The sequence below is a fragment of the Tursiops truncatus genome, chromosome 17 (genome assembly GCF_011762595.2).
Source record: "Tursiops truncatus isolate mTurTru1 chromosome 17, mTurTru1.mat.Y, whole genome shotgun sequence".
Lineage (NCBI taxonomy): Eukaryota > Metazoa > Chordata > Mammalia > Artiodactyla > Delphinidae > Tursiops > Tursiops truncatus.
Genome location: NC_047050.1, coordinates 43920165 through 43992253, shown reverse-complemented (window position 1 = coordinate 43992253; position 72089 = coordinate 43920165). Strand labels below are relative to the sequence as shown.

The window sequence follows — 72089 nt, the reverse complement described above, 5'->3', positions numbered from 1 at the left end:
CAATTTGGAACTTTCTTATAGAGACTCTGGATTGTCTTTGAAATAAACATTTTTAGCTATGCTATTCAGTGGATTATAATTTTTTCCTCCCATGGTATACACATAGCATATCATTAAAATATATGGATTTTTTTTTTTTTTTGCGGTATGCAGGCCTCTCACTGTTGTGGCCTCTCCCGTTGCGGAGCACAGGCTCCGGACGCGCAGGCTCAGCGGCCATGGCTCACGGGCCCAGCCGCTCCACGGCATGTGGGATCCTCCCGGACAAGGGCACGAACCCGGACCCCTGCATTGGCAGGCGGACTCTCAACCACTGCGCCATCAGGGAAGCCCGCTAATTGCACCTTCTAAGGAAGGGAGCATTGAAGACACAAAAAGAGCAATTTGCTTGCAAATATGCCTCATTTTAACCGTAGGAATAGCTACACAGAAACTGGCCCAACATTTGTGGGTGTTTACCTGTTATGAAAGATGTTGAGATGCAGAAATTCTAATTTCAGAAGATCTGGCATCCTGTCAGCGTTAGAGCAAATAAGGATGGGACACCCAATATCCACAGGTGAGAGGAAAACACTGCTTATCAATTAAGACTGGCTTTAACTGCTTACAGCAAACAAATAACATTGGCTTAAGTAAGACAGAAATCTCTGTCTTTCTCATCCTGTAAAAGAACCACTCTAGGGCTGGTATAGCAATTGCATGGTTTTAGGGACCCAGGCTCTGCCATCCTTGGCACATGGTTTCCACTTCATGGTTCAGGATGGCTGCTTGAGATCCACCCAACAAGGAGGAAGGGAAGGGGAAGGAGGTAGAGAAGCTGCTCTACCTCAGCTGGGTACACATCAGCTGTTTTTTTGGCAAGTTTGCCAGAAACTGCCTTCCATTCATATTACATGGACACAATTAGTCCAACTGACCATCTATCACTGCAAAGGAGCTTGGGAAATATGCTATTTACAGCACTCATGGCCCCGGGAAAAACTGGAGTTCTGTTACGAGCAAAAAGGGAACAGATACTGAGGTAAGAACCCAACAGAGTCTGCCACAACCTGAACGATGTCAGTGCTGAGATTCAGATTTGAGAGGCTGTCATAATTAAGTGGAAAGCCTAGAATTCAGGAGACCTGGATCCTGTTCTCACACCTACCCAAGTGCCCAGTAGTGACTTAGTAATCTCATCTGTAAAATAGATATTTCATGGCTAAAAAGTAAATATTGTGACACATGATATTATAAGCATATAAGAGAACCCCTTGTTTAAAATACCTCCTCTCGAATAAAGATGTTAAAAAAATAATAAATAAATAAATAATATGTTGAAAAAAATAAAAAAAAATAAAGTATCTCCTGAATTAATTACCTGATCTAAAGCACATAGAATTCTCAAAATAGAATGGTCAAAGAGAATAGAATGGTCAAAACTTTGAGTTAAAGGGACATTCAAGGATATCTAATTCAACCTCCCTCCCCATATAGGAATCTCTGCCACAGCAACCCTGCCAGATGGTCCCCTGTCTTGTGCTTGAGCACCCCTAGAGCGTGTTATTCTGCAGTGGCATTGATGGACAGCTCTGGTTGTCAGATAGTTTATCTGGATGGTGATCCAAAAACTGCCTCCCTCGAACCCCCATCTCCTGAAGCAACAGAGAAAAAATTCATTATCTCCTCTTCATGGCAGCGCTTCAGCTATTGGAAAACAGCTCTTCTGTCATCGCTTAGTCTTCTACCCTTCAAGCCAAACATTCCTGATTGTTGCAACTGTTTCTTAAGTAACCAGGTGCCCATCCCTCTCGCCATCTGAATATCTTTCTCTACGTTAGTGTTTCTCGAACTCTGTTGACTATGACCCACAGAAAGAAATCTATTTTTCATATCATCAGTACACATATACCTGCATATAAATGAAACACAAGTTTCATAAAACAATACGTAGCCTTATTAGCAGACGCAAACTTGTATATTTTCCAGTTCAGCTCTATGCTATTCAATATATTGTGTTCTATTTTATTTTGTAAAGGCAGGTTGCTATCCACTCAATGGATTTCATACTCACTCATAAGTGGCAACCCATAGTTTGAAAATCACTGCTTCATATGCACTCCGACCTATAAATACTCTTGGAGGGTAGTGCCTTGATGCTGCAGGCTGATTGGAGTAAGCAAAAGGGGCATTTACTTCCTGAGTCCAGAACTTAGTGTGTTTATTTTAAGGAAACCTAAATGCATTGAATTTGAAAGTAACACCATCACACCACTGGCTGAACATTTGAGTCAGTTATAACTGACCTTCTCCATGTGAACAGCTATCTGAACCTGCTTTACCCCACCCTCTCCTTGTGCAACTGACTTTTTTAAACCTAGATACAGAGCTTTAATTTAACCCTGTTAAGTTTCTCTTTTTTTAGTTTCAACTTTTTCAATGTTTCAAAACCTTTGAGGATCATTTTTGTCACCAATCTTTCCAACTTTATAGCATATATGTATTTTATAAGTATATTTTCCATAGAATAATAAAATTTTGTATGGTTTAGTGCTTAAAAGATGACTGTTGACCTAAAGTCTCTGACCCTATTATAGCCATTTATAAACAAATGGTTGAAAAAGAAGCAGGAAAGATAGAGATCTATGGTACTGGATAAGAAAATAAAAGTTCTGAGAGGTAGGATTTGAAATTATTATTATTATTTTGTATAGGTTTTCTACTTAAACTCAAATTAGATAATGTTTACCCATCATGCGGCAAGAGAATGCCAGCATGCTTCAACTTCATGGGCACTCAGTTTGTGAAGATCAAACATGTATGGCCTACACTGCTAAGACCAGGGAATTCCACCCAGAAACTCTGGAGAGATGGAGATCCCCTGATGTGATGCATCTCTTCCGCTAGAAGGTAAAGTAGGGCAAGTGGACATGATTTTCATTTGTTTATTTATTCATCTATTTATTCTAGAGATATCTGTTGTGTCAAACACTGAGAGGCAAAAGCAGGGGGCCCTAAATTAGGCTCTAGGGGTATGGGGATGGAGGAAATGCAAAGCAGGGAGCCCTGAGCATCTCCTCCCCTGTACTACTCAGTCATTAAGTCTCAGTGAGCTCAAGAAATAAGGACTTTCCTAAGAGCTGGTAAGAGTTAGCTAGACAAAGAGACAGTCATATACCAGAAGGCTCAGAGGTGAAAGAAACATGGATACTTAATGAACAGCAAAGGACAAGGACATTACTAAAGTTCTTCAAGAAGGACGTGGCTTTGAACACACTGATTAAAAGGTATTTACTTGCCACATGTGCAGGCTAAGGCTGTGATGAGGAAACCAGAAGAGGTGGCCTCCATCTACGTACCATGAAGGACACCCGTGTGTCTGCTTAGGATTCTCAAGAGTTTTGGGGCAGCTCGAGGACACTTAATGTCTTGGCTACCTGTGGGTTCTAAGTCCTTATTGGATCAATAGGAGCTGAAAGTTGTTGGCCAGAGTGGAAGAAGGAATGGAGAAGAGGAGATGGACTTAGCAAGAAAGGGAATCATTTTCATTTGATCTTCACTACAAATTCCAGACTCAGACCAACAGAAAGTATTGTTTCCCCCTTGATTTTTCTCTTCTTTTCTTTTTTTGAACTGTCAGGTTTTTTGTTTTTTGTCTTTTTGGTTTTTTTTCCCTAGTGAGTAATTGCATTCTACATGGTCCAAAAACTGAAAAGGTTCAAAAAAGATGGGTGATCAAATTTCCTTCCCTCTTTACACCCTGCCACCCAATTTCTCTTCCCAGAGAAAAACAAGGTCTTTTTCATATTTCCAGAAATAGTCTCTGTACATACAAGCGATATGTATGCATGTATAACCCCAAACCTTTTTTTTAGCCAAATGGCAGCATAATACACACACAGACAACAGATAATATTTTATTTTTTCTTTTACAGAACTGACCAACCCAGAAGGGGAAAACATTTTTCAGTGCAAGAGAGGGGACCAGTCTTCAAGAGATAAGAAAACGTGAGTATCAAGAAGACAGTAAATAATTTTTAAAATATATATATCTATTTTCCCCCAGTTTCACCATTTATATATCTCAATTTCTCATGAAGAAACAAGAATTCATAGGAAAAAAGTATAAAGAGAAATATTGTTGGTTCTTCTTCAAGATGTTTACTAAAATCCTTGAGTTATAAAAAAAAGCTTGCAATCTTTTTCTGTCAAATATAAGAAACATGATAAAAGGAACGCTGAGTAGAGTAATACTTTGTACTTAAAATATTATGCAAGCTTGAGAATTCAGAAAGCTACACATGACTCTGTATGCAACCTTCAGAAATATTAACAATCTGTACTGACAAACGGGGCCATCTAATTTTCTCTTTTGTACTTCCAGATTGATGCAGAAACTAGGGAAGGAATGTTCAGGCTGAAATGAATAAAAGGAACATTATAAATGAGTAACAGGATAATTAAAGCATGAAGCCTTCCACATCTCGAGATAATGGTAATGTCAAGTGTAGTTTTAGCTAATTAATTGGTTAAGAACAATTTGCCTCGGTGACTATCTTACATTTGAATATGGAACACTTTTTGCTTTGCTAGAAACTGAGAATAGAATTATCTTGGAGCTTGTAAAACAAATAGATTTTGGCCACCAAAAGTGTAATTACAAGTCAGAAAACACAATTTGAATTAGTGAAGGGGAAAATTACAGAGACAATTTTCCCCTTCACACTAACTCGAGGGATCACACACCTTATTCATCAGATCTGATAACTTCTGGAAGTTTCTAAATATCAAACCCACACTCAAAGTGGGAGAACTTGTCAATCGGATCACATTCCAAAGAAAGTGTCGCAGACTCAGAAGGTAATTCCATTGGAGGAATTCCAGAAACATTGTGAGCTAAGTCAGCAGCATTTAAAGAAATGTGTGGTGATATTATGTCATTGTCTCCCAAGTTACCTTGAGGGGGACTTGCTAATTTTAGATGCTTAAGTTCTGAGAGATTTGCTAAATCAGCATCCTTACTTCGTAGTTAAAACGTACAGACTTTCTGCAGAGGAAATCCAATCTTCCAGGCTTAGAGAATGAGGACAAGAAGCAAATTCAAGAACTATCTTGCAACTTGAAATTGAATTTCAAATTAGTGAATTTTCTAATCGAATCATATTTATGTATAAAAATCGCACATAAGAAACAGGACAGGAAGAAATTTACCAGAACCTTAAGACAGATCAGCTTCAAGGGGATTTTATCCTCTATTCCTTTAAAATTTACTTCTTGCATTTTACACAATGATTATGTAATACTTTAGTAATCAAGATCAAAGGGGAAAGTTTGAAACTGAAAAAAAATATTTTTCTATCTGCACCCGTACTCCTTTTCCCCTGTGTGGTGGGATATCCTTCTAAACATTTTTGAGCTTTTGTCCAAGTTCCACTTTATTGTTCTCAGCGGCGATTTCCTCGGTAGACTAGAAAAGAAATTGAGGAATAAAAAAATACAAATCACTTTTTGTAACAGATTTCCCTCCACCTCTACTACAAAGCAATCTAAATACAACATCTTTACTCTCAACCTTTTTATGGTCACAGAGAACCCAGATGTTCTCTTTCGTTTCCCCTAAAGGGGAAATGGTAAATCACCTCCCCTCCCCCTTTCCCTCTCCCACAGATAATTTGGCCTCCTTCTTTCATATGCTGTGTATTTAAAGCTCTAAATGGTCCCCTGCCTTTGACCCGGGGAAATAATTTCTGTATTTTTAAACCAATCCTGCCAGTCAGTCAGGATAAACAGTTTTTAGAAGCTGGCCCCAGATTCTTCCCTCTGTCTCCCTTGGGGCATCTTCAAGACAGTGGCAGGGAGGGAAGTGGGGGCCACGGTAACTCGGGGAGCTGCAGCTCTCTGGCATCTGAGCCCTCTGGCTTCCAGACACTTGAAGAGGAGGAAGATGACTTCTTGGCCAGGTAAAAGGGCATCTGTGTTTAATCAGGATACACCCCAACCTTCTCCAGAGGTCCGCTGTGGAAGAGAAGAGGTTGCCTGGATTGCCTCCTCCTTCTCCAAATCCAGGAGACTCAGTGCCAGGATGTGACCTTGAGAAGTCTCTGTTCCAGTTCCTGGGGAGGGAGTTGAACTGGATGGTCCCCAACGCCTCAAAAAGCCTGGGATTCCAATTCCAGTTTATCCTAGTAGACTTCAGGGTATATGAGGACACATGGGAGAACCTTCTCTCTGGCCTCATTAATGAAGAACGTTGTGCTTTTCCAGGGCTGGTTTGTTTTTTTATCTGGGAATTGTGACTCTTGTAATAGTTCCTGCTTCTTGCTGGGAGGCTTAGCAGCGAATCTGTAGCCTCCCTGTAGCAAATATCTAGGGCTTTAAGGCTCGTATTTTGTGCACTAATTTCACTCTTTTCCCAACTTCCTTTACTACCTTTATTTTCCTTTTTGGGGACTTCCCTGGTGGCGCAGTTGTTAAGAATCCTCCTGACGATGCAGGGGACACGGGTTCAATCCCTGCTCCAGGAAGATCCCACATGCCGTGGAGCAACTAAGCCCATGCACCACAGCTACTGAGCCTGCAGCCACAACTACTGAGCCCATGCGCTGCAACTACTGAAGCCCGCATGCCTAGAGCCCGTGCTCTGCAACAAGAGAAGCCACCACAATGAGAAGCCCACACACCGCAACGAAGAGTAGCCCCCACTCCCCGCAACTGGAGAAAGCCCACATGCAGCAACGAAGACCCAACGCAGTCAAAAATAAATTTTTTTTAAATTTAAAAGTATATTTATTTTCCTTTTTGTCATTTTTCTTACTCGTTTTTATACTACTGTTCTTACCTGTTTTTATCGTGTTATAGTATGTGTCCCTTTCAAAGCTTCTTAACATCTTTTTTGGAACAAAGTAGAATATAAATAAAGTTAAATCAATTTTGAAAATATAGATGTTAGGGGTATTCACTTTTCTCCTTATCTCTGTCTTCTCATCAGTTTCTCCCTAAATCCAAAAGTAGATCTCAACTCCATCATTCCGATTATGCAAATATCTTAAGCTACAAAAAGTTGGTATTATTAAATTATAAATTTCTAGCGAGCAGGGATCAGGTCTGATGAGGGATAATGCAGCTGTGCTAGGAGGAAAGAGTTTGAGCTGGTGTTTTGTTTCCAGCTCTGCCACGTACCAGGTGTCTGACCTTGGGCAGGGCCTTCTCTCTGGATCTCAATTTCCTTGTTTATAAAATGAAGGGGTTGGACCAGGTCACCTTTAAAATCCCTTCCAGCTCTGAAATTCATTGACTCTCTGACCCATTGTGGGCGCTTAATAAATAACAAGCACACTTCCAGAGAAGAATGACTTGCATTTGGACACATCAGTCAACACATATTTACTTAGCATTCACCCGGAATGTGGCTGCCTTGAGGGGCAAATCAGAGGCAGCCCCCTGGGGGTCCCACAGAAGCCCAGAACTAAAGGAGAGACCTAGGCACTTGTTTTTCCCCACTGCTTAAGGGTTCCAAGTTTTTACAAGATCACTAAAAGCTGAAACTCCTTGCCAACATAAAGAACCAAAGGCACAGGGGGCAAGCGGCGTTCGTGAGAGGGGAGTTCATCTACTTTTAGAGAGATAAAATTTTGTGGTCCTTTAGCATAGAGGGGTATAGAGAAGTTTTTTAAATTAAGTAAGGTCTATGTTTAATTTTAATACTCTATAAGTCAAAAGTAACCTGTTTGAAAATAGGAAAGATATTATGTGTAATTTAGTTTTGCCACAAAATTATTGTGCTTGATATATTTTCCCTTTAAAATAAATGCTTGTTAATTATAAATATGCTGATTGACTTTTGTTCTGAACTGTTTGCACTTTTTAACACACACGGAATTCTAAGCTACTGATAGCATCTTTTAGGGTTTGCCAGTTTGTGAGGGATGGAGTCAAGTTAAGGATAAACTGGGCTTTCCTGGTGGCACAGTGCTTAGGAATCTGCCTGCCAATGCAGGGGACACGGGTTCGATCCCTGCTCCAGGAAGATCCCATATGCCACGGAGCAACTAAGCCCGTGCGCCACAACTACTGAGCCTGCGCTGTAAAGCCCGCGAGCCATAATTACTGAGCCCACGCGCCTAGAGCCCGTGCTCCACAAGAGAAGCCACCGCAATGAGAAGGCCACGCACTACAAGGAAGAGTAGCCCCTGCTCACCGCAACTAGAGAAAGCCCGCACTCAGCAAGAAGACCCAACACAGCCAAAAAATAAATAAAACATAAATAAATTTATTTTAAAAAAAGGATAAACTATCAACACTATAAAACACACTTGTGAGTCCATTAAGTGTCCCGTATTATAAGAAGTACCCACCCATTTTCAGAAAAAGGCAGAGAAAGAAAGGAGGAAAAAAGCTTGCCGAACACATTTTTGCCCCACACAAGTAACTATCTCATATTCCTCATTTCTCTAAACTGTTCCAGGAAGAGTCCTAACACCTACTGCTTCATCTTAATCATCTCAGAGGATTTCTCTTGGGACATATGTCTTTACTTTTCTAATGGCCAAGTTGTCGCATTCTTCCTCCTAATTATCTACCGAGGCAGATTCCTGTTTCACAGGGTAGTAGACGTGAGTGGTGTCAGTGGTGGAGCTTCACAAAGGACCCGCATCCCAAGGAAGGAAGGATGTGGTTTGCAGAATCCCAGACCAAACATCTGGACAAAACACCTCAAAACCTTTTCCTGTCCCGCTCCACTGAAAACTATATCCGCAACATCGGTGGACAAGCGTGCTTTGTAATTCCAACAAACTCAGGAGTATCATAATGGACGCTCAGGCCTTCTAATCCAAGAGCTTTGCAGCGTTCTGACTACTTCCTGCCTCTTACTAAGCATTTCGATTGTTTCCTCCCATCCTTCCAGGTGGAAATGAACTTGAAGTCTTTTTTTTAAAAAAATTGTATTTGTCAAGGCGATTGCCGGAGGGGGAGCTGGCAGAGGGGCACTTGGCTTGAGACAAGGCCTCTGACTGTAAAAAAGGCTGGAAGCACTTCCATTCTTTGAAGCTCCAGGTCTACTTCTCTTTTAATGGAGACAATTGAAAATAGGGAAAAATTGGGGGCATTTTTTTTAAATGCTTAGTTTTAACGAGGTAAAACTTGCACACATGCACAAATGCAATGCAATAATAATATAATGAATAATAATAAGTAATAATAAAAAACAGTGAAGTTAAATAAGCCTAGTTAATTGTGGAATTTACTAAATATTAATTCATACTGGTATAGCGTGTTGTCTGCCTCAAGTCAAAGTTGTATAAAGATCATTCTGTCTCAATCCCATTAGGCATTTCTGTGACTATGTTTAACTTCATCTGAAGATAAAAGGGAAGCTCTTAAACATACCCTTGAGGCTCCAGCCCCATGCTCCCCTCCTCCCGTCTTTGGGTTGTGGCCTGAAACTGGCTTTAAAGTCTTCAAGGCCACCTGCAGACAACATCCTCATCAGGTAGAGTGATCCCTAGAGCTAAGGAACTAAAAAGCGGTCACTCATCCCTGTTTTCTTAAATAGCCTCTTTATTTTTTAGAAAACCCGAAGGACAGAACCACACCTTTTCTATCAATTTCCTAGGGTTTTCAATGACATTGTTTTATGTTATGCATGCTTTTCTTTTGAACACAGCAACTTTCCTATGAATAGCTTTTTATATTGCTTATCCCTTTCTTGGATCTCCTGGAGCTCTGGAGAGCACCCAACTCGATGATGTCACGAGGAGGCAAGTTTGGGCCACGAAAAGAGCATCTTATTGTAGTCTGCAACTCACTCTCCTTCCCGCTCTCCCCTACTGCGCCCCTGTTTCCTGCAGAGCCAGCCAACCAGAGTCACCTCTCCCTGCCTTTTGTGGGGCCTCCCACATTGATAACTGATATCTGTGAACTTTACCTTTGCTCTTCTGTTCTCCATGAAACAAGCTAACCCAAACCTCGTTGGAGTGTTGGTCTCATAAAAGCCGTGTCCCCTCTATCCATTCATATGTAAATATTTTGAAAGACAACACTCCACTAATTGCTACTTAAGCAGATTCCCTTCCCCATCATACTCTGACTCTAAGAGACCTTTCTCAGAGCCTGCCTACAGGACAAACCACCACCCTGATCTTAATAATTGAAGCACTTCCTGCCAGGATGAATTTTCTGTTGTAGACTGTGTTCCAGAAAATATAGATTGGTCTAGTCATTACCCCTCCCCCACTCCCTGGATCAGCAATGAATCAGCCAGGAATGTCTTTTATTTGATAACTTCTAATGTTTGATTTCTTGAGGCTAATGATTAGATGCTCCTTGCAATGGTGCTTTACAAACAAAAACAAACCAGCAGCAGTGGAAGGTCTTGATCAAGTACACACGGAAGAGATAAAACAAGATGTAGGGTATCACTCATTGTAAGGCTCTTTTGATCACATTTTAAAATTTTATTTTGTTGATGATACAGCTAAAAACTTCACGAATATCTCTCTTTTTTTTTTTTTCTTTGCGGCACGCGGGCCTCTCACCGTTGTGGCCTCTCCCGCTGCGGAGCACAGACTCCGGTAGCGCAGGCCCAGCGGCCATGGCTCACGGTCCCAGCCGCTCCGCGGAACGTGGGATCCTCGCGGACCGGGGCACGAACCCGTGTCTTCTGCATTGGCAGGCGGACTCGCAATCACTGCGCCACCAGGGAAGCCCGTCCTAATACACTTTCACGTTTGCTAACTGCTGGTTTTCCACTGTTAACTTTCCTGAGAGAGGACTTGCTTTGACCCTACCCAGAACCCTGTACAAGCCCACATTCACTGTGCTTCCTGATCTCTCTGTCACGTTAAAGGCTTGTCCATGAGCTGCTCCTTTTCATACTTCACCCTTCTGATACTAAGGATGGTGAAGATGAGTTAGGATAGGTATACTAGTGGGTGGAGATATAAACTCTTACCAGACTCTCAGGGAGAGCTCCAATTGGTCAAAAATAGAAATAAATTAGCATATTCCCTGCCTTGGGTTTGCTTCTGGACGCTTCCCCGCTTCCCTGCTCCCTACTCCTGCCAGTTCTCTGAGCCTCATCAGAGTTAGAGTTTGTTTCTCCCACCATGGCTTTGGATTTGTCTACCAATCCATTCTCTTTTACCTTTTTCTCTTGTTGTTTCTTCCTTGTTTCCTTTCATTGCCTTTTCTTGTCTCCTTTTCTGACACTGGCATTCTTTCTTGACTTCTAATTTCTCATTTCTCGTGTCTTCCATAAAAGGAATAACCTTCATCGTTGCTGACCAAGCCTGTCTATTTTTTGTTCTCTGTGGGCTTATGCTGAAGCTCTGTTCAAAACTGCCAATGTACACTGGGCCCTGATAAAACCATAGAAAGTGGAGAACCCACCCCAAAGATAAACAGTCACTTCCTTCTTGGAAGGGCCATTCGTAGTCCACCCAATACTTCTTTCACCAAAAGCTGCGAAAGGCAAACTCTTTCCATACCAAATGAGTTCCATGAAACTGGCCCCTCCCGTATTCAATCAACAAATATTTCTTGAGCCTCACAGGGTCAGGCCGTGTGAAAGGTGAGAACTCAAGACTGGCTTGATTTCTGCCTTTGAGAAGTCACTGGAGTAAACAAATAATAAAAGACCCACCAATGCCATCCCTTCTACCATCACCCCGCCCTCTTCTCTGCTTTATTTTTCTCCATATCACTTATCGCCATCTGACATGCCCTGTATTTTACCATTTTACCATCAGTTTACCCCTGACTAGAATGTAAGCTCCGTGAGGGAGGGATTTTGTGTCGGGATGCGTGGCTGAATCCCTAGTACCTGAACCTTGCCGAGCATGTGAAGGACTCGAACATATAAGCTGAATGAATGAAACACAACGTTATGTGTGCAATATCAGAAATGTGGACGAAGAGCTGCGGAATTACGGGGATCCCCATGGAACTAAGGGTCAGTGTGTGTGTGTGTGTGTGTGTGTGTGTGTGTGTGTGTGCATAAAAGTCAGATTCAAAGAGGAATTTGATGCTTTTGGAATGATGTAGGTAAAATACCAAAGCATTCAGAAGAGGCTTGGTCATCTGGTGCTGGGTTGGAGAGCTACAAAGGAGGGGGAAATGTGACATATTCCACCCTTAAAACTTATTGAAGTGTTTGTTGCTGCGTCGAGTTGTATTGGAAATGCTTCTATTTCATTTGGAAGGAGAGGGAACGGGAAGCATTCTCAGTGCCTCCTTAGAACACAAAAAGGAAAGCTAGGTCACAGCGGTCAGGCAGGCAGCAGGGGCGTAAGAACTCAGGTGTGGGAAGTCCTCATTTCTTTCCTGTCTCTGCTGTGTGCCCTTGAGCATGTTACCTGACCTCTCTGAGCCCCACTTCCTCAAAATATGTAATAACACCTTGTACATGTTACCTTGTAGAGGTGTCCCAAGGATTAAGTGAGAAAATGGATATAGGGTGTTTAACATGGCACCTGCCTGTTAAGCCCACAATAAAAAGGTAGCTCTTCTTGTAGTAAGGTCACAGCAGAAAAAAACAGAGCTCTACCCTCGCGCATCCATACTGCTGAGGAGAAGGGACGCCACATCGCTGTGTCTATACGTAGTTTCAAGTAAGGCCGATTTTCCCCAGCTCTTTATTTTTACATAAAGTGGCACCAAACGCAATATAAATTCGGTGCCAATAAAAATTGACACCCCCTCCTATTCCCAACCTTTCCCAAACCTAGTAGAAAAGAGGTTTCTCTCCTGCTACTGAGGAGCAGTGGTGACGTTCTTCCACTCAGACTATGGTTTCCTGGGTGACTAAGTCATTATCCTTCTCCTGCCTCCTCCCCACACTCACCCCTTTCTCACCCCCATTACTTCTGCTGAAAAAAGCTTTTAGAAGACAATTTTACAAGCTGCTCTAGCCATCGATTTAAAACATTTTTTTCTTTCCTGAATGCAATATATTTTCTAAAATATTGAAGAAAACACCTTTTTTCTAGGGCAGAGGAAGGCAACAAAAAGGTACACAATGAAAGAGAAAAAAGGAAAGCCTAGGAAACAGGAAACCCAGCGGGATCCACTGGGCCTGGCTGGACTTCCTGGGGGGTGAGTTTCTGGGAGTTGAGTGGCTTTGTCTGTGTGGGGATCAACTTCTGAAAAAAAAGGGATCTGCTTGGCCAACTATGGCACTGGATAAAATTTTGGACCCATAAGGGAAACCTGAGGACTCTAGATTCTTTGTGACTGTTTCATCTGAGTCAATGTTATCACATATAAAACTGAACTCCTTACTGCTGTTTTTAATAAGAATTATGTATGTGCCTTGCTACTTGGGTTTGGGAATTTTTACACACGGTGGACACAGCCATAGTCAACCCAGACCGAGGTATAGAACATTTCCAATTCTCCAGAAAGTCTCCTCTTGCCCCTCCCAAGTCAAAACACCCCACCCCACAGCAGGAAGCCCTTGTTCTGACCTCTGTCACCATCAATGAGTTTGCCTATCCTTGAACTTCATATAAATGGAATCATATAGTAGATACTCATCTGTCTGTCTGCTTTCACTCAACATCATGTCTGTGAGATTCACGCAAGTTGGTGCATATAGCAGTAGTTTGTTCTTTTTCATTGCTGTGTAGGACTCCATTGTGTGACTACATCACAATTTATCTCTTCTCGGTTGTTGGCATTTGGGTTGTTTCCAGTTTGGGACTACTATGGATAAAGATGCTGTCAACATTTGTCTACATGTCTTGGGCGGACTTAAGCACTCATTTCTCTTGGGTGTTAGGAGTGGGATTTCTGGCTGATAAACGAGTCAAACATTCAGCTTTCAGTAGATCCTGCTGAACAAGTTTTCAAAGTGTCTGTCCTATTTTATACTCACATCACGACTCTATACTACTTCCTGCCTTAATGGAATAAGGAGTAACTGTTATGAAACAAAATATTCTTTGGTTGCTCTACATTCTCAGCCTCATGTGCAAATCAAGATTCCACCAGTTACTATTAATAATAGTTTTTACCTGTTATACCCTCTGCCTGGAACACTCTGCCACTGGGTATTCCCTGGCAGTTCCTCCTTATATTCAGGTCCTAGCCCAGAGGATGCCTCCCCAGCAAGGTCTTCCCTGACTGCCCCATCCAACTGAGTGCCTCTGCTTCCCTAGCTAGTCATCGCTGTTTCACCCCCTGCTTCATGTCCTTTCCGGCACTTATCCTGTTTGTTCATCAGTTTAATTATTGTCTATCTCCTCTCACTGGGAACGAAAGCTCTGTGAGGGCTGGGTGTTGTCTGTCACAGAGTTCAGTACAACCAACACAACCTGTACAACCAATAAAATATTGCAGAAGTGATCATGTGTGACACCCAAGATTAGGGAATAAATCATATGGCATCTGCCGTGCTTTCTCTTGGATCACCTGCTGTGAGGGAAGCCATATTGTGAGGACATTCAAGCAGCCTGGAAAGGCCTGTGTCTTCTGCCAACAGTCTGCATCATGTGAGAGAAGAACCTTGGAGTCAGTGCTTCCGGCCACAGTCAGGCCTTCAGATGACTACATCTTGGTTGATCCCATCATGAGTGACCTTGAGCCAGAGCCACCCAGATAAACCACTTCCAAATTCCTGACCCACAGAAACTGTGAACATGGCATGGACTTATATATACTACCAAATGTAAAATAGATACACTTTACATTTGGGAAGCAGTAAATGGGAAGTGAAGCAGCCGCATAGCACTGGGAGATCAGCTTGGTGCTTTGTGACCACCTAGAGGGGTGAGATAGGGAGGGTGGGAGGGAGACGCAAGAAGGAGGGGATATGGGTATATATGTGTACATACAGCTGATTCACTTCGTTATAAAGCAGAAACTAACACACCATTGTAAGGCAATTCTACTCCAATAAAGATGTTAAAAAAATAATAAAATAAAATAAAAAGTCACAGAACAGTTGTAAAAAAAAAAGAAACTGTGACCACATTCACATCATTGTGGTTTTAAGCTACTAAGTTTTGAAGTAATTTGAACACAGTAATATTTAACAAATACCAGCACTCAGCAAGTATTTGTTGAACAAATGAGTGAATTAGAGTAAAAGCAACAGAAAACATGGCCTCACACCATCTACTTTGACCTGGTCAGAATGCATGTGCCACAGGCCTCTCCGCTTTCCTTAAGTTTTAGCTTAAGCTTAGGAACCTAGAGCAGGGTTTCTCAACCTTGGCACTCTTGTTATTTGGAGCTAGAAAAGTTTGTGTTTGAGGGGCAATCCTGTTCATTGCTGTAGGATGTTTAGCAGAATCCCTAGTCTCTACCCACTAGATGCCAGTGGAAACTCCTCCCTCCAACGCAACTGTCACAACTAAAAATGCCTCCAGACATGGCCAAATGTGCCCTAGGGTGCAAAGTCATCCCACTTAAGAACCGTTGGTCTGAAGTAGTCATTGAAGAGAGGTTAGAAGTACAATACTGGTTGGGTTCAGGGCAGGTACAAAATTTTACAATGTTTTTTTAAGATACGTGACTTACAAAAATCCAATCAACACATAACATATTTTTTCCAAAAAAAATAGATAAATAAGAGCTTAGTTAAGCCAAGTACATCTATACATAAAACAATCCTTTCTTATAAGTAAATGGCCCAATTAATACATATTGTGGCTAGGTGTGAAAAAAGACAACACCATGACCAAGTCAAGTTCAACCTCTGGCTTTAAATAAAATATTGAAAAGATGATTTGTCCCATAAATCTCCCTTTGGAAGAGGAACAGAAGTTACTCTTTTTTCTTTCTTTCTTCCTTTCTTTTTTTTTAAGTATAGTTGATTTTCAATGTTGTATTTATTAGTTTCAGGTGTACAGTAAAGTGATTCAGTTATATATATACATTTTTTCAGATCCTTTTCCCTTATAGGTTGTTACAAAATATTGAGTATAGTTCCTAAAATTTACTCTTAAAGTGGAGCAGTACAGGAAACCAGGCTTCCTCAAGTCCACCTGTTTACTTCCTGTTCCCTCTAGCCTGGAAGCCTTCTCAAGAGAGCCATGCAGCTTGCCCCTTACTTCCTCCAGGTATCTGCTTAAATATCTCCTTATCAGAAAGGCCTTCCAAGACCAATCTTTACTGATAGCAATCTGCTATTCATCCCGTATAGCAATTATCACCAACAGATAGACTGTATATTCTGTTTGTCTTCAGCGTTGGTCTCTGCATTGCTAAAACCTCATTTCCAGAAGGGCAGGGTCGTTGTTGATACTCTGCTGTATCCTTACACCTGCAAGTGGTGCCTCACACCAGGTAGGTGCTCAATAAATGTTTGTGGAATGAGTGAATGACTGATGTGGTGGCTCAAAGGCCAAGGAGGGCTCAAAGTGCTCCCCTGGGATGGGACGGGGTGGACGGGGGACTGCTCACGCATGTTGTACTTTTTGCATTTTGAGTCGTGTGAAAATAATAGCTACTTAAAACAATTAAAAAGTGAAAGAAAAACGTGGTCAGTTCCCCTCTTTCACCAAATGGGGCAAATCAAGTCTGCTCCACCATCTCAACATTACTTTACATGTGTGTCATATGGAAAAGGTTTGTTCACCATGTCTCATTCACCCTCAGCGCAAAACTGGCTGCGTTGTTGTTATTATTTTCACAACATAAAATGATGGATTGTTTTGGATCCTCATTCCTCATTTGAGAGCCTCTTTGCCTCTTTTAAGTCAAGTTTCAGTGTTTCTTCAGTTCTTTCAAGTATTTTCAGCCATAGAAAAGAAAAGAAAAGAAAGAAAAAAGCCAATCTATCACTACGTGTCCCGTACAATATTGAAGAACAATTATTTCAAGCATATTATAGCTACTTAACTTGATAGCTACTTTCTGAGAAAACAGAAGTGTAAATTCAAATTTTATAAATGAATGAGTTTAAATGCATCGTGGAGACATTCTAAGATGATCCTGTGGTGAATAATTTTATTAAAAACAATGAAAAAGAACCTGCAAAACATGAAGAACAGAAGAAAGAAAAAAATTCCAATATTGAGCCCAAGCCGGGCGATTTGTACCCATTTTTCATTTTGGTCCCATGTTGGTTATTCAAGTGTTGAGCACGTCTTTTGTGTTTTCCTTTACACGTCTCCTCTCTAGGTAAAAAGTCAACAGTCCTTTCCACCGTTCCCAGGGGGAAGTATCGGCATCACTGGGATGGGTGCGGGATCTTGGGAGACTTTTGCAAACTCCACAGCACGTCTAGCAGTGGGATCTGACATACCTCAGGTTAGGGGAAGGGAGCCACCATTGCAGGTTAGGTTCTTCGGGAGGTAGATGCTGAGAAAGAGTGAGGGGCACAGAGGTCTACTGGGAGGTAAGACCTATAAAAGGAGATGGGGAGAAAGCAGAACTGGGCAGGCAGAGTGGTCCGAAGGCCATCAGACTGGACAAAGTCTGCCAGCCCCACGAGGAGCTCAGTCACAGGGACTGTCTGGCAGAGAAGTCTTGCGTTGAGGGGACATGGCTAGCACCACCATCTTACTCAGCCCCTGGCTGGGGATCCCCCCAGAAGACTGTGACCTTGACTTGAAGAGCTGAAGCAGATCCTGAGGGAGCTGACGGCTGCAGGCTGTTGGACAATCACACACCCTGTGGCTGGGCAGCCAGTCATTTCTTGAAGGGGGCTCTGAGCAACACGTGTCTGTCCACCCCAGGAGGGAAGGAATGGGAGAATCTGACAGACATTTTAGAGAAGTCTTGGCAACGCTCCGTGCTTGGTCAGATCTACAGGAAGAGGTTAAAGAGAACCCTGACAGGGCTTCCCTGGTGGCGCAGTGGTTGGGAGTCCGCCTGCCGAGGCAGGGGACATGGGTTCGTGCCCCGGTCCGGGAAGATCCCACATGCAGTGGGAGAGGCCACAGCAGTGAGAGGCCCGCATATCGCAAAAAAAAAAAGAGAACCCTGACAATTAGGATAGCACTGCCATCAGTAGTCATAGTTTGGACGAGATGTAACCTCTTCCCATGAGACCCACAGCTGCTTTTTACTGAAAGTAGCCCAATTATTTGCTGCCTAAGTTGCCATGACCTGTGCCCCCTGTGTTGAGTGACCAGCCATGCTCCTTAGCTGCAACTTACAGGGCTCACCAGGGGATTGATCCAAGGCCCAAGAAGGCCACATGCAGGATGGGGGTGGCTTGATGTGAAACGGTCCCATTTTGAATGAGGACAAACTAACTCAACACTCTTGTTAGTTTCGAGGAGCAGTTGAAGCAGGTGCTCAGGCTGCATCCTAAGGGACACTGAGTGTTGTTCCCACTCTCACCTGCTGCACTGAGCTGACCAGAGAGCCGTGGACATCCACCCTGCTGTTGCCTGAAGAGGCAACATGTCTTTTGCTACCCAGTATCCTTGCAGGAAACTCCTGTCATCACAGGTGATCTGGAGATGCCATTTCCTTAGAGTCTGTCCTTTGAATTTCAAAATGACAATGCTGACGGGTATTTTTTCTTCGTAAAAAGTGGGTGAAAAGATGAGGTTTGACCCTGAGACTCTAAGAACTGTCCTTTCGTTTTTGGTTTCGGCAACCTTCATAAACATTGAGCACATCCAACTTACCTCCTCACCTCTCGCGGTGGCTTTTCCCAGAGCAGGAGCTGTCATGTCTCTAAATTTTGAATGTCAGGCTAATCTGCCTGCCGCATTCTTTACTTGCTGCAGGTGATACAAAGAACTAACTCTCAACAGTTCACAATCTAATTAGCAGGACCCTATCTCAAGCAGACCTTATTTAAAGTTGTTCTGTATAAATAAAACGGTTTACAGTACTATCTGTGGACTTCCCTGGTGGCTCAGTGGTTAAGAATCTGCCTGCCAATGCAGGGTTCGATCCCTGCTCCAGGAAGATCCCACACGCCATGGAGCAACTAAGCCCATGCACCACAACTACTGAGCCTGTGCTCTAGAGCCCGCGAGCCACAACTACTGAGCCCACGCCACACAACTACTGAAGCCCGCGCTCCTACAGCCCGTGCTCCACAACAAGAGAAGCCACCGCAATGAGAAGCCCAGGCACCGCAACAAAGAGTAGCGCCCGCTCACTGCAACTAGAGAAAGCCCGCACTCAGCAACGAAGACCCAATGCAGCCAAAAAAAAATTTTTTTTAATTAAAAATGAATACTACCTGTTAATACCAAATCTCTGTAACCTCCCAGTATGAAAAGCCTTAAAAGCTTTCAAACCAGAATTGAGCTACACACACACACACACACACACTCACACACACACACCTGCGCACACACACGTACAACTTAGAAGCAGGGGAGGGTTCTGTTTCTATAATTCCCTGCCTCTACTACAGGTTTGGAATTCTTCGACCTTCAGGTCATAGAATAAGGATCATCTATTCCCAGGCAGAAGCCAGATTAAATGGAAAAGGGGAACTACTAAGAGGTATTGCAGGGAATTTTAATTTTTAAAACAGTGATCAAAATTGTAGTTTGAAAATTAAAATTTTAAAGCGCTTAAAGGTGAAAGAGAAAAGAAGAAATAAGAAAAAGTTACAAGGGTACTACTCAAATTCATACATTTCTTTTCAATATGTTAATTAAAAATCAGAGTTATACCAACAAATACAATATTCATTCTCTATACTGGTCCTTGGGAATTTTTGGATATTTTTAACTGAATGGAATAATGAGTTGGAAGAAGTCAGCTTCTAGATCTCAGAGCCTGTCAGGGAGAAAACTCAGAAATGCTAAACAGATAACATATTTTTCAAGTTTATATGTGCTACAATTCCAATAACTTAGATGAATAATATCTGCAGTGATATCTGCAAACATAGCTGAGGGGCTTAAGGTAAGGTGAGGTATAGATTAGGTAAAGCTTAGAATGCAAATAAAAATAAAGATGGGAGGCAAGAGATCGCAGTGGCTAAAATACCAGCGTCAGAATCTGGCTTTGGTTTGAATTCAAGCTCTGCCCCTCGACTAACTGAAGAATCCTGAGCAAATTACTTCCCCTTTGTGGGTCTCTATTTGCTGTAAAATAAGAAATAAGGAGATGATCCAAGATGTCAGTCCCCAGGGCTGTTCACGTGGCTGAATGTTCTCCAGTATGCCTGAACCAGTGTCTATGTCCCTGGGGTGAGTCGCAAGCCCATCACCAACACCACCCCTCAGCAGAGATTTTGCAGTTGCACCTGTCAACTTTCACATCAGACAACAAGTGGATTACCTGACAGCAAATGGAAAACCAGGCTATTAAAATTTTCCTGGTATCAAAGCATCCTGCTCTGGTCATTTCTTCAGGTCACCATTCTCTAGTGAGGGCTCCCGTGTACATGTAAATATTCAATAAAATTTGTATGCTTTTCTCCTGTTACCAAAAAAAAAAAAAAAAGAATAAGGAAATCTACCTCATGTTAGTTTTGTGAGAATTCATGTATAAAGTACTGAGCACACAATTTGGCATGTAGTAGGTGTCCAATTAATGAAAACGATCTATAATAAAAAGTAACCTGAAGTGAAAGCCTTATCACAATGATCACTTCTAATTTTTAAGTGATTAACTTGAGTTGTAGACTAGGAAGACTGAAATATGAGAATAAGAACTATTATTTATTGAACCTCTACTATTCGCCCTGCATAGTGGCAGACACTATTTACATATCACTAATTTTCACATTATATGTGATATTATTTTCTCTATTTATAGATGAAGAAACTGAGGATCAGAAAGTCAGAGAGGTTGCAAGTGACTCTATAACCTAATCTCTATTCACTCTGCCACATTGCCTCTAAGAGTTGTGATGCCATCAAATTAATCTGTAAATAAAATTAATTCATTCTAAACAATGTAACCAATTGCTGACGTCCATATCATTCTTGTCAGATGTGCTTAATGGACTCTGGCCTTGAATCTACTACTGGTCTTCAATCTACTGGATTGAAACGAAAAGCAAAATGGAAGCTTCTACTACCCTCCATCCATCTCTAGTGCCACGATCCTACTGGATCGTGGCACTTACTGCCATTCCTAGGAGAGGCATGCCACGAGACACATCTTCTACAACACAGAGAGGCTTCTCAAAGTCAGAGAAAGGAATGATTACCTTTGAGAAGGGTCAGAAAAATTGCTAAGAAGTTATTTGCTAAAATGCTAACATGCTGGCTTGAAGAAGTTAAGTTCTTCACATTTGGTTAGCAATATGACCACCAAAGTATCATGTTCACTTTAATTCAATGAAGGATGAGCAGTAATCACTATGTTTTTTTAGTTATTCTGTTGTATATCTTTCTTTAAATAACTTAGTACTATACATGGAAATCCAAATACACACACTAAATAAATTAGGAAAGTTGTCCTCTCTCTCTCTCTCTCTCTTTTTTTTTTTTTAATGAAGAGTGACTTTTGTTTTTCTAAAAACCTAATACCCTTTGAAGCTGGGAAGAAGCACTTCAGAATTCCTTTAAAGGTAAACTCCCTCAAATACTTATTTGGTGTTTTTTAAACATGTACCTAATAAGTCAAAAAAATTAAAAATATAGAAAAGATGCTATACAAATGGCAAGTAAGCACATGAAAAAATGCTCAGCATCATTAGTCATTAGAGAAATGCATTTTAAAACCACAATGAGATAGCCCTACACACTCACTAGAGTGGCTGTAATTAAAGAGACTGACGACACTAAGTGTTTCCAAGGATATAGAACAACTGAAACTTTCATACATTTCTTGTGAAAATAGTACAGCCACTTTAGAAAGCAGTTTGGCGGTGTCTTATAAAATTACACATACACCTACCATAGGACCCTTCAATTCCACTCCTAGATATTTACCCAAGAGGAATGAAAGCAGATGTCCACACAAAAATGGGTACGTCAGTGTTCACAGCAGCTTTCTCCGTAATAGCCAAAACCAAAAAAGCAACCAGATGTCCAGCAATGGGTGAACAGATGAGGAGACCATGGTCTATTCATGCAATGGAATACTATTCAGTAATAACAGGGAATGAACTAAATAGAGCCACAAAAATTTGCCCAGCTGATTTTTGGCAAAGGTACAAAAGCAATTCAATGGAGGAAGGATACCTTTCTTAAAAAAAAAAAAAAAATGACGCTAGAGCAATTGGACATCTATAGGCAAAAAAGAAAATTGAATCTCAAACTAGAGTCATAGAATCCACAACAAGTATACGGAATAGGTAACAATTTTAGGACTATTTATGCCACTGTTAGCTAGGATTACTTTTTAAAAAAATATAAATTTATTTATTTATTTAGGCTGTGTTAGTTTTGTGAGAATTCATATATAAAGCACTGAGCACACAAGTTGGCACCTATTAGGTATCCAATTAATTTGTTGCTGCGCGCGGGCTTTCTCTAGTTGTGGCGAGCAGGGGCTACTCTTTGTTGTGGTGCACGGGCTTCTCATTGCGGTGGCTTCTCTTGTTGTGGAGCATGGGCTCTAGGCGTGCGGGCTTCAGTAGTTGTGGCTCGTGGGCTCTAGAGCACAGGCTCAGTAGTTGTGACTCACAGGCTTAGTTGCTCCACGGCCTGTGAGATCTTCCCAGACCAGAGCTCAAACCCGTGACCCCTGCATTGGCAGGCGGATTCTTAACCACTGCACCACCAGGGAAGTCCCTAGGATTACTTTTTTTTTTTTTGAATTTTATTTTATTTATTTTTTTGTACAGCAGGTTCTTATTAGTTACCCATTTTATACATATTAGTGTATATATGTCAATCCCAATCTTTTGACTACAAATGATAGACACTCTGAACTAGCAGGGGCTTAATCTCATTAACAAAAACAACAAAAATGCAGGTTAGGGGTAGTACAGCAGTTCCGAGAAGTTCTGAGAGCCCCACGCTCCTTCTGCTTGTCTGCTCCACTTTTCTTGGTATTCTGCCTCAGTCCAGGTTGGCTTACCTAGCGCTCACTATGTCCACACTCTGGCCAGCAGGAAGGGGAAGGGACAAAGCAGTGAGCATCCTTTCCCTTTCTGGATACTTCCCAGAAGTCTCACATCAAACATCTCCTTACATGTCTTGGCCATTACAAGGCCCACCTGGGTGGGTGGTAAGAAATGTGGTCTTTTTTCCAGGGAACATTGTGCCCAGCAGAATATGAGAAATTCTATTACTGTTTCTAGAAGAAAGCAAGAAGATGTATTGGAGAAAACTTGCAGACTCTTCCACAGGCCACATTTACATTTGTTTCTTCAATGGTTCTCAAGTCTCTCTCTTCTTGAAAAGTATGAACAAAAAATATGACTTTTCTATAAAAATATAAAATACCCAACACTCTAGGAAGGGTGAGAGGGAGGGAGACGCAAGAGGGAAGAGATATGGGAACATATATATATGTATGGTTGATTTACTTTGTTATAAAGCAGAAACTAACACACCATTGTAAAGCAATTATACTCCAATAACGATGTTAAAAAATAACCAAACACTGGAAATGGCCCAGATGTCCTTCAACAGATGAACGGGTCAAACAAACTCTGGTACACCCATACCATGGAATACTACTCAGCAATGAAAAGGAATGAACTATTGATACTTGTAACAGCTTGGATGCATCTCAAGGGGATTATCTCAAGATTATGCTAAGTGAAAAAAAAGCTAATTCCCAACAACTTCATACTATATGATTCCATTTACGTAACACTTTGAAATGACAAAATTTTAGTAATGGAGAACAGATTAGTGGTTGTCAGGGGTGAAAAAGGAGGTGGGGATACAGGAGAGAAATGGATATAGTTATAAAAGGGCAACAGGATCCCTCCTGTGATGGAACTGTTCTGTAACTTAACTTTAGGGGTAGACAGAGGAAACCATGTATGTGATAAATGGTATAGAATTAACACACACACACACAAATGAGTACAAGTAAAGCTGGAAAACCTGAATAAGATCTGCAGATTGTATCAGTGGTCAATATGGTAGTCAATATATTATACTATAGTTTTATAAGATGTTATCATTGGGGGAACTGGATAAAGGGTGCAAGGTATCTCTCTGTATTATTTCTTAAAACTGTATGTGAATCTAATATTATCTCAATAAAAAATTCAATTAAAAAAACACCCAACACTCATTAATTGGCTCATCATCCATTCAATAAACATACTTTCTTTTTTCAAGAAACTGTGTTAGATGCTAAATCATTAAGATAAAAACACACTCAAGGGGAAAAATATCCCTCATGATTAGTAGCAAAAAACAAAGCAAAACAAAAAAACCAAAACCCTTACTATTGATCTGTAGTTTCTTTAAGAATACCTGGTTGTTGTTGTTGTTGTTTTAATGTTTATTTATTTATTTTCTTATTAGTCATCCATTTTATACACATCAGTGTATACATGTCAAACCCAGTCTCCCAATTCATCTCACCACCACCCCCACCCACCACCGCTTTCCCCCCCGTAGTGTCCATACGTTTGTTCTCTACATCTGTGTCTCAATTTCTGTCCTGCAAACTGGTTCATCTGTACCATTTTTCTAGGTTCCACATATATGCGTTAATATACGATATTTGTTTTTCTCTTTCTGACTTACTTCACTCAGTCTCTAGATGCATCCACATCTCTACAAATGATCCAGTTTCATTCCTTTTTATGGCTGAGTAATATTCCATTGTATATATGTACCACATCTTCTTTATCCATTCATCTGTCGATGGGCATTTAGGTTGCTTCCATGACCTGGCTATTGTAAATAGTGCTGCAATGAACATTGAGGTGCATGACTCTTTTTGAATTATGGTTTTCTCTGGATATATGCCCAGTAGTGGGATTGCTGGGTCATATGGTAGTTCTATTTTTAGTTTTATAAGGAACCTCCATACTGTTCTCCAGAGTGGCTGTATCAATTACATTCCCACCAACAGTGCAAGAGGGTTCCCTTTTCTCCACACCCTCTCCAGCATTTGTTGTTTGTAGATTTTCTGATGATGCCCATTCCAACTGGTGTGAGGTGATACCTCACTGTAGTTTTGATTTGTATTTCTCTAATAATTAGTGATGTTGAGCAGGTTTTCATGTGCTTCTTGGCCATCTGTATGTCTTCTATGGAGAAATGTCTATTTAGGTCTTCTGCCCATTTTTGGATTGGGTTGTTTGTTTTTTTAATATTGAGCTGCATGAGCTATTTATATATGTTGGAGATTAATCCTTTGTCTGATGATTCATTTGCAAATATTTTCTCCCATTCTGAGGGCTGTCTTTTCGTCTTGTTTATGGTTTCCTTTGCTGTACAAAAGCTTTTAAGTTTCATTAGGTCCCATTTGTTTATTTTTGTTTGTATTTCCATTACTCTAGGAGGTGGATCAAAAAATATCTTGCTGTGATTTATGTCAAAGAGTGTTCTTCCTATGTTTTCCTCTAAGAGTTTTATAGTGCCCAGTCTTACATTTAGGTCTCTAATCCATTTGGAGTTTATTTTTGTGTATGGTGTTAGGGAGTGTTCTAATTTCCTTCTTTTACATGTAGCTGTCCAGTTTTCCCAGCACCACTTATTGAAGAGACTGTCTTTTCTCCATTGCATATCCTTGCCTCCTTTGTCATAGATTAATTGACCATAGGTGTGTGGGTTTATATCTGGGCTTTCTATCCTGTTCCATTGATCTATGTTTCTGTTTTTGTGCCAGTACCATGTTGTTTTGATTACTGTAGCTTTGTAGAATAGTCTGAAGTTAAAAAAAAAAGTTCTATAAAATTGATCTAACCAACAAGGGATTAAATTTTGGCTTTTAAAGAATATTAGGTTTTTTTGTTATAATACAATCCTTTGTTTATTTGTATATTTTTCAAAAATAGACTTGAAGGTGATATTTTAATTCTAATAGCCATTTTTAAGTTTATGTTTTGAGTCTGTCCCCTGAATAAAGTAAATATTTTTAAAATGACAAGGTCCTTTTTATGTTCAATATTTATATGTAACTGGATTATCCAGGACTTGTTTCTCTTCTCCTTTGATTCCCCTACCTCATTTCATCACTAACCAAATCTCTCCTGGGGTCCTCTGCAGAGAAATGGACATAAAGTAAATTTACTCAGTTTTTCTTAATAAAGAAATACTTCCTAGTATTTCTGGGTTTAAATAAATACTGAGAGTGTGTTTATCAGTGAATTTCATTTATTCATGTTATTATTCATATGTAGCAATATCAGTAGTCTCCAAAATGCTATTCTCTTTTAAAAATCCATTTATTTATTCATTATTCCTCCATTCAACCAGTCTTTATCAATTGCCTACAAAGAGGTAGCTAATATATTTGTCTTTCCCACAAAAATATGACTCTATTGTGGTCTAGAAGTTTCCATCTTTCCACTCTCAGCACCTGTTACATGTGGTATTTAAGTAGTTATTCAATAAACATCTGTTCAGAATGAAAGAATAAATGTGGTCTTTCCAGAACCCAGATCTGTTGATGTTGTTCTGTTTTCCTAAAGACAATGAAGACAATCCATGATGATGTTGAGTGTTTCACTGACATTCCAGAATCCCCTGGTTCTGATATTATTTACTTGCCCTTCCAAAAAGGCCCTTGAGATGTTTCAGCAAAGGAGAACATTAGGGTACCATACGGAAGGCCTGTCCTAGAATGCACTCTCCATTCTCCGTCTCTCTGCAGCAGATGTCGGCGCTTTTCCTGCATTTATATTTCCCTCTATTCTCAGTCAAGTACAGCTCTCGCTTCTCCCTGACCTCTGACTCTCAACTTACTCTAATAAAACAATCAAGTCTTCTTTGTCGGCAGTTCAGGTTTGATTGTTCTTTCTAAAGCTTGACCTTTGTACTGTTTCTAATCCCTACCTTCTCATATATGTAGCCGCTGCCTAGCAGATACGCTTTGATTTATTTATGCCACTTGCATGCATAAGCTATTGCTAGCTGCAAAGCTGTGATAGGAAAGTCACAAAAGGAAGGTGACCTCATCTTATAAATTGCTTAGATAGATCTTTTGGCCAATGGTGGTTTAGAGAAACAGTTCAACACATGTGCCCTTTCCTTCTACTGGTCCCTTACCAATTTAAATGTTCCTGCAGTTGTTACTTATTCAGTTTTTAATTGACCAAGCCTGAAGCCTGCTGACTATACTAACCTGACTGAAAAATCAATGTTTAACAAATAAGTGAGGCGTTAACTGTATGAAAGTTAGTCATGTCAAAAACACACATCTTGACTGCCCAAAATAACCATCTCATGTCCTATAGAGTGGGTTTGGTTTAAATTTCCTATCTAGTCGCTGAAATATTGAAATATTTCAGGGATTCCTGAGGATTTCATGGTTAAGAAAGTGTGTGAACTCCTCCTAAAAATAATTTCAAGTTGAGAGTAATTGCCCCAGAGGAAAGAGCAGGGAAACTAGAATACAGAAATTCTGCTCTTAGGTCCAGAAAAATTTTATATCAGGTCCTGGGAAAACTGCCAGAAATTCACATTGCCCTTGATGCCTTTTCCAGATGCCTAAAGGGGGGAATTTTTATTTTAAGTCTTCTGATATATATGCATTCTTATTGTATTTTCAACCCTTAATGAATTCCACATGTTCCCTTTGCTTATTCTTGGGTACTCAGGACTGAAATACAGGCCAGAAGGGGACAAATTTTTCTTCTGACCTTTCCACTCCATGATTGCTTTTGAATTGTAAATGATACACTTTTGAAACTGTGAGTTCCCAGCTGCTTCCATCTTGCTCAAACCGTTATCAAATGGTGGCAATCTCCAAAAGATGATCAGACATGGTGGTACCTGTACCTTTTTTCATTTTGCTTTGTACATATGAGTACCTCTCATATAAAATGATTCCTGAATTCAGAAGACATTTCTGGTAAATATCATAAGCCAGCACCTTCATTTCTGCACCACTAATCTCAATGGTAAGTTCCAAAAGTTATTTTAATGCTTAACACCAAATTAAGGTTTTTACCTTTGCTTACAAAATATAAAAATATAATATATTAAAAAATATAATTGTTCAAGAGGATGAGAAGACAAGCCACAGACTGGGAGAAAATATTTGCAAATGACTGATAAAGGACTGTTATCCAAAATATACAAATAACTCTTAGAACTCAACAATGAGAAGACAACTGGATTAAAAAATTGACCAAAGACCTTAACAGGCACCTCATCAGAGAAGACATACAGGTGGCAAATAAGCATATGGAAAGATGCTCCACATCATATGTCATTGGGGAAATGCAAATTCAAAGAACAATGAGATAACACTACCCACCTACTAAAATGGCCAAAATCTAGAACACTGACAGCATCAAATGCTGATAAGGATGTAGAGCAACAGGAACTATCATTCATTGCTGGCAAGAATGCAAAATGGTATAGTCGTTTGGAAGACAGTTTAGTGGTTTCTTACAAAACTAAACATACTTTGACCATACAATCCAGCAATGGCACTCCTTGGTGTTTACTCAAAGGAGGTGAAAACTAATGTCTGCACAAAAATCTGCACATGAATGTTTATAGCAGCTTTATTCATAATTATCCAAACCTGGAAGCAACAAAGATGTCCTTTGGTAGGTGAATGGGTGTATCACAGTTTTGTGGTATATCCAGACAATTAAATATTATTCAGCCCTGAAAAAGAAAAGAAAAGAAAATCCAGGGAACTTCCCTGGTGGGCCAGTGGTTAAGACTCCATGCTTCCATTGCAGGGGGTGAGGGTTCAATACCTGGTCAGGGAACTAAGATCCCACATGCCGTAGGGCATGGCCAAAAAAAAAAAGAAAAGAAAATCCATGGAGGAAAGCCATGAAAAGACATGGAGGAATCTTAAATGTATATCACTAAGTGAAAGAAGCCAATGTGAAAAGGTGCTACTGTATAATTCCAACTATATGACATTCTGGGAAAGGGAAAACTATGGAGACAGTAAAATGATCAGTGGTTACTGCGGGTTGCAGAGAGAGATGAATAGATGGAGCAGAGAATTTTTAGGTGAAACTACAGTTTTTAGTGAAACTACCCCATATGACACTTTAATGATGGATATATATCATCATACATTTGCCCAAACCCATCGAATGGACAACACCCAGAGTGAACCCAAAGGTACACCTGAAACTTTGGCTGATAATGATTTGTAAATGTATTTTAACAAAATACCACTCAATTTTAACAAATCAATTTTATCAGTTTTAACAAATATCCCACTCTGGTGGGAGATGTCAAAAATAGGGGAAGCTATGCAGAAGGGGGTGCTGGGGCTATATGAAAATGTCTGTACCTTCCTCTCAATTTTGCTGTGAACCTAAAATAAATTCTGCTGGATGGCTTCCCTGGCGGCGCAGTGGTTGAGAGTCCGCCTGCCGATGCAGGGGACACGGGTTCGTGCCCCGGTCTGGGAAGATCCCACATGCCACGGAGCGGCTGGGCCCGTGAGCCATGGCCGCTGAGCCTGTGCGTCCGGAGCCTGTGCTCCGCAACGGGAGAGGCCACAACAGTGAGAGGCCCGCGTACTGCAAAAAAAAAAAAAAAATTCTACTGGAGACTGCAACAGGAGACTTAAATGTTAAGATGTTAAAATGGTGCCAAGCTACAATCTTTGCTACAATGGTTCCCATTTTGCCATTAAAATATCATGAAAAAGTTTTTGAAAAATAAGAGTCAGCCATTTGCAAGGGGCATTTCCACTGACTACAGTGCAGAGGAAACTAAACCAAGAAACTTTGTCATGAATACTTTATCCTCTGAGAAAGAAGAGCAAAATGGGTACGAAGAAGTTAAGCCTTCACACTGTTATTCAGTCAGAATCTCCAAATCCCAGGAGAAGGCATAGTAGAATTACAGAGGACCAGGGAGGCAGGGGTGGCTGGTTACAGAACGTGACGGATAGACCCCTGGCATAAGGGGCTGCAGATAAAGCATCGTGGGGAAGCATGCTGACAGCCTTCAGCATTTAAGATTGTAGTTTTTCCATTTATCACAGCTGATTAAAGAAGAACCCCAGATAGCCTCTGATTCTTGTCAACATAAATTCTCCTCCTTGCAGACAACTGAACAATGGGTCAGGGGAAGATCCTGTCGTGGCGGTTCCTTAACAGGTGATAAATGTAAATGTCTGCAGGATTCCAGCATTTGGGTAGGTGAGTGTGTTCCTGCACTCTCCCTACCACTTTAGATCTGTTTTCAAGACGATGGTCAAGAGAAGCAGAGGAAATTTCATCTGCCAGTTGGCCAACTCTGAGACTGGAAGGAACTTCCCTTATTGACATGTAATAGGAAAACAATCACCACCCCATCATAGGATCGAAAAAAACTCTATAGCACAAGGAAACAGAGTGCTATCTGAAGACTCCAAAGAAGAGTATACAACCGAAGATGATTTACTATAGGAAAAGAAAACTTTAGAAAATGTCTCTTTGTGTACTTAATAGGATGTGGGGAGATATGGTATCTATCAGTCACCGGTAAGGTAAAAAATGTAAGGAAGCTAAAAATTTCACTGTGGAATTAAAAATGCCATTGGAGGCAAAAAAGCAAAATTGACTCTGCTGATGAGCAAATCAGTCATGTATAGGATGAATATGAGTTTTTCAGGGAACCTTCCTCACTTCTCCATGGACAGTGCTCACAGCTCTGATTTCTCAAAACACAATCTGCTTGCCTTTACAAGCCCTTACTTCACTGTGCTTCACTGTAATTGCATTCGGTGTTTGGCTCTGTCCCTAGACTGTGTGCTCCTTCAGGGAGGGAGCACGATCCATGCATTTTTACCCCTCCAGTGCAGCATCATCTCTGACCAGTGGGCCCTAGTTAAGTGCCTGATGAAGGGATGAAATGAGAGTTCACAGTTGACTTGGCTTTCTTATTGGTTTACATTTTTGTTTTTTTAATCAGCATGCAAAAAACCCAGTCTGTGACCAAAGTATCATAGAACACAGGGCTAGAGTCTGGGATGTGGGGATACAGTTAAAAGGTAAGGACTGAAAGTGTTTTTTGGAAAAATAAGGCTAAAGTAGTAGACAACAGAATGAGGATGGCATCAAGTAAATAGTAAATTAAAAGGTAAAGTAGTGAGACTCAGATTAATTTACTTTTAATTTATTTATTATCTTTGGCTGTGTTGGGTCTTCGTTGCTGCGCGCGGGCTTTCTTCTAGTTGCGGCAAGTGGGAGCTACTCTTCGTTGTGGTGTGCATGTGGGATCTATATCTTATATATATTATAGATATATATTATACTTAATTATCCTTATTATAATATATACGATATTATGTATTTTATATACATAGTGTCTAGCAGCATTCCCTGCTAACTTAGCTGTTACTATTCATTTGTAGATGGATATATCTGATGTCTCTGCTCTTCAAAGGGTTGTGAATATAAAATGAAACCATATATTTAAAACGTCTTTGAAAAGTATGTGGGATCTTCCCAGACCAGGGCTCGAACCTATGTTCCCTGCATTGGCAGGTGGATTCTTAACCACTGTGCCACCAGGGAAGTCCCTTAGATTGATTTAGAATTGAGTAAATGTTACTTTCTTAAGGTCATGCTAAAAGTCAATAGATTAGTCGCAAATACATAAAATACCTTTTATCACAAGATCAGGTTCCCTTTTCTTACTCTCTCACTTCTTTTCCCTCCCAACCCCCTTTTTTCTTTCCCATTTTCTCTTTTAAAAAAATCTTTACCATGCTTTGGATTTGCCAATGACATCTACAGACATTATAGTGCTAGCTCTTATAACAGATAAATCCTAAATCTCAGTGGCTTAAAAAAGAGAAGATATCCCTCAATAAAGTCCAAAATGTTCAAGGCCGACTTTCATAGACTTTCAGGGACTCAGGCTCCTTTCATTTTACAGTCCCTCTCCTCTAAATCCTTGAAATCCTCTCCATTTCAGGTGGCAAAGAGAGGTGCGTTAAGGGACCTAATAAAGGTTCAAACAGGGAGGTTTTTATGGACCAAGGCCACAAGTGAAGCACATCACTTTGGTCACATCCTATTAGTTACTGATCAGGCTCGTGGCCACACCCAATTGCAAGGGAGACTGGGCAATGGAGTCCAGCTGAGGCTCTGAGAGAGAAAAATAGGCTTGGTGAATAACTAGTCTGCCTCTACCACAAACTCTAGGCTGTTATTCCAACAATAGATAATTGTGATATAGAGCACTATGTGTAGCTCTCTCCTTACTCTATCTCTTACTTATTCTTGCAATAATCTGATGGAATTGGATATTAGTATGTCCAATTTAGTAGCCTAAGGTCATGTAGCTCTGAATGACAAACGAAAATTTGTATCCCATTCTGACTCCAAAGCCCACTGCACTATGTTGCATTTCTACAATTAAAGCATAATGTTGAAGTGAGATTATAACCTGACTGAATTGTGATTAAGCTTAAAAGATCATGTAACTGCCACATCATCAATAGAGTCCATCCTGTGAGATGTTTTTCCAATTAAAACGATGGACTTACACTAATTCACCTGAACGCTTTCCCATTTTAATGTATAACATAGATCTGAGGAGATCTTTGCAGTCTCTTGTACAGGAATGGAGCAATAATCACTGCCCTACCACTTACGGCTCCTTTGCGCTAACATATTAACAAAGTTGCATTTCCAGAGTGAACACCTTTATACCTCATACTTTTCAAAGATTTTTTAAATATATGGTTTCATTTTATATTCACAACCCTTTGAAGAGCAGATACATCAGATATATCCATCTACAAATGAATAATAATAGCTAAGTTAGCAGGGAATGCTGCTAGACACTATGTATATAAAATACATAATATTGTATATATTATAATAAGGATAATTAAGTATAATATATATCTATAATATACATCACTTATACATTATTATATTATACATATGTATATCTTTCACATTTTAAGATACTCATATAATTGCTTATATGATACCTTTATTATACATTTATATATGTATATATATGTATGTGTATACATATATCTTCATTTATTTATTTTAAAAAATATTTATCTATGCATTGGGCTGCACTGGGTCTTAGTTGTGGCATGCGGTATCTTTAGTTGCAGCCTGTGGGATCTAGTTCCCTGACCAGGGATCAAACCCCGGCCCCCAGCACTGGGAGCACAGAGTCTTAGCCAGTGGACCACCAGGCAAGTCCCCTATATATGTCTTCATTTAATCCTCAACACCATTTAATGAGTTAAGTGTTTTTATTACCAGTATTTTATTGATGAGGATATCAAGGCACAGAAGGTTAAGCAACTTGACGGAGGCAACAGAGTTGAGCAGTGAAGAAAATAAAAACAGGTTAGGCTACTACTCAAAGTCTCTAGTAATTGTCCTAGAGTTCAAGTTCATAGGTTCTATTTCTTCGTTTTCAATGATCCTTGCCATATATTATTCCTATTCCTCACAATACGTATCAATTGGGGCTTTCATGACATTCCCTATCCTTGCTCCCCTGCAACTCATTACACTTTATTCAATGAGCATGTTGATCTGAGTATGTAAAACCTAATAGCTCCTGTCGTTTCACCAAAAAGCCTTGCTGTTTAAAGCAGGAGGCAAAAACCTAACTTAGCTGTTTCCTAAGGTAAATCCACAACTTATTTATGTAGAGAAATCCCTAAACTTCCTCTAAAACAAACGGCATATATTCTATCTAGACATGTATTTGAGATATTAAAGAAACATCAGTTTTTTTGGGGGGTGGGGAGCACGTGGTTTACAGGATCTCAGCTCCCCGACCAGGGATTGAACCCAGGTCATGGCAGTGAAAGCCTGGAATCCTAACCACTAGGCCACCAGGAACTCCCATCAATTTCCTTTTAAGATGTTTTAAACTTAGTATCTTCTGTCAAATTTCTTGTGCCTAGCACAAAACTGGAGACAAAAAAAATTTTTTTTTAAGAAATCTTTTGAAATATTAGTCATTTTAAGTGAGTCACTCCCTAAAAGAATTTGCTTGGGAGTCAAAGAAAGGTGACTTTAATATCCCAGAAACAAAACCCTGATCAATTTGTTCATCCATTCAGCCTACTATGACTCTGTTCCGATGGGGAAAATAAAAAGCACTGAAATTGAACCGGTCACTGGAAAACTCTCTTCCTGGTTTATCTTTTACTATATAAATGCCAGTTGGAACTTCAGGCAAAACGTCATTTGTAGAACAGTCTTGTGGCACAGACAATGTATCCATCATACAGAACAAGACAAGGTGCTCGGAAGAACCAGGTGCTGGACGAAGGAGGAAACATTTTATGTGTCTGCTACCGGTAAGTTCAATCCTCTGCGGAACTTGAGGCTGAACTCCTGTGAGGCTCCACTCCTGTGAGGCTCCTTTGTCAGCTGTGCCTAAAGCAGGGCCCTAGTAAGTGCTCAGTAAAGAGATGTTGGAAAAGTCAATGAGGCCAAGATGGAGTTTACACATGGGTAGTAGGAAGAGCTCTGAGTTCTATAAACTCCAGACGACTTTTGCAACTGGTTTTGCAGGTCAACCAGGCACTAATCTCTTCTAAGCTCTAATACATTTAAAGGAACACGGATCAGGGACATTTCACACTGTGAATTCATCTCTTAGAACTTCCTTAAATTGACTGGGTGGAGGCCCTACCGTTTTAGGTTGGCACGTTAATGCGGCACCTGCAATTTCCGCCCTTCTCTTTCCTCTCTTCCTGGCTCCCGGTCCCTGCTCCTCGCCCTGCCTGCGGCCCACCGCCAGCTGGGTCAATCCGGGCCCCGGGAACCTCCGAGTCCCTAAAACCTTGCTTCAGGAGAAAATACGTAATCATCATTACGTTTTAAACCACTGCAGCATGAGGTCTTTAAGTGAAAGCTTTATTTGGACACAAAAATGTAACCTACGAGAAACGAGGCAATACGGTCAAACCTCTTTCTTTGCCTCCCTTCTTGTTAAGGCCTCCCCGGCCACCTCAAAGCCTCCATCTAAGGAAGCTGTCTTTTCCCCTCGGAGGTTGTAGGCTTTCTGAGAGCCTCCTTCCAGGCCTCAGCTCCGCCCGCCTGCCCCACCTCAGCCCCACTTCGCGCCCACCCATTGTCCCCTCGCAGCTGTCACTGCGCGCTGATCCCCAAATTCCGATTGGAAAACCATCCCGTCGCTCAGCCCACCCTCTGGGACCGGACGCCTCACTCTCTGCCGAGCCTTAAAAGGCCTCCGGCCGCTTTCCCCGAGCCAGCAGGTAAAGCCGCGGCGGCGGAAGGGAGAAAGGGAGGGGCCGCGCGCCCCGGTCGCCCCGCCCGGCGTGGGGGAGCGGCGGGCTAGCAGGCTAGCGCGCCACCACGCCCCTACCCGACCCTCTGACCGCGCCCTCCCACTACCCCAAGTCCAGATCCGGATGCTAGCGCCGCGGAGCCGCTCTCGTAATCCCGCCCCTCGGATGGCCCCGGGGGCAGCTACCACCGCGAAACACGGAGGGCGGGGCGGGCCAGGCGGCTGGGAGGTGGTGGTGGGGGAGGATGTGAAAGGTCCCGGATGTTGCTGAACGGGAGCCCCTTCTAGAGGGAGTAACTGGCGCAGGCGCAGAAGGATCGCACGAAAAGCTACGGTGGGGGTGGGGAGAAATTGCCTCCTGTCTGGTTTAGAAGAGTGAGCCGGCGGAGGTAGCGGGGGGATCCGAAGGGAAGGCGAGTAAGGGGTGGGGGTATTGGTGGCCAGGAGAAAAAAAAAAAAAAGAGCTTCCTGTTCAGGCGCACTCAGGACAGGAGTAGAAAAGCTGGAAGCCGAGCGGGCTGGGGAGGAGTGTTGGGAACGGAGAGGACGCGCGCTCCTCCGCTCGCCCTCTAGTGCGGGCGGGCAGGACGGCCCCGCGCTGGGGAGCGGCGGTTGCTCTGGGCCCCCTGAGCTGTGGGCACCAATCAACGGTTGCCATAGCAGCGTTTGACGTCATCGTGCGTGTGGCGCCCCTGCTGCCGGGGCTGGTGATTGGAGGAAACCCCGTGTCTGCGGAGCGGCTGTAGCCTGTGAGCAGCGAGATCCAGGGACAGAGTCTCAGCCTCGCCGCTGCCGCCCAGAGACCGCTGAGCCCCGTCCGTCCGTCGCCACCCACTCCGGACACAGGTAAGGGATCCGGCCGCCGCCGCCTCGCCCGGCTCCTTCCTGTCCCCGGCCAGCCTTCCGAAAGCGCGGGGGCCGTCCCCGCTCCGCATCCCTTCAGCCCCACTCGCCCGGCGGGAGCGGCGCTGGGCTGAGGCGGAGTCTCCTCAGGCGGAGACGGGCGGCGGCTTCTCTTCCGCTGGATTCGGGCGGGCGGCTAGCGGCTGCTTCGGGCTACTTGCTTCCGCATCGGCCGCGATGAGCGCCCGGCCCCGGTCCCGGCCCCCTCGGTGGGAAGGGCGCCCACACGCCAGATCCCCGGGACCCGCCCGGTCGCCGGTTCCCGGCCGGCCGAGGCACCGCCGGCTGCGATCCTTTCCCACCGCGCCCCCGAAGCTCCCTTTTCAGCGCCTCCCCGCTGCTCGCTTCCGCCCGAGATAATGACTCGGCGGCTGCGGGCATTGCAGTGGCGCAGGTGAGGCCGCCCCCTCCCCGCCGCCTCCCCCCTCCCCTGCCTCTCCCGCCCGCTCCTCGGCGCAGCCTCCGCGCCCCGCGCTGCGGTGGCGGCACCCAGCCCTCCCCCACCCGGGTGGCGGCGCGGCGGGAGGCCCGGGCACCGGGCTGCGAGCCGAGGCGGCCCGGAAGCGCCCGCCAGGTAGACCTGGGCGAGGCTGCACTTCGGGCGAGTCGGCTCCGGGGTGGGGCTCGCCCGCGACCCAGAGCCGAATTTCCTGGGTTCCGCGGCGGGGGGACTTGAATATTCCTGGCGGGGTGGGGGATGGGCTGGCTTTCTATGTCCGGGTGGAGGGGGGCTGGAAACCCAGGTAGGGATGAGGATGGGGAAGACGGTGGGCCGCGCGTCTCGCTCGTTCCCGCGGGGACTGGAACTGAAGGGTCCTGGTCTGGGTGTGTAGACGGGGACCCCGCTCTGCGGGGCGGGTGAGCCAGAGCATAACAGCCGGCGGTGGCCCTGCTCGCCTGGGTGTGGCTCGCCCCTCCCCCACCTGCCGCAGCTGTCGGGTCCCCGTAGACTAAGTGAGCACCCGCGGTGGCCGGTGGCGGACGGACGCCGGTGGCAGAGTGGGGTGTGTCCGCGGCCGGCTCGTCTGGTTCCGCTTCTGCGGGCGGCGCTGGCGTCGGTGCCCTCGGCGCGGGCGGCTCCCCTCCCCGGCTCGGGCGGGGGCGTGCGGCTCCTCCCTCCGGCCCCGGTGGGGGAATTAACACTCGGCAGTAGGTTGGGCTCCTTGACACAGATCCGCCATGACAAAGAGGGAGACTCGGGGACCGAGCGGAGGCACCAGCTTGGGCGGAGCCAAGGAGGGGGGTTGCGGATGGCGCGGACGGAAGGGTTTGCACTTTAAAGTCGCAGTTGGCCCGTTTTCGTTTCACCCACCTCGACGTCTTAGGCCGGCTAAGGGTTAAATGGGTGCGGCCAGTCCTTGGAGCGCTGGTTATTCTGAGAAACCTAATCCATTTCCCGCTTGCATCCGAGGAGTTGGGGAGAGAAACCTTTGTACTGGTCTTAGATAATTTTCATTAGAAGCAGCGTTAGTCCGAGAGCATTTTTGAGTTCCTAGGGGAGAAATTAGTAATTTCAAGAAGAGGGGAGAAATTAGTAATTTCAAGAAGAGGGGGGTGGAGAGGTTATGCGATCACAAATTTTAGTTTTCGTATTGAAACAGTCTAGTTCCCATTCAAGCTCGCTAATTGCTTGTTCAAACACAGAGGACCTGTGCCGATTTGGTTTTTTGAAACAAAAAGTATTGTGGGATTTCCCTGGGAAGGTAAAGAAAGGGAGTCATTTCCTGTAGTGAATGACAGTGACTCTTCTGTTCATCATAAATCCTGTACCCTGTGGGACCACTGTATGGGTTAGTATCTTTCTGTGCTGCTTTAGGACCTTTCAAAAGGATATATTAAGGAATAGTAAAACGGGGGAAATTGAAAAGTCGAAGGAGCTTTAAAATGAGGAAGAATTAGGAAGTTACGATATAAGGGCAGCTCGGGTGATAATGTATTAAATTAAATTTTGACTACTAGGAACAATGCAGTAATTCTGCATTTAAACTGAACAGTGACATCAGAAACACTGGTGACACCGGGAAGCACTTAATAGATACATTTTAGTGCTCGCAGATAGTAAGAATCGAAGTTCCAGGATTCATGGGTGTTATTTTTTAAGCCTGTGTGCATATAACAAGGTACAGATAAATGAAGCCTTAGGGTCAGTTATGTATTGATCCTTGGTGGTGGTTTTACATTCACAATATATTAAAACAAGCAGTTTGGTCATTTCTCCCAGAAAATTGGCATGCTACGATCAGCTGTTGCAAAGATCAGTGGACTTGGGGTGGGGGGGATACCAACTAAAATTTAAACCCTCCTGACAAGAGTAGCTGTTACCAAAGTAAAAGGACATGAATTAATTCAACTGACAGGTATCGTGATTCTGGGAGTGTGATAGTGTAATGTTCTTCATAGGTGGTGTTTTCACTAAAAGCTGCTTAATTTTGGATTATTTAGTGATATTTGAAACTGGAGTTGAGATTTTGACCAAGTAAGATAACGGTTGGTTTTTAAGGCCGCCTCTCGGTGAATGTGCTTTAACCTTATGTGAAATAAGGATCCTGAACAAAGATGAGGTAATGTAATTTTAGTTTTGCTAAACCAGTGTTAATGGCTTTAAATGTACCCTCTGCATGCTGAGCATGCCAGTATTTTTTTTCTTAGCATTCTTTTGTGAGGCTGCATTAAATTTTTCGTGTAAAGAATCTTCCATAGGTAATTAGGTTTGAGGTGTTAACATAGCTTGTTTACAAAAGGTATAATTTTCAGTCTGTTTGTTTTAATGGAAAAAAAAATATCTAAATGCTACTTTTTTTTTTTTTCCCGGCAGAACATCCAGTCATGGATAAAAATGAGCTGGTGCAGAAGGCCAAACTGGCCGAGCAGGCTGAGCGGTATGACGACATGGCGGCCTGCATGAAGTCTGTAACTGAGCAAGGAGCTGAATTATCCAATGAGGAGAGGAATCTTCTCTCAGTTGCTTATAAAAATGTTGTAGGAGCCCGTAGGTCATCTTGGAGGGTCGTCTCAAGTATTGAGCAAAAGACGGAAGGTGCTGAGAAAAAACAGCAGATGGCTCGAGAATACAGAGAGAAAATTGAGACCGAGCTAAGAGATATCTGCAATGATGTACTGGTGAGAATCAAACCATTCAGTTTAGCGTCGCTATGATATAGAGTTCCTGTAATGCATATCAGTTAGGTTACTCTCAACTTTTTCTTTCTTTGGTTTTTCCTTTCCTTTTGCAAATGGGTTGTTCTAGATTTCCAAGTCTTTCAGGGTGTCATTACAAAAAGATGTTAAAACAGTTGTATACGGTAAATGCAAAGATGATTATCAATCAGTTCAAATAGATTAGTAGTGTGTTTTGTTCTAATTGAAAAGGTAAAGTAATTGTATATCGCTTCAGTTATGGTTAGAATATTTGTAGTAGTTCTAGAGCTGATTTTCTTTAAAGTACGTATATGGATGCAGGAATTTTACATACCCTGTTTTAGGTGCGATGTAATAGGAGACTCACTGTAGACTTAGTAGCCTTCCCTGGATTAGCCACTATAATGTTAATGTAATGAGTCAGCCATGCGGAAAACTGGCTTCACAGTTGCTTTTGCCTCTTCCTGCGTTTAAGTGTTGGAGGTCTCAACTTTGAACACTGACAACCACAATAAAAGATTATGAAAAACTCAAGCTTGATTTTTCCAGGTTCATTCAAGAAGTATTTTAAGTATTCAGTATCTACTTGTTGAAGCACTGCTTCTCTAAATAGCTTAAAAGAATTGAACATTACATTTTGGTTAATTTTAAAATTTTCTTACAAATGATTTTCTGTGGCAGAAAAGTTTAAATCTGAGGATAAATTGGTAGACGATCCAACCATTTAGCATGTAACAACTTATATACACTAATACTTTCCCCTTTTAATGAACCATGGTTTTTGGAATAATATTTGAAGTGGGTTTTACTAAATGATTTCTCTTGTATTTCAGGACTTCAGGTTACACATTGGGTCTCAGTATGGCAGGGCTCTGGTATATAGAGGGATGCAATATCCCCATTCCTCTGAAAATCCAGCTGCACTACTTAATTATTTGAACCTTGTTTACGGAAGAACTACTATAATGAGCGATATAGGATTATTTCTCATGTTGTGGGGTTTGGAGTTTTTGTTAAAGTTATAATGGTATTATGATTCCTTTATACTAGTCTGAGACTAATGGAATATCTTCAGTTCCTAAATTATGAGTATTTTTCTTAAATGATGATTTTCTTTAGGCTATCTTTTTAAAGCACAATAATATTTTTTATCTTAACGTGGGCGCCAGTCTTCTTGTGTGGTGTCTGTCTTGTGTGTGGTTTGTTTTTGATTGCTTACTTGAAATCTTTACATTGATAGCTATCATTCATTTCTAAGATGAGAAGGGAGTTCTGGCTTTTATTGATACTAAATGACAAATGCTCATCTTGTGGTTTGCTAAGGTAATAAGAATATTTAAAATTTGAAAATATGATGTTTTCCTATAATAAAAAACATGTTGGGCTTTTCCCACCTTGCTCTGTTTACTGATTAGCACCTGTGTACGTTACTGAGTTTTGTTCGCTCTGATATTTTTCCTCCGATTATTACACCTAATAGATCAAATAATTTTTATTTTGGTTTCAAAGAGTTTGCTACAAGTTATAATTTCCCTTAAGACAAAAGTCAATTTTAGGAATAAGTGGGGGACGCAGTAACATTTACCCTCTATTTACAGCTTATTTGAGATTCCAGGTAGGTATCTGCATGTTTTCCACACAAGAAGTATAAAAGGTCCTGTCATTGTGAGGATTTTCCTAGGAAAAGACTATAGCAGTTTTAACTTTACTTCCCTTTGGTTTCCTTATCAAGGAAAAAAAATAGGATCCGTGGGTGAGAATAACTGGATTAATCTCTAAATAGCTTCTCCTTGTTATGATTATTAAGGGGGTTTCATACTGGTCACTACCCATGTTCTCCTTCAGAATAGCACTGGCTTCTTACCGAGTCTAAACGAAATTTCCACTTCGAAAGTATAGATAAATGAAAGTTTAATTCCTTTATTATACAGAAGACTCAGAATCCTAAACAAGCTTTTGCTTCCAGCCTTAGTCTTTTCTAAAGTAAAGCTCCAGTAGTGATCTTTGCATGGCTCATGCCTCTTAACATATAGTAGATACTCAAGTATTTGTTAAGTAAATGAGCAAAAAGCCTTCTTTTGGAAAAGAGGATAATAGAACTAGGTCAGCAGCACTGCTAATTTTCCAAGGCCTTTTCTGTTTCAACTTGGGAAAATTTGATATTTACAGATACTGTGATTCGTTACAGGCAGGCTTCTTTCTTTCCCTGTCATCTTTTTTTCAGGCAGGTCATGTTGACTCTGGAAACATCTTGCATAAAATTCCTTTTCCCCTTTTTAGTAAAATGGAAGAGTAAAATATAGCAGAACTGTTATTTCTCCTAGAGAAAATAATTGTTTGAACTGATTTACTTGATGATTAATGAAAGTGTGCTTAATTATATCTCAATATCTTACTTATAAAAATATAACCAGTTATAATTTTTATTACTCTAGTTTTTTTCTGAACTTTGACTTTTAATTTGAGGAAAACAAGCAGGTAATTCCTTTTCAGAATTAACATTATTGGCTGGTGGCATCAGTGATGAACCAGACTTCATTGTTCTATTGAGTACCTGCATCATACTGGCTAAGAAAATATTCTCTTTCTTCCTACTAGGGGGAACTAACCTCCACGGTTCAAAGTTCTTCTGAAGAGCTCTTTAGTCCATTATTAGGTTACCGCCATTCTGGTTATGGGCACTTTATCAAGTGTTTGCTTAATTTATATCATTTACTTAAGCAGAGAAAGAGCAGTTTGCTTAATTTATATCATTTACTTAAGCAGAGAAAGAGCAGGGAACATGTTACTTTGGACAAAAGTTTTAGAGCATTACTGTGGAAAATGGTCACTGGCTTTATTCTTCACAGCATGGACTTCTCTTTATGCCAAAAAAATTGCAGTTTTCTTCCTTGTGTCGTTAAATTGTGAACTAATGTAGTCTGCCTTTTCTACCAGATCTTAGACCAAAAGCTCTCGTGTTCGTGGGGGAGGGGATCAACACCTCTTCTGTCTAAACTCAAAAGAAGCCAAAAAATTGGGTACTTTATCTGAACATGATGAAATGGAAAATGAAATGAGGATATGCATACTAGATTGAACCTAATTCAAACTCAAAGAAGAATGTAGTGTTGTAAAAAGAGCTCCAGGTTTTGAGTCAAACCAACTTTTTACCATTGAATAGCCGAGTGGCCTAAAGAAATCTTCCATCCCTCAGAGAAAACTGAGCTCAATTAAATGGGAATAATATCTACCCCATAGGGTTGTTGTGGAGAAAGAAAATCAGGTACTCTTAGTGCCCCAATTTATCTCAGTTTTGGGCTTCTGTTTAAAGCAGTGACAATAGTACAAACCTGCCTCTAATAATATAGAGGTCTCGTAACTCAGGAGTCCAAGAATTGGAATTAAAAGATCCAAGAAGCCTTAAAAATTGTGTATTTTTCTAGGGCAGAGGGCCCGTACTGGCCAGCAAATTTTCAAAGGTTTCATTTAAAAATTGAAAGCCACTGGTATAAGGTAAAGAATGGCTTCCTTTCACAAATCAGTAAAATCATGAGTCTGCCATTTGTAACAGTTGGCAACAGTAGTTGTGTGATTCAGTTAACTTGACTGCGTTCCATTTTATTATGCTTCTCTACATTTTTAAGGTGTGGTTTTCAAGGTGTGGTTGCTGGGCACTGGGTTTTATCTCTAGCTCATGGAAATGCCATTAAGCAGGAGCAAGCTAGGAAACCAGGCAGCTTTGGGGTCCTTCCTAGTCTGAATATGTTAACACATTTTTGACCAGAGACAGATTTTGGCCACAGGCGTTAGTTTCTGCAGAAATCCCCTGGTCAATAATGTGTTAATATGTGTCTTAGGCTTTAAAAACTGCTATATAGAGTTTTAAGTTGAAAATCACTAGGCAGTTCACTTATTGGAATAAGGGCTTCTCAGAAGACTTCTGCAGTGTTATATTCATTTTCACTACTATATATATTTACATGTTTTTGTCAATAACTGTTTTTGGTATGTTTCAGAGTACAAAGACCTTATGTGACATAGCAGATAGCAACAGTCCCTTCCAGGAAGGAGTACATTTGATAGTCTTTTTGGGAATAAAATTCAGTAGTCTTTTTAAAAGAGTTTTCATGATAACCATTAAACATTGACCCTGGTGAGGTATTTTGTATATTTGGGAAGTCTGAGGTGTGTGAAGTGTAAATGAAAGAAAATAAAGGAACAAAGAAAGGAGAGGTAGATGTTAGCCGTTTGGTGGGAAGGGGAAGAATAACAGCTTGATCAAGAGCAACAGGTTACCTGTCCTTTTTTGGCATAGCAATACTTAGATAAGAATGAAGTCTTTCCTGCCTGTTCTAAGAGGAGATATAGATGACCTGGAGATGTTTAGTGATTAGATGAGCTGTGAAGATAGTTAAAAGTGAACTAAGAGGAAAAGATGAAAGGATTCAAAATTGGACTTAAAGCAAAAAACCTGAGTAATGGGCTTCCCTGGTGGCGCAGTGGTTGGGAGTCCGCCTGCCGATGCAGGGGACGCGGGTTCGTGCCCCGGTCTGGGAAGATCCCACATGCCGTGGAGCGGCTGGGCCCGTGAGCCATGGCCGCTGAGCCTGCGAGTCCGGAGCCTGTGCTCCGCAACGGGAGAGGCCACAACAGTGAGAGGCCTGCGTACCGGGGGGAAAAAAAAAACCTGAGTAAAATCTTAAAGTAGAGGAGGAACATGCACACTTATGCATCTAATCTGCCCAAGAAAGAGGAAGAAATTGTATTCAGCCCTAGCAGAGGCTTTTGAATTAGAAAGGAGGGAAAATAAAGCTACCTTAGAGTTGTAATAGCGTATGGAGAATAATTCTTATTTTCATTTTTTCTTCTAAAAACCCAACTTTATCAGTAAAGAAATCTTACTGGTAACACCTCAATAGTGGTACAGTAGGAAGACCCAAGTTAGTTGTTTAATTGGAAAGTGGTTCAAGTATGTGTTCATACTTGGTCTAAACATTTATTTTCAATTAAAACAGATGTGTATGTTCATTTGCCCATTGCTAATGTGGAGCTAAGACCTTTTCTTTGAATATGCATAGATCCACAGTTTGGAAATAATTTACTAGACACCCCTAAAATAGATGCATCCTTTACAAAATGCTGTTTGAGTTTGCATAGCAGAGTGAGAACTTGAAAGCTAGAAGAATAATCAGTTCATAATCCTAGAAATATTTTTCTAATCTTTTAGTTTGAATAACCCAAGTGGTGTGCGTGTGTGTGTGACTCTCCTTTAAAAACTAGTCGTTTCGCGCATTCAGCTTAGTTTTCATAGGAACACTTCTTTTCATACTTATATTTCATAACACTTAAGTAACATACCATTTTAAGTAATTATAGCCAAGTATAATGGCATAGTTCGGAAACAAATATGGGACTCTTAATAAGGCTATAACTGCTGATAGAAGCTGAAGGGAGTTCCAGAGAGTAGCCGAAAAACTTATCTGAAGTATTTAGCCCAAAGTCATGGGCATGATTGATGTTTACTTAGGAATGAAAGGCCTAATGTAAAGCCAGTCTATTAGGTAAGTAGGATTTGGTTAATCCAGCAAATTAAGTGATGGTTCATTCTATCAGAACAGTAGGTGGGAACATTGCTTTATTTAAAAGCCTTTTCCAATAATTTTGCAAGAGATTAGGAGAGAGAGGGGTACTGGTTAGATCATGAAGGGTCTACTATGTTATAAATTAAGGCATGTGGGACTTAATGGCCGTATGAAACAGGCAAAGGAAGTGACACCAGATTTTGCCAACAACAAGGTGTGTTGATAGACATGCAAAAATAATTCTGCTCTTATAAAGAAAATCAGAGCTTTTGATTTGACCATTTTTTTGGATTTCTGATCATCCAGTTCTGTTCTTTGGACTAACTTTCTCCTTTTACTAATGTCAGAAATAGATTCTCAGTGCCCTCCATCATAGTTTATCACATTCATATATTAACCTTGGGGTTTTTTTTTTGGAATTGGGGCTTTAACCTGTGAAAGACAGGGTTTTTTTTTTCCCCCATGAATATATTACCTATTTTCATATCTGATGACTGGTTCTACCACGTAGAGGGAGCCCAGTATGTGAAATAGTTCTTCATTTATAATATTAAATGTTATTGGACCATTTAGATTAATTTGACCACAAGTTTTTTATTCCAAAATAGGTGATCTTTGACACATTTATATTGAAGAACATTTGTGTGTATGAGAAATTTTTTAAAAGTCAAAATTATGGGTGTTCTGATGTCAGCTAAGTTAAAAATTAATGTAGTGCATTGCAATTCTAATAAGCATTAGAATTTTTTTTCTAGAATTCCTGAGATATTCCTCTTGTGATTTCATCCTGGTTTCCATAGCTCTTTTCTTTATTATGGTTTTACATTGAGAATAAACACTGTTCTTTAGAGGATTTAGAATTGCTGTCAATTTCAGCGTGCTACAAGCAAGAGTTCATCTTCCTTTTGAAACTACCTGTCCTTTCTAGCCTCTTAATTTTTAGCACATTTTCTAGACTTAATCAAAATGACATCTTGGACTCAACTTTGACTTCATTTTCTGATTGCAAGTTATTGCTGTGTTACCTACATCATAGGTTCTCAACCGTTTACATTGTTGATACTCATTTGTATGATGCACTCCCGTGGGTAGTACTCAGGATTATTTGCCATTGCCATTGTACTAGTTAGTAGTAGTTCTGCCCCTTACTCTCCCACTCAGAAGCATATTGGCAAGGAAGTGATGGTGTGAGGAAGGGTAAACTTGACCTAATTTTAATGGACAGAAGCTAAATTGTAAACCTTTTACAGCTAGTGGTGGTCATTCACTCGGACTTGCTATCTTTACTGTTCTTTTCCCGGTTCTATGCTATATACAGACAGCTCTTACTCTTCTTACCGTTTTATAAAACAGTGCTTTCCTTCTGTTCATTTGCTCCATCTTTGCCAGAATACCCTCTATAACGCCTTCAGCTCTAGTTTGGTCTTACTTTCCCTGACACAAGCCATTGCTGATTCCCATCTTTATGGCCCGAGGGTTTCCTGAGGGTTTCATTACTCTGATTTGTAACTTATTTATTTATTTATTTTGCGCTCACGGGCCCAGCTGCTCCGCAGCATGTGGGATCTTCCCGGACCGGGGCACGAACCCGTGTCCCCTGCATCGGCAGGCGGACTCTGAACCACTGTGCCACCAGGGAAGCCCTGTAACTTATTTTAATTTTGATATCCATGTTGTTTTTGAACTTAAGAAGATTGGCTCTATTTCTTTATTCCCCTTAAAAACAGGACCATTGACATTTGTGGTATTTAATATGTAAAGTATGCTGAAGGAATGATACGCTTAATATTTAGGTGGCACAAATTTGAATTTGGCTTGGGAGAAATGGCATGCTTAGCCACCACATTCTTATCAGTTCCCATTGTACTAAGTACATTTCTTTGCAACAGGTCATTCTCCTTTATTCTCTAGTGAGCATTTCCCTATAATGATGAAAACTTGTATCTGTAAAAATTGCTATGCAGTAGCAGTTGTCGTTTGTCACTGATATAATTTTGCATTTTCTGGTAAGGTATAATGTGACATAAGTAGTGATGTAGTATTAAATAGTCTTATATCTTGGCAGATTTCACTAATGTTTTTCTGGTGACGTTAGTTTGCTATAGTGTGGATCTTGGGGGCAACAAAGCATGGTTGAATATATGTGACTTCTACCAGTATGGTCCTGTTGTATGGCACATTCATGTTTGTTTGTATTGGAATAGATAACTAAAAGGTTTCAGCATATAAGCTTTTTCTTTCTTTCAACAGAATTTGTGAGTTTTCTTCCCTTCTCCCCCAAATAAAAATACGGTTACGATGGTATTAACTACAGGTAGGATGGCAAAGTAAGAATGTAATGACAGTCAGTCAAATGTTAATCTATAGAGTTAAGTAAGTCAAACTAAGATTTGTCCAATTGGTTGACTTGTATGCATGTTCATTCTTTTAAGACCTAGAAAAGGTGCAGTTTTTGTAGTATTGGAATTTCATTTATTTGAATTGCTTAATGAGTTGGACATCATTAGAGAAGTTAGAAATGTTTTAGTGGAGGTTAACTTCCATCTCGCAAACAAATTCCAGGATCTACGAGTTTTTTTAAATTAGCGGTATTACCAGGGAACCCAGTGGTGAGTTGAATGTTTCTCATCTAAGTGATTAAATACAAATGCTTTTCTGAGACAGACCTACTTCTCTTGTTGATCCAAGACTCATGAATTGTCAACTCATAATTATTTTTGCCCCTTAAAACAACATACATTAAACACCATTGCCCAGAATTTCAAAGGAATACTTGGACCACATTCAACCAAGGGAAACGTGATGAAAATCCTACTCAAAACACGTTACCTTTAAAATGTGATTCTGGGAAATTGACAGTTGAGGACAGTGTATAGGTAGGCAGTAGTATTCTTAGAACAAGCAAATTCTCAAGTCAGTAATTTGATGAGTATTTTACTACGGTGTTTAGAAGATGTTTGGAAATGACATCGATGGATCATAACACTTTGTTAACAGTAATGACTTTTCCCTTCAGTTTACCATTTGATAGTTTCCATCTGATAAGAGAGGATTATCATCAGACTTAAATTTAATTGGGTCATAGGGATAAGACTTGAAGAATAATCTTATGAATATTTCTAAAAAATAAACTATAATGTGTGCTGCTTTACTTTAAAGGGGTGATACAACCTAGCACAGACTATGCAGATTTTTGGTGTTTGAATTTTTAAAATTCATTTTATGACTCTGGGCAGGTATTACATCTCTGTGACTCTTATTTCCACATCTGCAAAATGGAAATAATAATAGCATCTACCTCTAGGATATTTTATATAGAGTTAATACATCCCCGTGGTAATAGTAGATAGCAAATATACTGCTTACCTTCTTTTGTGCTTCTTTGATATCACTTCATTGTGGCTTGATTTATTAATTTTGGATTAAATTTAAGAGAATTTTAATAAACTGCTTAAACTTTAAATTTAATATTTATTGATTACTTGCTACTTTATAAGCCCTGTGCATAAAGAAAAACATAATAAATATAAAAAGCCTCTGCTCATAAAAAGAATCTCAACAGCCTAGAGGGGAAAGTACTGTGTGTTGGTCAAATTCAGAAGAGCTGGTCTTCAACCTTCTTTTTTAAAAGTGGCTGATAATCTGGTCCCACTAAGGAATTATACACAACACACAATGTGCATGTGCAAGTTTTAAAAAACACTATAAAAAATGAGGTTTTTAAAACAAAAAGTGCTTTGTGATGGAAATATTGGGAAATGGGGCCTTGATTGGTGAGAAACTTCAACCCAAGTAGGTCAACGTTAATGCTAGCTCTGAGAAAGGCTCTGGGGAAGGGGACCCTAGTGTCAGACAGTTTTAGCAGTTATCACTCAATGCTCAATAATTTCTTTTTGGTACTTTTCACCATCTTTTCATCTTTAGGAGGTACATTTCGAATATGACTAAAATACTAATTAAAAAAAAAAACATTTTAGAACACACCAGGCTTTCTATCAGCATTGAGTTTTTATGTGGTTGTCTTTTGTTTCGTTTTTGGTAAGAATCAGGGAGCCAAACTACTCTGGCTTTTTAACAGGAATTAAAATGAAATTTTAGGCTGGTTTCAACATTCCTTAAACACCATAGAATAATATATCTTGGCTTTATCAAATTCCTTGTTGCTATTTTAAAAGTTAGATGGTGCAGACTTGCCATCTATTTCTTATTAGTGGAAAATGCATTCAGTTAAGTGACTGGTCAGAGTCCTCTATGGTTCCATCCTTGAAGTTAAGAAGCTCTGTCCCTTCATATCTGTATGACTTTATCATTTATAGAATACCTAAAATTTTACTGTGTGCCAACATTACACAGAAAGTCTTCAAATACGTACCAAATTAGTTCTTGACACCATCTAATTCATTAGCAGTTTTGGTGGAGCAACTGGTGGAGTTGCAATTGAAAGAAAGGAAAGCAATGCAGCCACAAGAGGGAGTAAGAGAATAATTTCTAAATTGATGGGCCTTCGTTGCAATGAAAATAGCTGCTTGCCTTTTAGAATTTTGAGACTTTAGGAATGATAAAAGTCTCAGGGGCTCTACAGAATAAAGTGAAAATTCTGGGAAAATTCTCTGTGCACAAGGGAATTGTGCAGGACCAGAATTGTGAACTTCTCCGTTGTGCTATAGAATTTGAATTAAACTTCATATTGGGGATATTATTTAAAATGACATTTGTGGGGCTTTTGAGTTATTTAATTGAATAATAAATTGGGAGGTGAATTTTATAGAATCATTGGATTTGGGGCTTGAAGGAGCATCTACCCTAGCTTTTTCATTTTCACAGATCAAGAAGCTGAAGCAAAATAAGACTTTGTCCAGTTGCATGACCTGTATGCTTGTTTGTTAATCTAGGAGAGATCCTGTTGCATTTAATTTACGAGGAGTGCCCAATTTTTGTTGCATTGGAATTTCATGTATTTGAATTGTTTAATGAGTTGGACATTAGAGAAGTTAGAAGTGTTTTTTAGAGAAGGTTAAATCCCATCTTATAACTGGAAAAATTACCACTTTGTTTAAGTGATGGCTTTAGTTTTAGACTATATTTTAGGGTTCTGTACTTAAAATGAAAATAGCAAGAATCACACTTGAGGGCCTTGTGCCTCAAGTTCTTGGCACCTTTTCCCTTTTAGCCATCGGCATTTTTTGTGCCTGATTGGTATGAAAGCGCACTATCTATATCCTGGCCTCTTTTCCTTTGTGTTCAGGGAAGAGGGCCATGATAGTACAGTCTAAAACAGAGCAATGGGTTGTAGAGGCTTGGTCTTCCCTGTGCACACATCTGGTGAAATCAAGTCAAAGGAGACACTTGCCCAGCTATGTTTTCAAATTGCAGTCCGTAAATGTCTCATTAGAGGTTGATTCTTTTGCTTTATTATTCTGGGACTATTTACTGTTTGCTTAGTGACTTTTTAATGTATATTAATTAATGGAAATTGAATTTAACAGTATAACCAATTGTTGGAATACTCTCCAAGACAAAGTGGGAACCTCCTCTCCACCCCTCATTTTAATTTGCAAACACATCACTTATTTTTGTGACATTTTTTTCTCCTAAATACAAGTTGTACCAGGCCAATAAGGAAATTTGAAAAACATAGATGAGCACATAAAGGGTATAAGAGTGGAGAACAGAACTCACTGATAATGTCGTCTTCCAGAAATAGTCATTTTTTTTTAATCACTTTAAAAAAATTATTTATTTATTTTTGGCTGCACTGCATTTTCGTTGTTGACGGGCTTTGTCTAGTTACGGCGAGCGGGGGCTACTCTTCGTTGTGGTGCACGGGCTTCTTATTGCGGTGGCTTCTCTTGTTGTGGAGGATGGACTCTAGGCGTGCAGGCTCAGTAGTTGTGGCTCAGTAGGCTCTAGAGCGCAGGCTCAGTAGTTACAGGGCTTAGTTGCTCTGCCACATGTGGGGATCTTCCCAGACCAGTGCTTGAACCCATGTCCCCTGCACTGGCAGGCGGGTTCTTAACCACTGCCCCACCAGGGAAGTCCCCTAGAAATAGTCACTATTAAGAAGGTTTTTCTTTAAAACTTACTTTTATATAAGTGTAGTATTAAGTAACCAAAAGTGAAAATAGCCTCTTCTACATATGGTAATTAAACTGCCTTTCTAACCATTTATTTTTTAACTTTTTATTTTGAAATAAGTTCAAATTTTCCCGTATATCCTTTACCTGATTCCCCAAATGTTAACATGTGTAACTACAGTATAATGATCAAAATCAATAAATTAATAAAATAATGGATAAAATAAACTATTATATAACCTATAGCAGTTACAAATTATACCACTATAATTGCCTAATTCTGGTCCAGAATTCAATCCAGGATCACAGTTTGCATTTCATTGTCATGTCTCCTTACTCTTCTTTAATCTGGATCAGTTTTTCAGTCCTTGCCTTTTGCCACTTTTTTCAAGAGTACTGGCCAGTTGTTTTGTAGAATATCCCTCAGTTTGGATTTGTCTGGTGATCCCTCATGAGTAAACTCAGATTGTGCATTTTGGGGAAGAATTCCTGGAAATGATATTGTGCCCTCCTTGGTGCATCATATTAGGAGACACATGTTGTTCTGTTACCAAACCATTATCTTTAGGTAGGACATTATATTTTCTAATTTAAACAGCAGGGAGGACTTCTAAAAACACCCTGTGGTGCAAAAGTATCAATTTTTTTTTTAAGATAGATGCCCCATAAGTATGATTACTTTGTCAAAGGTTAGAACTAAGTATAGTTTGCCAAAGTCCTTTTTAAATGGGTTATGCAATTTTATAATGAATGGATTACTCTTTTGAGAGGGGGAAAAATCCCAGCTCTATAACTTGTGATTTTCCTTTGAAATACATTTTCATTACTTGGCTTCATGTATTCTAATTGACAAGCTAAATCACAGCCACTAGCCCAGTGATTTAATTTGCATAGTGGCAGGTGGTCATTCTTTAGGGCTGAAATAAATATATAAATGGTTTACAATGAGTTCTTGTTAATTTTTTAAAGTTTAGTCTAAGGACCCTTACTCTCTACATTGTCTGATTCCCATTTAAGAAAAAAAGGAAAGGACAAGTGAGGAATGGTGGGGGGCGGGACGTGTTCAGTGCGTTAGAGAAGCTTTCCTGGGGTGAAATTTAGAAGGAAGGTTTTGAAATGAATGCTACTGTGAAACACAAGAAAATCGAATGAGGAGGTGTCATGATTTTTGTTTGAAACTCCCATCACTCCTCTTGGTGGCAGAGTTGTAGTACCAAAATCTAGGTGTCCTGACTTGCAAAGAAATTTACTCTACCTTGCTGCTTCGAACTGTCCTCCCACCCTATCTCTGGTGAAGCTTTGTAGTTGTTTGTCTCCCTTAGTTGCCCCCTCCAGAGGCATTACATAGTACCTGGCGCTTATCCAAGGGTCCTGAAAGCATATTAGGGTATGCTTTGGCTGCCCTTTGGCTGCTGTTTCTGAATATATGTGCTTAGTACAGCACCCAAACACCTGTCATTTTTGAGCAATTTCTAGGTCTTTAAAGAATCAGAACATTGTTCCTTTTTGAGCAAAATATTCATTATGTAACCTACAATATCAACCTCAATTTTTACTACATTTTATCTTAACTATATATTTAGAAGTTTGGTAAGATGATGAACTTTTGATAGTCTTGATGTTAGGCTTTTCTCCTTTAAGATTGTTCTAAGTTTCCTCTGCTATATTTAAATGAAGCAGTTCAAATTAGTCTACAAATTCGGCCTGGGGATTTGATGTTTGAGTGCCTAATATGTGCAAAACGTTTGTCTTTAAGAAGCCTATAAGTAGATTAAGAATACGTATGTGGAAAGTCAAAGGTGCAAAATCATAATTATTTTAAATTACACTTGCTCTGGATAACATGTTGCAGAGCATAGGATATAAAGTTCAAAAAACAAAACCCTTCTGATGTCATCCCACTTCCTCAGAGGTAATGTCTAATCTTTTTTGTATCCTCCTGGGAACTTGCAGTGCCCACTCAAACAGTTCTGTCCTTGAAGAATATACACAGGTAGGATCATATACAAACTGTTCTGTAAGTTGAACCCACACACTTTGTTGTATATCTTATGCTTCATTCCATACTGGCACTTACCGCATTCTTTTTAACGTCGGTATAGTGTTTGATGAGTGTAGCAATTTATTTAGCTAGTCCATTGTTGATATTGACAGAAATTGGGATATTTCCTTTTGTTTTTCCTTCAGTTGAAAGCTCTTCAGACCTGAGAGGTACAGAAAATGTAGACTAAACTGAATATTTTTGAGAATTGGCTTGAGGGAGAACATAGTGTTAGAGCTGGGTATATTGAAAGGTGAATGGTACAGATTACTTTAAGTCAGTCAACAGTTCTTAGAGTGATCTGTGGACCCCTGGGAGTCCTGCTGGGGGGAGATTCATGAGGTCACACCTATTTTCTGTCTCTTTTACAGATGAGAAACCTGAGGCCCAGAGAAATTTCAGAACTTCATCAAGTTGACATAGCTAGTAAGCAGTGAACTGGGATTTGAACATAGGTAGTAAGCAGTGTAAGCTTGTGCCTTTTACAAGTCTGCTGTAAGAAGAACAAGTACTAATAGAAAATGTTTCCTTTATCTTATGTACTTTGATATAATTTAATCCTGTAGGTTTGTTTTTGTTTTTGTTTTGCTGTAATTACTTCAGTGTATTCCTTCATCAGAACCTTCAGGAGGCACCACAAAACCAGGTGGGAAAGCCCAGAGCTCAGCATGTCCCCGCCCTCTTTAATCTTGTGTTTTTAAATGAAAGTTTTTTGTGCATTATTTCACCGCTCTTATTAGATACACAAATTTTTGATTACGGAACCTGAACTGAAGTACTAAAGTTGAGAGTACAAGTGCACTAAAGCAGATTTTTTGGTTGTCAAGATCCCCATGTCTTATATTTACATCTAACTGAGTAGGAGCTGTGATTGGTGCTTTCCTGTGTATATAAACTATACTCTCATTTAGACCTCGTAGCGGCCTTTTGAAGTAGATTTTCATTTTAATCATTTGTAAATATATTTTTTATTTAAAAAATCATTTTATAAAATTAAATTTATTTCTTTAATAGATGAGAAAACTAAGACTCTGAGAGATTAACTTGCCTGAGATCTCAAAATTGATGAGAGTGGGATTTAAGGTCTTCCTGATTTTAGTTTATACTGTTTCTATTACACCAATCTGTTGCTCCAAGAAGTGCTTGGATGCCCAGAGGTTAGGGCCTTGCCACCAGCTTAGGCTGCAGTTTTGGTGTTTTAGATAGTTTGTAGTCTTGATTGTTCCTACAGATTTGATATTTTACTCTTCTTAATTTCCAGCTGTAATCATATTAAAGGACAGTGAGAGAGGTATATCACGAGAATAGAGATGGATTTTCAGTTTACAAACTTTTTATTAGAAATATTTGACCACAGTTAGAATTGAATGTTTATTGAAATTCCTAGTGGGGGCAGGTTGAGCCTAGCTCAAGAAGGGCAGTCAGAACTAGATAACCTGTCAGTTTGTGTGGTTCCTTAATGTTAATCCACTCCAGAGTCAAAGCATTGATGTTATGTAGACCATCTTTGGATCGAGCACGTGCTAGAAACTATTGTTAATATATTCTGCCCTGGGTAAATTGACTGGCTTGGGGGAAAAAATCATTACTTGACCCCATATCTTAAGTGTTCTTACAACCTAAGAGGTTAATTGTACATGGTGCTGTAGAGGAAAAAAAAATCTTTTAACTCTAAAATCTCAAGCTCCACATAATTTATCCATTGATTAGATTAAGGTTCAGCGCCCTCTCCAGAACTATAGCATGTATTTAGCTCTGGATTATAAACCATTTACAGAGACATTTCAGATGTGGGCTTCATGCTTTCAATCCCACATAATGTTAAATGGGGATGGCTACTGTATAAAGTCAGAATATGCATTAACTCTAATTCAGCAGATTAATTTTAGGTATTTTTAAATGGCCATGGTTATCTTTAAAAGACAGTAGCTGTCATCAAAAACATTTTTTTAAACTGCTTGAGGGGAACTACTGTGAATCTCTAAAACAAATTCTATTTCGGCAAGATCCGTATTGACACTATATACAGTACAACTGCTCTTCAGACAAGTAACTACTCCCTCCCTGTTGTGTGATAACATTTTAACGTTCATATTTAGCATATAATGCTGATGTGAAAATTTTTAAAAAATCATATAGGTAGTGATTATAAAAAGATTTAGCTTTTTAATTTTTTCTACAAAATATTCATACCATTTTTCCATTTTCACTAGTTCTTTTCAATTTCATATTAATAATTCATAATCAATACCAGTAACTAAGAAAAAATGCTTCCATCAATTGTGTGACAGAAACTGCTATCTGTTTAATAAAACTGAGGCTCCCCTCTAATTCCTGTGCACACAGCTAGACCAAATTTCCCAGTGTCCCTCTTAAATGCAGGCAAGTGACTGTTTTTACCAATGGAATGTACATGCGGGCCGTGGGTACTGACTCCAGGCTACATGCTCCTTCATGTTATTTTTTTCTCTGACTGGCTAAAATGGAGATCAGCTCAATATTAACATTGTAGTCTCAGTTAAGTGCTTGAGTGTAAGATGTTATTAAAGTTTGTGTTTGACCTGAAAATCCTTTTCTGTTATAAATTACATTTAGATTAGAAAGTCAGTGTTATATGGAGAATTTTACAAGTGGAAGGTTCATCAGTAGTCAGCCTAACCATTATTTTATAAGTAGAAATTGTGACACCTCATTTGCTTCTTTCCTTATATTAATGCTATGTCTCCTTTTAAATTTAGATTCTCACAATGTCCCACAGTTGTCATCACCTCCACTTTACTACTACAACATGAATGAACTATAGGAAGTTGTATACTTAGCACAGGGTATTTTCTGAAGTTTTTGTATGTTGAAAATAGCTATTAGTTCTTTCCTCTCTTCATTTTCTCTTCTCCAGTTTTTCTTGTCACTGCTGCTTTCTGATAAGTGCTGCTTCCTTTTTTCCCCCTGTTTTTATTTCCATCATGGTCTTCTCCCTACATTTGCCTTTCTCCTCTGGCTTTTAAATCCGGAAAATTGAACTTTTATTTCTCTTTGGTTAGTTTGATAAATTAACATACTTAATCACCTCTGTAGTGTTACAATTAACTTAATTCAGTGAACTCTATATCTTCCATATCTTAGAGTTGAATGAGACCACATCTTATTTGTGAATCTCCTCTAAAAAATAGTGATTTTTCTCATTTCTCCTGAAAATCTGTGTAAGAAGAGTAGAACTTGCTATCTGACGAGATGGCCTATTCCGAATTTGTTTCGTAAGCTTTCTCATACTGAGCAGAAATCTGCCTCTGCCCAGATTTAACTAGTCTTGTCTTCTGGAGCCATTCATGTCATATTCTTTCAGTTTTCATGACTGTTTCCAGTTTTCATCAACACTCTTGCTTGCTTTCCTGGATACTCTCCAGTTTGTCAAATCCTGACTTGATACTTTTGGCGGGGGCTGGGGGGGTGGTGAGCCATGCAGCATGTGGGATCTTAGTTCCCTGGCCAAGGAATCGAACCCATGCCCCCCCTGTGGTAGAAGCCTGGAGTCTTAACCACTGGACTGCCAGGGAAGTCCCTATTTTTAAAGGAACAATATACTCTAGGTTTGGGTTCCTCAGCACAGCGTAGAACTGAATCATCATCCTTCATTTTGATTTCTAATTGGTATCTTGGAATCATATTCTCCTTCTTAGTAGGCATATCATCCTGCTGAGGCAGAGAAAACGTAGAATAATGTTGTAGAACAGGTCAGATTGCCTGGTTGGAGTTGTACTGTCACAACTTAGCTGTGGTTTTTGAGCTTGGCGCCATTTGTTGTCTTCTATGAGATGGCGATAATTGTAGTTTGTACCTCATAGGTAAGGTTATGGAAGGATCAAATTAATCCATGTAAAGTGATTAAGTATCAAGAATGGCATGTTTATTATTGAAAATGATGTTTTTATTATTTTTCTCAGTTGTCTATTGCTGCATAACAAACCGATCAAAACTAAAACAGTGATTTATTCTGTTTTGTAACTCTGTGGCTTGTCTGGATTCTTTTGGACAGTTTTTCACATGGTGTTGGCTGTGGTCACTCATTGCTGTTTTCAGCTGGGGCTTAAATATCCAAATGGCTTCACTAAACATGTTTCATGACTGGGGCTGACTTGACCTTTCTCTCCAGCAAGGTAGATTTTTTTTTTTTTTTTTTTTTTTTGGCTTCCGTGGTGGTGCAGTGGTTGAGAATCTGCCTGCTAATGCAGGGGACATGGGTTTGAGCCCTGATCTGGGAGGATCCCACATGGCACGGAGCAACTAGGCCCGTGAGCTACAACTACTGAGCCTGCGCGTCTGGAGCCTGTGCTCCGCAACAAGAGAGGCCTGCGCACCGCGATGAAGAGTGGCCCCCACTTGCCACAACTAGAGAAAGCCCTCGCACAGAAACGAAGACCCAACACAGCAAAAATAAAATAAATTAACTTAAGAAAAAAAGAAAGAAAAAAAACCTTAAAAAAATTTTTAAAAAGATAGGTTTTTTTTGTTTTTTTTTAATGCTGGCTTAGGGTTCCAAGAGGGCAAAAGGGGAAGTTGCTAGTCCTCTTAAGGATTAGGCCTAGAACTGGAACAGGAGTCATTTTCACCGCATTCTGTTGGTTAAAGCAAGACAACAAAGTTAACTCGGACTCAGGAGAAAGGAAATGAATTCCACCTCTTGACAGGAGGAGTGGCATACATGAACAGGGATGGTAGGGGAACTGGTGGAGGACATTCTGTTCTTTCATAGTTAGCTTTTTGAACCAAATTTAATCTTTAATCCAGTCTATCTTGCTTTTTGTTTTTTAAATTTTAATGGTTCTTACCTTTATGTCATCAGAAGATTTTAAAAGTTTGTCATTTATCCCTTTCTCAACTCTTTTATTTAAAAAATTTCTCATCCCTTTCTCAACTTCTTTTATTTTTAACAGCTTTATTGAGGTATAATTGACATACAAAGAACTGCACGTATTCATTTAATGGGTACAATGTGATGAGTTTGCTTTTTCAACTTCTTGTAGTCAGCATTTTACCAGAAACATTCGCCACTGTTGATCCTTCGTCCTTTTAGTCTATCATTAGGCCAATAAACAGCCTGACTACTGGTATCTTGCCTTCTTGTTACTTGTAGGTTCTGGTTAATAGCTTTAAAGTAGTTTTTGCCGTTGTTATTGTTTAAATCAGATGTTATGGCTAAATTCAGTGTTCAGCTTGAGGGAAGAGGTGCTTAATTGCTAATTTAAAAATTCTCAGTGTGGGTTACCCAAATGTAAAACAACAGTTTTTAGAGATATAGAAGTTATTACTCATAAAAGATGAGTTACAATTTCTTATGACATTTATTGACACCTTGCCTAAATAACTTCTGCAAGTTTTCGGACGTATACTTTAAAGTTTTACATTTTAAGTGATTCACCCTTAACTAACTGCACATGTTTGTGGCCCTCATCTTTACATATATACAGTGGGTTAGATAAAAGTCATTGAAAAGTGAAGGACATGATGAGGCAGTGTTATTCTGTTTCTGTTGTCTTCCCTGCTAGACATTTTATCCTCAGACTTAGAGACTGTCTTGCTCACTATTCTCAGTGCCTAGCCCGGTCCATTTAAGTATTGAAGAATAAATGAATGTAAAAAATATGTTGAAGCAGTAAAATACGAAATAGAAATGCCTAGGTAGAGAATTGATTTCATGGTTAGGCTTTTACTTGTTGTCACTTCTTTCGTTTGAAAATATTCTTTGTCAATCTTAAATATATATAAATGAGCCAGAGAGCAGTTCACAATCGAATTGTACATGGAACCTTCTTTAGATTTATATATATTTTTCCCGCTATTTAATTTGAAGTGATTTGTGAATTCTGGTTAATCTCAATACACTTTTTCCTTAGTTGGACTTCATAGTCTAACTTTTAGCCTAGCCAGTCAAAAGTGGAATTTGTCCTTCCAAGTGTGGAGTGCCACAGGTTAAACCTAGACTTCTGAATCCAAAGCCATTATGCTATACCGTCTCCCATAGTGGAATGAATAATGCATTTTGTATTAAGATATAAAACTTGAAAAAGCCTGGTCATTTGTTTCTTAAGTTAAAAAAAAACACTTACTATACTAAATGGAACTATCTTTTGCTGTTTAGGCAGATCCACAGATCCCCAAAGAGCAGCTATAGTGTTCACAGAGTGTTCATGCCTCAAAGAGGATGATGGTGTTTAAAGGACAAAATGACGGGAAGTTTGAATTTTGCCAAGTCTTAGGTTATAGGCATTCCTTCTTCGGAGGAAGCAGTGGTCTTCCAAGCCCAGAGGGTTCCTTTATTTCTAGTTTGGTTGAGATTTCACACTAGAAGCTGCCTCACAGTTTAAATGAATCAATGAATGAATGAATTCCAAAACACTTTTGCAGCTGAGAGATCTTTGAATATGAAAGTCTGGGTGTGGTGTAGTAAGAATTTTGTTATCCTAACCAAAGTGGTCTTCTGATTTCAGGCCAACGGTTTCAAATATCAGTTAATAATCACAGGAAACATTATTTCAGGTTGAATTCTCATCTCCAACCCTTTCCTGTAATGCATTGCAACCTGCTCCTACTGCCAACTTGGAACTACCCACTTCATCTGAGTATCTGTTGCTTAAGTTGCAGAAAGGGGGAGAAGCCGGGTTAAAGCTTACTCTCCCACTCACCATTTGGAACATAATGAGGTAGACATACAAAGTTAGAGTTACTATTTAAAAGCATTTTTCAGCCTGTTTGGCATATAAGTAGGTGCTATATAAACTACTGGGTTACTACCAGAAGAATAGAAACCAAGAATTAGATACCCTTTTTCCTTGTAAAAATTGAGAATTGTTTGGGGCTAAGCCCAGTTGAAAATTGACTTTCACCTTGATTCCTAGAGTGTATTTAGTAGGAAGAAGTGGAGTGTTTAAAAAAAATTTTTTTGCCTAATTCTACTACTGGAATTATCTTTCTCCCCCTTAAAAAAAAAATACTAGTTTATTGTGCCTTATCCCCCTAATACAGTGAAATCAAGTTTTTCTTTAAATCCGTTGTAGAATATAATTATTAGCATGTTAGGATTTACTTAGCTTAGATTGTTATAGTTTTGAACAGAATTACGTAGAATGAAGTTTAACCCGTTTGGGGTGATCGGTAAATATGTATCTTATTAGCTGAAAATCACTTTAATGAAACTAAAGGTTTACTCTTCAGATCTTTAATTCTCATACTCCTACCAGTGTCTTAATTTAGTTAGGAAAAATAAAACTTTGAACAGCTTTTTACCTGTTGTGAGGTATTACTTTAATTGTAGTCTTATAAATGACATTTTGTTCTTTTGTTCTGTTTCCTCTGTCATGGACTCTGGTAGTGTCTATTATACTATCGGTTTCTGCTTAAGTCATATATTCCTCCAGAGTACCAAAAAGTTAATCTCTTATGTTCTTTGCATTCTAGTGTCATGACTACCTTGAAAATGAAAAGTTTGCCATTTTGTTAAATAATATAATAATAAAGCATAATAACAAATATAATATTATGAGCTATCATGCTTTCACATTCATTGAAACATGCAGTCTTTATCAGCATGTAAATTGATAGCACTGTGGGGGAGATGCCAATATTCAAATTATCATCCTTAAATAATAAGCTGAACACTAATTTCAAATTTTAAGTATTACTGTCCAAAGCATTCTGCACTTAAACCACAAATTTACGAGTCTACAGCATTCAAAAATTGTATTATTGGCAATGACTGGGTATTAAAGTTTTATAACTTAGGCTATAGTATGCTCTTAAAAAATGCAGATTCTTTCAGTTTTGTAAATATTTTAGTCTTATTATGACTGTTTCTTTTCTTCCCAAGTCTCTTTTGGAAAAGTTCTTGATCCCCAATGCTTCACAAGCAGAGAGCAAAGTCTTCTACTTGAAAATGAAAGGAGACTACTACCGCTACTTGGCCGAGGTTGCTGCTGGTGACGACAAGAAAGGTATGCTGCCTCAGCCTGCGCTGGGCGCCTAGAAAATGACACGGCACGGAAGGAGTCCCTTCTGGAGTTAGAGAATTGTTCTGTTGTTTTTTAGTTGTTCAGAGCACTAAATGAAGAGTAATAATGGACTTTGCGCTCTCTCTCTCTCTCTCTCTCTCTCTTTTCTTCCTTCCCTCCCCTCCCCTCCTTCTTCCCTCCCCCCCCTTCTTCCCTCCCCCCGTCCTTCCTTCAACTAAACAGTTGACCCTTGAGGAACACAGATTTAAGCTGCACAGGTCCATTTACACAGAGATTTTTTCTGTAAATACTACAGTACTACATGATCCAAGGTTGGACATGAAGGGCCGCCTACAAAATTATACTCAGATTTTCGACTGCATGAAGAGTTGTCATCCCTAAACCCCTTGTTGTTCAAGGGTCAACTATATATCTGCTGCTGAATAATTGGTATTCTGAAATGTATGCTTGTTCACAAGCCAATTTTATGTATAGGAATGTTTCCTCACAATTTTAATAGTGGTTATAGTATAACTGTAGAGCAGTACAAACTAATTATTAAAAATAATACTGAGATGGTTAGAGTTATTTTGTCTTGACATTGATCAATGGCTAGTGTAGTTTTCCAAACGAAGCTTTTCTTTTTTTTTTCTTTTAAATTGAGGAGCCTTAATCAGTTAAGGTTGCTACAGCTTAATATTTCAGAGTTTATAATTGGATAGTAAAGGTTTGGTTTGAGGGGTGAAGGTGAAGTGCAAACTTTTATCGATACATTTTGGTGCATTTTATTATCCAGGGATTGTGGATCAATCACAGCAGGCATACCAAGAAGCTTTTGAAATCAGCAAAAAGGAAATGCAGCCAACACATCCTATCAGATTGGGTCTGGCCCTTAACTTCTCTGTGTTCTATTATGAGATTCTGAACTCCCCTGAGAAAGCCTGCTCTCTTGCAAAAACGGTATGTATTTTTTACCTGTTATGTGGAAATTTAGTAATCATTATTATTGGAGCATTGAAGTGTATTTTTTTTTATCACAGGCATTTGATGAAGCCATTGCTGAACTTGATACATTAAGTGAAGAGTCATACAAAGACAGCACACTAATAATGCAGTTACTGAGAGACAACTTGACAGTAAGTACATACCAGCATCATGAGCGGTTAACATGGCGAAGAGATTATAGGCATACCTCTGTTTTATTGTGCTTCGCAGATACTACGAGTTTTACACATTGAAGGTTTGTTACAACCCTGTGTTGAGCAAGTCTATGGGTGCTGTTTTTCTCAAAAGCGTTTGCTCATTTTATGTCTCTTGAGTTCACATTTTGGTAATTTTCAGTGTTTCGAACCCTACACCAGCAAAAATTTCAACTGCTGAAGGCTCAGTTGATGATTAGCATTTTTTAGCAATAAAGTATTTTTTTAACAAGGTATGTACATTGGTTTTTTTTAAAGACATAATGCTGTTGCATACTTAATAGACTACAGTATGGTGTAAACATAACTTATATGCACTGGAAACAAAAAATTCGTGTGACTCAGTTTATTTTTATATTCGCTTTTTTTATTCTTTTTTTTTAATGTAAGATCCTATCTGCTTTTAAAACTCTGAAGAAAACCATCTTACAGAAACTGAAATATTAGACTAAGGACTAACAATGTATCTTTTCATTAGTTACATATACCCATTGTTAAAATTCTGGTTTTTAAAATGACTTTGTAATTCATGGTTTTGAACTTTCAATTACATAAGCCGTTTTATTTTTCATTTCAATATAGTTGATTCTTTTCTTTCCATTTTAGTCACAGAAGAGTTTTGCTTTTAGTATCAAAAGCATACTTAAGTTCTCTTTTTTTTTAAATAATTTTTATTTATTTATTTGGTTGTTCTGGATCTTAGTTGCAGCAGGCGGGCTCCTTAGTTGTGGCTCTCAAACTCTTAGTTGTGGCATGCATGTGGGATCTAGTTCCTTGACTAGGGATCGAACCTGGGTGCCCTGCATTGGGAGCATGGAGTCTTAACCACTGCGTCACCAGGGAAGTCCCTTAAGTTCTCTTATTTATTTATTTATTTTTGGCTGCGTTGGGTCTTCGTTGCTGCGTGCGAGCTTTCTCTAGTTGCAGCAAGTCGGGCTACTCTTAGTTGCGGTGCGCAGGTTTCTCATTGCGGTGGCTTCTCTTGTTGCGGAGCATGGGCTCTAGGTACTCGGGTTTCAGTAGTTGCAGCACGTGGGCTCAGTAGTTGTGGCTCGCGGGCTCTAGAGCGCAGGCTCAGTAGTTGTGGTGCACGGGCTTAGTTGCTCCGAGGCATATGGGATGTTCCCGGACCAGGGATTGAACCCGTGTCCCCTCCAGTGGCAGGAGGATTCTTAACCACTGCGCCACCAGGGAAGCCCTCTCTTCATATTTAAATTCCATTAAAAACAGTGACCATAAAGTTGCTTCTCTATTTTTGTAGCTATGGTAGGGCATTAATAACTTTAGTTACAAAATTTCAGATACTCTACAGAGTCCAAGTGGACATCTATTTTGCCTAGTCTCTTAGTAAAAAAAAAAAAAAATGACTTACTGTGGCAGGTCATGATTGTCCTTGGTATACTGCAGACTAAAAAAAAAAACCACAATGCCAGTACCACACTGAAAAAATATATAGTTAATACCTTAATAATATTAAATTTCTAGCATTCAATTTCCAGTTGTCTTTTTGTGTTTCTTTGTATTGTCTTTTTTTTTTTTTCTTCCAACAGTTTTTTATTTACATTGGGATCCAAATAGTCTATATATTGCAGTTGGTTGATATGTCTCTTTGGTCCCATAGGTTTTCACATTCTTCTCCTTCACATGAATATTAAATTTGAAGTTTTGAGGCTTGGGTGAAAAAAGTAGCAAGTATCTTCTGTGTGCCAGATAAAGAGCTAGGAATGAAGATTATAGTTTAGTGCTACTGGTTTTTATTAGCTTTGGGGCATTTGTTTTGGGGACTGTACATCATCATTGTATACATTTAACTTTTCTCAGCTTTATTTTATCTAGCCCATTGCCAATTTTCTGAACCAGTTATATTCTCAGCAGTTTTTTGAATGTCATTATGTACTTGTTTATTATTAAACACTGAAAATTATTTTAGAAAGTATAATTGGAGGCTCCCTACACACTCTGGAGATTATTTCAGTCAAGAGGATAAGGTATAGAGTTCCTTAAAGAATGAATCTTTTTATGTATATCAAATGAAAGAAGCACTTAAGTTTGTTAGCTAATTTTAATATTAAGAATTTTTCAAATTTTTCTGGTTTGAAATGATGAGATAGTTCTGAAGGGTAGAACTTGAGACCTAGTCACTACTGAGTTGTGTTATCACTTTTTGAGAAGGTCTGATCTGAAATATATACTTCTAGCTGAATCTTGGTATCAGTATAGCATGAAGAGCGTATTACAACAGTTGAGTAAGAAGAAAACCAAGGTCTGATTCTGATTCTGTCACTATTTACTATGTGCCTTCTCTGAGCTCTTGTCGTATTGCCTGTTATCGTTATAGGTTGATTGGATCACTTATCTGTCAAGTAAAGAAATTTTGTCAAAACTATCTAGTATCTGAGTCTGGATCTGGTTGACCAGTATTGTTAACACATAACCCTAGGAAGAGAAATATAAATATCCTTCATCAAAGTTTTAATGTTTATATGGAAAAAACAGGATCCATGAAAGAACTGGAAAGAGATGATAAAAAAATAATTCCATCTTGTCTTACAAGACCACCAGTTTTATAGAAGCTTACAGACTTCTAGGTCATTCAGATAACTGTATGATGTTCAAAGAAGTCTCCTTTCCAGGCCAGTAACATATTTGGTTAATAAATAAATAAAACTAATGGGTGATTTGGGGGATAGAAAAATATTGAGCTTCCCCCCCTTCATTCTGCAGTGTATAAGCAATATAAAATTTAAGGTATCTTGAAACAATCCTTTTATAATTTCCTCTAAAAATCATTATAGAGTGCTAAGACTTGTAAAAAAAATATTTGAAACAGCTGAGATTATTTTGAAATCATCTTTTTAAACTGCTGAAAAACTGTAACAATCTAAAAATTAGTAGACACCATAGGCCTACTACTATGGGACAATTCAGTTTTTACCTCTTCGAAGATTTGGTTCTGACCATACTGTTTTGTGTTCATCTATTTATTTTGAATCAGACAAATTCACAAAGGTAGTTTTTGTGTTTTTTTTGTAAACTAAAAATGTTAGTTAAATTTGTATTTTAGTTCTGACTTGATCCTGACTCTTGAGTTTCATAGAGTGTGGTATTCTCTTTAGAGTGGCAGTCTAAAGTCTACCAGGGGAAAGTAGTCAGCCTGAGCTCCTTGAGCATGGGGACTGAATTTGATGATTCTGGTTTAGTTGCACTAAACTTACACATCCGTCTCTCACTGGGGCTATTTGGGACAATCTACTATTCTGATAGCTATTGATATTTAGAACTGTAGTGTTTCTATGATTTCTTCTACTTTTTCTTCACCTATGAATAACCAAGAATTTCCTGTATCTGACTTTGTTATTTGAAGACAACTCTGTTGTGTACTTACTATGCTTACAGAATGATTAGGGAGGAAATAAATGTATTATGTTGATGTCTTTTATATCTTTTTTTAAAATTTATTGTATTGAAGTATAGTTGATTTCCAATGTTGTGTTAATTTCTGCTATAGAGCAAAGGGATTCAGTTATACACATATACATTCTTTTTCATATTATTTTCCATTGTGGTTTATCACAGGATATTGAATATAATTCCCTGGAGGCGTTTTACATCTTGAAGCTATCTTAAATGCTGCAATTTTTTAAAGAAAGCCTTCCAACAAAAACTGCTTAGATTCTGGTACTTTGGCATATATATTAAGGTTTTTTTAAACTGAAATATACTAAAATTTCTCTCTCTCCCTCCCTCCCTCCCCCCCCTTCCTCTTTTAACTAGTTGTGGACATCGGATACCCAAGGAGACGAAGCTGAAGCAGGAGAAGGAGGGGAAAATTAAAAGGCCTTCCAACTTTTGTCTGCCTCATTCTAAAATTTACACAGTAGACCATTTGTCATCCATGCTGTCCCACAAATAGTTTTTTGTTTACGATTTATGACAGGTTTATGTTACTTCTATTTGAATTTCTATATTTCCCATGTGGTTTTTATGTTTAATATTAGGGGAGTAGAGCCAGTTAACATTTAGGGAGTTATCTGTTTTCATCTTGAGGTGGCCAATATGGGAATGTGGAATTTTTATACAAGTTATAAATGTTTGGCATAGTACTTTTGGTACATTGTGGCTTCACAAGGGCCAGTGTTAAAACTGCTTCCATGTCTAAGCAAAGAAAACTGCCTCGTATTGGTTTGTCCTGGTGGGGAATAAAAGGGATAATTGGTTCCAGTCACAGGTGTAGCTGTGGGTACTTTAAGGTTTGGAGCACTTATAAGGCTATAGTAGAAATAGATACCCCATGGATATTACATGTTAAACCATGTGTTATCTGTGGAATACTCAAGTCTCAATGTGCACACCATTGACTACAGCTACAGAAGCGTTCCTTTAGTTGTGACTCAATTTACTCTGGATAAGGGCAGAAACGGTTCACATTCCATTATTTGTAAAGTTAACTGCTGTTTGCTTTCATTATTTTTGCTACACTCATTTTATTTGTATTTAAATGTTTTAGGCAACCTAAGAACAAATGTACAAGTAAAGATGCAGTAAAAATGAATTGCTTGATATTCATTACTTCATGTGTATCAAGCGCAGCAGTAAAACAAAAAACCCATGTATTTAACATTTTTTAGGTTTTTTTTTGCTTTTGTGGGTTTTGTTTTGTTTTGTTTTTGTTTTGTTTTTTGGGTTTTTTTTTTTTTGATACTTGCCTAACATGCATGTGCTGTAAAAATAGTTAACAGGGAAATAACTTGAGATGATGGCTAGCTTTGTTTAATGTCTTATGAGATTTTCATGAACAATCCAAGCATAATTGTTAAGAACATGTGTATTAAGTTCATGTAAGTGGAATAAAAGTTTTATGAATGGACTTTTCAACTACTTTCTCTACAGCTTTTCATGTAAATTAGTCTTTTGGTTCTGAAACTTCTCTAAAGAAAATTGTACATTTTTGGAAATTTATTCCTTATTCCCTCTTGGCAGCTAAATGGGCTTTTACTAAGTTTGAATACAAAGTTTATCATAACAGCAAAATACTACTAAGATAGCTACTACTGTTCCCAACCATGTCCCTACTTCCCCATCCCCCTGAAAAAAATTTTTTTTTTTTTTTTCAGAGACAGGGGGATTGAATGAAAAAAAAAGTAATGTGTTCCATTTAAAATTTTGGTATATGGCATTTTCTAACTTAGGAAGCTGCAATGTTCTTGGCCCATCATGACATTGGGTAGCATTAACTGTAAGTTTCGTGCTTCCAAATCACTTTTGTTTTTAAGAATTTCTTGATACTCTTATAGCCTGCCTTCAATTTTGATCTTTTATTCTTTCTATTTGTCAGGTGCACAGGATTACCTTTTTTAAGCCTTGTGTCTTGTCACCAACCGTTCCTACTTGGTGGCCATGTTCTTGGGGAAAAGGCCGCATGATCTTTCTGGCTCCACTCAATGCCTAAGGATACCCTGCTTCCTTTGCTTGCATCCCACAAACTATTTCCCTCATCCTATACACTGCAGCAAATCTCTCCCTAGTTGATGAGATTGTGTTTATCTCCCTGTAAACCCTACCTATCCTGAATGGTCTGTCATTGTCTTTGCCTTTAAAATCCTTCCTCTTCCTCTCTGAATAATGATGGGGCTAAGTTATACCCAAAGCTCACCCTACAAGCTATTTCCTCAGTACCTTGCAGAAAACACCAAACAAAAATACCATTTTAAAAGAGGTGTATTTTTTTTTCTTTTAGAATGTAAGCTCCTTGAGAGCAGGGACAATGTTTTCTGTATGTTCTATTGTGCCTAGTACACTGTAAATGCTCAATAAATACTGATGATGGGAGGCAGTGAGTCTTGATGATAAGGGTGAGAACTGAAATCCCGAATACTGTTTTGTTGCTTGTTTTATTATGACCTCAGATTAAATTGGGAAATATCAGCCCTTTGGGACAATTGTCCCAAATGTTACATTCAAATAAAAGTGCAATGGAGGCCTTGGGGTCTTTCTTTCAAGGAGAAAAAGATCTCTTATGCATTTGGGACAACATCATAATGCATCTTCACACACAGCTCTTTTCTTTTTCTATTGATTTTTCCTGACCCCCAGGCCAAGGACATGAAATAATCATTTTATAGCTATGGAGAATGAAGTAAGACTGAGGAGATGGGTTTTATTCAAGTAAATTATAAATAAAATCTAAAGCTTGTCTCATTTGCCTATTTATGTGCCTCAGTCTTATCTACTACTTTGATTCTGAAATAAATTGTGATAATACTTCATTAATATTAGGTGTTAATAGGTTTCTACATAGTAGTGCCCAGTAGATAAAGGAAGATTTCAACCTGAGATTTTTTTGCCTTGAGATTTGAACAATAAATTTTTATAACATTTCTTAAATTGCCCCAAATTCAGGCTTCATGTCTGTTTCTGTCAACAGTTTCAGGAATTTGGAGACTCCAGCAATGTAATGTATTTGGTGTGTGTGTGTAGTATTGGAGTTGTTAAATGTATTATGTCCACTTCAGAGTTGTGCCTTGAGAGTGGACAGGAGTGTGATCAGTTAAAAGGATGGATTTTGCTGCCACTTTGGCCTATGGTCTTGGCTTTTCCAGTTAATAGCTGTTAGTTTTTTGTGTGATGAAGATAGAAATTGGTGTGGGGGAGCAAAAGAATGAAAAGAATGTAATGTCAAGTGGCTTAGTAACTATAGGAGCTCAGTCCTTTTCCTGTCTTCCCTAAAAATAGTCACCAATCCTGCCATGGCCCAGTACATATTTTAAAACTAGTTAAACCCGATTTGTAATCTGCAATCTTAGATTATTTGAGGTCAGGTCTCAACTTGATTGAATAATTTGGGAACTCTAAAAATGGTGAGATGTTTAAATATCTTCAGGAGGCTCTGAATGTAGATCTAAGAATGTGACCCTTTTCAGCGGTGGTGGCATCATTTAAATGGTTTCTCTCCATTAGGAGAGAATGGCAGTGTGTTTGGATTCAAGTACATCATAGTCACTGCACGAGAGCCTGCAGTGTGTGAGGAACTTTAACTGGTGCTAAGAGATACACACCTTCCTGTGGGAAAAGGTGAAGGAATCATTAAATAAATTGCTTTATTATACTTCGTTATACACCATATAGGAAATTACAGTGGTGGAATTGAAATATCTACAGTCTTAAGGTGGTGGCTTAGACGGGGCCCTTGGAAAATGGCTGGACTTGGATACTTTTCTGAAAATTGTATCTGTAAAGTACTTTTCTGTTATTTTTAGTGTGACCTATAGCAGTCACAATCTCGATTAATTCTAGTTCCTTTTAATAGACTGGAGACCTAAACATAAGATACTGCTGGGTCTTTGTAGGATTTTTGTTTTTTGTTTTTTTAGAAACTTTACAACAGGCCTCTAAGGAAACTGATACTCTTGGATAACAACATGGTATTCAAGAACCCAACACAGTGGTAGATCTGCTTTAAAAGTCTGAAAACTAACCTTAAAAATGTTGCTTGTATACATCCAAGTCTGGTTATGCTACTCACCTGGGTCCTTTGATATGTATGACTGTCAACCCCCAAGTATTTCAAAACTTGATGGTAGACCAACTATTTGGAAGACATATGCTTCTGACCTGTGTACCATAATTACTCAGTTTGTAAGAATATCCAACCATCCTGCTGGTCAAGCAAGCATATGTGTCTTTTGGATGCAGAAACCAAGAATATATTGAATGCATATATTTAGGCACAGCTATTATCAATCCTAGGTGATGCCAGGGACTCCGTTGGTGATGAGTACTTTTTTTCTTATAAGTCCATTTCATAAAATGTCTGAAAGACCAAACTTAACTAATGTTAGTCGAAGACTTGTCCGTAGTAAATTTATTTCCAATTCAAGAACTTCTAAAACCTATCAGTATTTCAGTAGGGGCTTACATTTTTTTTTTTATTATCGGAGGTTGGTTAGGGCCAGTCACTGTTCTGAGTGATTAAGAAGGACTTTTCAGAGAAGATTTATGTTTGAGTCAGACTTGCAGAATGGATGGTATCCCACGGAGTATGAACAAAGGCATCAAGATAGGAGAATTTAAAGACGACTTCCGTGCACTCACAGGTGAGGAACTCTGTGAGAGAGTGTAGGAAGAAGAAATAGGCTCTGCTTTCTAAGTAACAGGCAAGTGGCTTTCACTTTTAATGCTTTTGATCAAATCAGGGTTAAAGTGCTTATTCCCAGCACCCAGTCTCTGGGATTCTAATTTCTAAAGCCCAGGGATATGCATTTACTTCATGAGCTGTAATAACTTAGTGTCCACATTGCTGAAATCTATAGGAGGAGAGGGAATGTGTAACGTTTGGGAAAACAAGGGCGTGTAAAACCATGGCGGCCCCCAGCCCCCCAAAATGAAAGCTGTTTCTGAACTTGAGAACTTCAGTCTGCAAAACAAAAGTTTGTGGATCTGCTGAGCAGATCATGTTTCCCAAGCAGAGATTAATGATAAAGTTTACCTGTCACAAAAGGTTTTTCACATTAATGATCCTGGTTTAGTTTGGAAACAGGTAGGTACTTTAGAACTTCTAGTGTGTCAAGAGAAGAAAGGTAACACATGATTTTACGGGGGTTTTTGTTTGTTTGTATTTTTAATGAATGCCGTTTCTACTGTTTTCCTTAACTCCTGCCATGCATAAAAATCAAATCCAGGGAATTCCCTGTCAGTCAAGTGGTTAGGACTCACTGCCGAGGGCACGGATTCAATCCCTGGTTGGGGAACTAAGATCCCGCAAGCCACGAGGCGTGGCAAAAGTCAAATTAAAAATGAAAGATTTAAAAGCAAACTTTGGAATGTTCATAAGATGTAAATGAATAACTTGCTGACCTTGAAGTTTGTGAGGAAGAATCTCTTAAGATGGACATAGAAAACCTAACTAGAAAAATTATATGTAAATTCAGGATCTTTATATATGAACGTTAATATAAATTCAATTGCATAGAAATTTTTATATCTGGAAGTGGAAAGAAGCACCTGAGAAAAAACCTAGTGGACAAAAAGTTGGTATAAATATATAAAGAATTACAAGAAAATAGAAAAATGGACAAAGATTTTAAAAGTGCATTTTTATAGAAGAGATATCTGATCAATAAATACATGAAAAGAGGCTTAACCAGGAAAATGCAAACCAAGACCACAATCTTGATTAGCATAGTTTGAAAGTCTGGCCATACCAGACGTTAGAGAAGTTGTGGATGGAGATCTCATACATTGCTGATGGGAGTTTAAATTAGTACATCCCTTTGGAAAACAATTTGGTATTGTGAAGTTGAACATTCCACATCTCTACAACTGAGCAATTCTCTGTTGAGCATATCTTTTTTAAGTATTTAAAATACTTGCGTGTGTGCTTTCAGGAAATTGAAAAAGATTATTCAGAGCTGCACAATTTGAATTCGAATAAATTGGAGACGATCCAAATGTTCATTGAAAGGAAATGGATATTTTCCTGATGACATCGTCTTCATTTGTGAAAATAAGTCAACTATAGTCCAGTCGGGAACATGGTTGAATTTTAATAACAATATTGAGGGGAAAATAGCCCCAGTAAACTACATAAAACAGTACAATATCTTTATAAAGTTCAAAAATGAGCAGATCTTATGCTTAGGCGTACATATATGTGACAAAACTTTCCTTTGCCAAGGGTATGAATGACAAGTACAAAATTTAGAGGTTAACTGGAGAAGAAGCAGGGGGACAGGCTAGGTCAGGAAGACAAGGTAAGTGTAAGTTATCAGCTTGGGAGCAGGGCGGTGGGTTCACAAATACTCATTAGAAAGATCCATTCAAGAACGGGTGAAACAAGGACTATGATTAATCCAGTTCTGGGCATGAGAAGTCACAGAAAGGAAAGGAACTAAATGAGACAGTACAGTAGGCCAATAAATTCATTAGTCAAAGGCTTGCTTGAATGGTAAAGAGATTGGCACAGTTTTAAAATATGAAAAATAGCAAGTTTGATGAAACAGCATGTGAAACTGTCAATAGAGACTTAAAAATTGC

The 72089-nt window shown here is 39.6% G+C and overlaps 1 protein-coding gene across 2 annotated transcripts; it reads left to right on the top strand.

Annotated features, from left to right (window-relative positions):
- Window positions 1–35624: 35624 nt before the first annotated feature.
- YWHAZ (tyrosine 3-monooxygenase/tryptophan 5-monooxygenase activation protein zeta) lies at window positions 35625–68035 on the top strand. Of its 2 annotated transcripts, none has more exons than XM_019925048.3 (6): window positions 35625–36002; window positions 38875–39179; window positions 60738–60861; window positions 61655–61818; window positions 61899–61994; window positions 65832–68035. In XM_019925048.3, exons 2-6 carry the CDS (start codon window positions 38886–38888, stop codon window positions 65889–65891), a joined length of 738 nt encoding a protein of 245 aa, XP_019780607.1. In that variant the 5' UTR covers window positions 35625–36002; window positions 38875–38885; the 3' UTR covers window positions 65892–68035. The 2 variants fall into 2 exon arrangements, with proteins under 2 accessions (XP_019780607.1, XP_019780606.1); XM_019925047.3 differs by lacking the exon at window positions 35625–36002 and adding an exon at window positions 37497–37849.
- Window positions 68036–72089: the final 4054 nt, after the last annotated feature.

What these genes read in the sequence shown, in the direction of transcription:
- YWHAZ (XM_019925047.3), top strand. An exon ending in ATATCTGCAATGATGTACTG is followed by an intron (nt 39,180 to 60,737) that starts GTGAGAATCAAA and finishes TTTCTTCCCAAG; the next exon opens with TCTCTTTTGGAAAAGTTCTT. An exon ending in CCTGCTCTCTTGCAAAAACG is followed by an intron (nt 61,819 to 61,898) that starts GTATGTATTTTT and finishes TTTTTATCACAG; the next exon opens with GCATTTGATGAAGCCATTGC.